Source organism: Haliotis rubra, unplaced genomic scaffold (assembly GCF_003918875.1).
Source record: "Haliotis rubra isolate DU_JTF1 unplaced genomic scaffold, ASM391887v1 Scf888, whole genome shotgun sequence".
NCBI lineage: Eukaryota > Metazoa > Mollusca > Gastropoda > Lepetellida > Haliotidae > Haliotis > Haliotis rubra.
Genome location: NW_025767621.1, coordinates 346,574 through 418,662, shown reverse-complemented (window position 1 = coordinate 418,662; position 72,089 = coordinate 346,574). Strand labels below are relative to the sequence as shown.

At 39.5% G+C, this 72,089-nt stretch overlaps 3 protein-coding genes across 3 annotated transcripts; all 3 read right to left on the bottom strand.

The window, feature by feature from the left end:
* Positions 1–27,125: 27,125 nt before the first annotated feature.
* LOC124263525 (apolipoprotein D-like) lies at positions 27,126–38,030 on the bottom strand. The gene is given in 5 exon segments (XM_046698187.1): positions 27,126–27,413; positions 27,416–27,473; positions 28,063–28,127; positions 32,200–32,467; positions 37,930–38,030. Coding segments are annotated over 5 exon segments (615 nt in total). The 5' UTR covers positions 37,999–38,030; the 3' UTR covers positions 27,126–27,258.
* Positions 38,031–45,030: 7,000 nt separating this feature from the next.
* LOC124263529 (transforming growth factor-beta-induced protein ig-h3-like) lies at positions 45,031–52,966 on the bottom strand. Its single transcript, XM_046698191.1, is given in 7 exon segments — positions 45,031–45,234; positions 47,858–47,971; positions 49,040–49,141; positions 49,526–49,552; positions 49,555–49,711; positions 51,024–51,220; positions 52,747–52,966. Coding segments are annotated over 7 exon segments (909 nt in total). The 5' UTR covers positions 52,910–52,966; the 3' UTR covers positions 45,031–45,085.
* Positions 52,967–59,048: 6,082 nt separating this feature from the next.
* Positions 59,049–66,103, bottom strand: LOC124263530 (transforming growth factor-beta-induced protein ig-h3-like). The gene is made up of 6 exons (XM_046698193.1): positions 65,917–66,103; positions 63,450–63,667; positions 62,449–62,635; positions 60,654–60,755; positions 60,083–60,193; positions 59,049–59,252 (listed from the first exon to the last, which is right to left on the bottom strand). The coding sequence occupies exons 1-6, from the start codon at positions 66,074–66,076 to the stop codon at positions 59,107–59,109; spliced, it is 924 nt and encodes a 307-aa protein (XP_046554149.1). The 5' UTR covers positions 66,077–66,103; the 3' UTR covers positions 59,049–59,106.
* Between the last annotated feature and the right edge of the window lie 5,986 nt (positions 66,104–72,089).

The following is a 72,089-nucleotide window of genomic DNA, read 5'->3' as shown; positions in this document are numbered from 1 at the left end:
GAGAAACATTGACAGAGACTACAACAAGTTCATCAATTGACATCAGGTTTGTTGCTTGTTTCTTTGCACATTCAATAAGGATTGGTCCTGTTCTCAACCTTTTGATATTTTTAACATTACCTGCTATCCCTTGAATACCCTTAGCAACTGCAAAAGGGTTCAGTGCGGTCTTGTCAGGTGTTTCCAATACAAGGAATCTAGGCCAATATTCCACTGATTGTGAATTGTGAGGAATATCGTCATGTCATTTTGTGAAAAAATTTTCTGTTCAAGATGGATGTATAAACACATTGGTTGTACAAATCTACACAACTCAAATAATTATTCATGACGCTGGCCGTTTGACTGTCAGTTCCTTTAAAGAAGAAGAAGAAGAAAGCTGCCACCTCGATCACTCTTCTATGCTTAGTCGTAAAGCCGTCTTTCGATGTCTGATAAAAAGCGACAATGACTACAGAATTAATTCTAGCAGTCGATGGGCGAAAACGTGGAACATTCCGAACTGTTAAATAATGCGAGGTCAGATCGATGGCATCATTAAATAGCATGTGGATTGTCAAATACTCTAATGATTTGTTTGCCCTCTCAGTAAAAAGTACCACCTTTAATGTTTAAAAAAAAAGATGGAAGGTCGATTGCATCATTAAATACAGTGTGGATTCTCAAACACTCCATGTTCAACTAAAAACACATTAAATACCTGTGGATTAGAACAAACAGAATTCAACCAAAGGAAAAGCATGCATGCTGGCCGTCAACTTCGCAAGTTCGGCAGTTCCACAAGTAGATGATATTTTCAAAGCCAAAAAAATACATTTTGAAAATGTTTGGCATCAATGTCAAGACGCAAAGGTCAAACTATGTCAACATATGAAATGCTGTGAAAGGCAGCTATACAAACTACACATGCATGTGGATCGATATTATTGCATACATGAACATAAATGGAGATATGTATTAACCACAAAGAGTTTATACAGTCTGGAGAAGAAGATGAGTTTCAGAGAAGCCGATGTACATGCAAAGTCACCGAGAGTGATTTCTGAAGAATGCATGTTGTTGCCAGCCTGTCAATTTGGTTAACCCGTCCTGATTAAACAAATAAACGTTGATCCGACGTGGAATCAACTTCAAATGGTCGTTTAGTTTATCATATCTACTTTACTTGCAACACAATGTCTAGGTCTTGTGGCATGGCAATCACCATGAATGTGTGTTGAACATTGGTGGATAGTGTGTACCACTGGTAGGACCAGGTTGTACAGACGCTACCATGGTTGAGGGATATTGCGGATCCAGGGCGTCATTATCATGATGCAACGACTATTGACTGACGGTGTGGATCCAGGGTGTCATTATCATGATGCAACAACCTTTTGCTGATGGTGTGGATCCAGGGCGTCATTATCATGATACAACAACAATTGACTGATGTGGATCCAGGATGTCACTATCATGAGGCAACAACCATTGACAGATGTGGATTCACATATTACATTGAATCATATGGAGCAACGTAACGATACATGGATCGTAAACATATTGGTAGTTTTTGACAGTCGAGGTACTGTTGTTGTACTTGTGCAAATGCTAAAAATATATGCTGCCAGATTTCAGTGAGTGAGTGAGTTAAGATTTATAGTCACATCGGCAATATTTCAGCCATATCGTGACTTTATGAAGTTATGAATATATAATAAACACACTGGGATTATCAATTGTCAACGAAGGACAGTAACCAGATTTCAGCTGTCTGCAGCTCTGTGTAAAGGCTACATCAAAACCTTGAGTAATTAAGTCTTGATTGATGTTGTCATATGAACGCAACAACGTTTTTTTCCATTTTATGCCAAGCAATTCAAGACCTACTATACTGATAAAATACTGAGACGTGGAGCGGCCGCACATTGCTGAAATTTGAAATGGAGATATGTCTGCATAAAGAAGATTAATTATACAAATAAACTTTAAAAACATAAATATATCAACACAAATATTAGAGTTGCCGCATGTGTTATCTGGCAAACACAACGGCATGGTTGCATCATGATAAAGACATGGTAGATCCACACCATTCATTATTCAGTCAATCAGTCAATGGTTGCTGCATCATGATACTGACGCCCTGGATCCACACCATGAGTGTGGTGTTTTGTATAATTGTGAGGTGAACTCTTTACTGAATAAACCCACGTGGACGTCCTTCACATCCTTTCTAATTGTGCTGCCATTCCAAGTTCTTGTCGGTCTGAGATAGAGAAGAGTTTTTAATCACGAAAATGGAGCCTTCTATTCACTGTAAGAAAAATAATGTCTGATGATCTAATTCACTTGTAGATGTCCCAGTGAAGATCCGGGTTAGAACTGATCCCAAAGTTATCTTGGCGCTAGTCATCTGAGCACTAATCATATACATTTACACATATAGCTTTGTGCATCGAGTAGTTTGGTCCAGGATCGATTAATTATAGGCCGTTGTCATTTTAAGCTGGTGTAGCGGCAATGAACAACAAACTCGAAAAACGTTTGAATACAGCAACATTTGATCCACCTCTGCTTGGACCGGCTTTGTTTGGCTTCACAACACAACATCCAGATGGCATAAAATAACTTAACATGTCTCCCGTTGTCCCTGCCCTCATGTGAACAGACATCTGTGAATGACGGCCCCACGCAAAAAATGTAACGAAAATCTATTTCGATGCAACTGCGCCTCTCATTGTAAATAAACACTTCTCCATGTAAACAGTGAAATCTATTTATGAAATATGAATCGTGTTCATCGTAGCAACATGGAATTCAAGATAATTAATAATCTGAAAGTCTTCTGTCGGAGACCGACATATTAAATCATACATGAACTGTTATCAATGAATCATTGCATTGCACTTCCGGTGTTCCTGAAAAAACAAACATGTCATGATGACATAACACAGTTGTTTTTGCACCTAGTCTTTGTTTTATAATAAATGATTATGTTATCAAAACAATATGACCAATGCTCATCTGTCAAACACTATTCCATAAGGAACGCCTTCTTCAATGAAATGTGCAATTCATTTAATTCTATGTTCACATATTGTATGTTGTGACATGCCTTTAAGATGAATTGCAGCTTGAACAATGAAATTGATACTTTATCGTTTTGAGAAAGAAAATCATGTTGTTTGATCAAAACTTATTCCCGGGGTCGTTTCCTCACATGGAAGCCATCGTGATTTTCCTATATATCAATGTTATCTTGTGATTCCTATTCTTAAGTGTGACGTACAATCAAATTTAAGATCGAAAAGGCTTTGGTGTAGCCGAGTGATTGAAGCGCTCACTCCGAAGTCACGGGTACTGTCATCCCATGTGTGCAGCATGTTAAGTCCATCACGTTCTCTATGAAGAAAAGGAACAGGATGGGTGCAGCCTGTTGGGGGATCACAACTAATTCCCAGGGTCATTTCCTCACATGGAAGCCAACGTGATTTCCCCACAGATAACTGTTGTTAAAAAAGTAATAAAAGCAGCATGAAACAAACACACTCACTTGTAAGTTGAATTAAAGGGAGACACACAGAAAGCAAAAACGTTCTTTATATGCGTTTTACTTTCACTTTGACAACGCAGGAACACAGACATTTACAGCAAAAAGTCTATAACTATTCTGTAAATGTTATTCCTCGAAGGGAGTTAAAGTGCTGTAAAAGTATCATCCTCCCGAGAGGATACATGTACGCAAGCCACAAAGACATCAAAGGAATTTTTAACTTTCCAGATTGTTTTAACGTAGATTTTTGTGATTTTAAATCATGGCTAAATTTTCCCACAATCGCCAGCGACTGAAGGGATGGTGTTAATCAAGCTGGGGTCCATGCAAGAAGCAAAGGCGCTGTAAGTCCCATAGTATGGTGATCTACCTTCAGTTGTGGCGATCTACAGCCTGGTTATATATTGTGTCGTCTTCTATAGTTTTAGATTGAATTACTAGTTCTAAATGTATATCTGTGATAATCTAGTTGATTTACTGTCCTTCGTTGACGGGCGTTTATAATTTACTTATAATTATTATAAAACTATAACTTGATTAACTCACGAGATGGCTGAAATATTACTGATGTGACTAAATATCTTGACTCACTCACTATAAATGTAATTGTGATTTGGTGATGCTCATTGCTTCATTTCAAACTCTCATTATCTGACATGCACAAGCCACATAACACCATGTCTGAACGCAGTAGTGATAGAAACAACACACACGCACACCACTTCAGTTGTTGAAGTGTTGTTGTACTGGATATCCGTTGCAATGGAGCAAAGCTTACTTTCTGCTGCTTATGACGTAGGGAAGTTATCAGATAGCTGATAATCAACGTCACTTTTGCTTGAACACCTATATTATAGCATACGATTTACATTCTGTCATGTGGTAATGATCTGAGTGAAAGACAAAAAGAACAACGTCAAAAGTAATCTCTTTCAAAGGCGCATTATTTTCGCTACATCAACGCTAAAGTACCGACAATGACTGAAAATGGCGAAGAACTGTTATAAATAATAGCTTCCTTGTTGCCGCGGGTTTGTTCAATTAGAGATGTTCTATTCGTGACTTGCTTACCTGATTTTACTAATCAGGATTGAGACATTTCCAAATCAATGGCTGTGAATGTAAAATGAGTTTCTGTCCTTGTGAATATGTGACTTTCCTTATGATTATCGTGCCACAATTGTAATTAAGTTCTTTTTTTCTGATTTTGTATTATTATGTATGATTAATACCAAATACAGTGTTTGGGAATCTGTAGGAACAAAGACAAATGTATGCGTATATAGAAAACTGTTCTCCTGAACAAGAAGCATGTTAAAAAGGACTTTTGATTGATAATTCAGGAACCTTTATTACCAGTACTACTGTTTGATGGTTTGGGGTTTGAGCAAGTGAGTGAGCAGGTTCAGTGTTACAGTTTTATCATTGCACCTCTGCAAGATTAGTACAGGGCGTACCATTAGGTATTTCCCGCAACACCGTGACTGGCCACTGACGTTAATCATCAACACAACGAATATGAAATTAGAAACCATTACAGAACATTCTGGCACAACTCGACAGGTACGTCTGCACAGAATGTTGCAACTCGGCTCATCTCCTTTCAAGACTAACTACAAACCACGCCAAGTGGTACCTAACTATATTGCGTTAGTATTTAGCTCTATCTTGTATGAAACGACATTCGTTCTAGTGCAAAGTGTAGTCATTTTCAATCACACTTTACCCACAAACTAACAACGTGTAAAGTTCAGGCATAATCCTTCGGTGACATTCTCAGCAACAAAAACTCCTGTTATTGCGATGATCAATTCACATCTTAGACCATGTATTTGACAGCTTTGATGTTATCAGAAATTAATCCCTGTCCATATTTTTGCATGGTAGTTGAAAAGCAATTGTCGTCATTTCAAACTTTCTGAGGAATACGACACGGAATGTAATCAGCGAATAGCCATCGAAGTGGAATCATTTTTATCTAAACGACTTCATTCTTTCTTGATCAGCAAGGAAATTATAGCATTTCCATTAAAATGTTTTAAAGTGCAGTGACTGAGGCCTACCCCGAAGCCGTGATCGTGTTGCACCCTACTGGTGTTGTCGGTCACATTAACCTGACGCTTTTTACAGAAGAATTAATTTCAACCATAAGTGATTTTACAAATGATTAATTTTTAATCAAAATGTTACGACAGTTTCAAGAAAAAGCTACGCCAAATTATTGTCAGATCTTGGGAAAATGATTGAAAAAATTGCGTGACTTCTTACGAGATCACTCTTCAACGGCGGTGGTATGTCTAAGCCTCGTGCAGTGCTAGTTTAAAGACAAGCTGGCTTCTTGTGTATGAGGTTAGATAGTAATACTCCATTGAGAGAATGAGTGACGTTTGTTTACAGGCACTAAAACAGTATTTCACGATCTTTCAGCTTTTTGTAGGAGGAAAGCCGGAAGTGCTGTAGGTACTTTATGTCCCACTTTGACGCGAGTCACACAAACAGGAACATGAAAACAAAAATAGATTGGGTGAATCGGATTCCAAACTCACTGTCATAGTACTGGTACACCCAAGGGATACATATAGCCGATCCACCGTACCACTAATGCTGACAATAGATCTTAAAACATATAATCCATACAATAGCTAAAATGTTCAGATAACGAAATACAATAATAGAGAAGACCTACACTTAAAAACACACTTTTAATGCAAAGAGAACATAATGAAATGAACACAGATAGATCCATGACTACGACAAGAAATGTATGCCTACGTCAATGTGGCAATAAATATATTATGATAACATATATAAGTCACTACACAGGGCTTTTCTCAATTATGCAGAACTATATTGGTCTTTATTTGACGTGATAAGATCAACTTAAGAAAACCAGTTAGTTGAATTCGTGATTGTCTCTAAAATAAATACTACGAATCCACATATATGTAAATTAACTTAATACATGTAACAATATCTAATTACAGTGAATAGATGACGCCAAACTGCTTATTGTCATGTACACTGACACCAGGGTCCAATCTCCCTCATCAAAGGATGATCATGTTTTGTCTTTCAAGGAAGATGCAAGTGATGAATGCTATGACAGTTTAATGTTGTTTGCTCACTGCTCATGGCTGTATGTTACAGAATCAATCTATTACCGGCTTGCTAATGTAGAAGTCGCAGGACCAGCTGAAATCACGAGCACGATTTGCTGACAGTGCTGAAAGTGAACGTGAGAAATTGACTAATTATCTCTAATCCAGAACAGAAGCTATTTTAATACCAGGGATTGTATTCTATCATGACAGTGACTGACAATATCTTGGATTACACTATCGAGCAGGAGCAATCTTTCTTGAGCATACGCTTTATTGGTCTTTTTAATCTATTACAGCTTTATCCCGGCGTTGGAACACCAATACGGAGTATGAAACAAATCCATTGCACATTTAAGCCTTGGCTAAAAGGAGAGCTCACTGTACGATTCCAACTATATTATGAGCTTCTTGGGTGGGCATTTAGAAGTTGACTTGATGAAGAATGATGATAATTTGATAAATATACAACTTCTTTATTCCGTGAAAGGCGACGTTTCGATTCTAATGGACGGAATCATTCTTTATTTTATATCATGAGAATGTGTAGATGAATCACTATGAAATAGTTTTATAAAACTATGTGATCGGGAAAAAAAATAGCCTATCCTGCCCCGCAAAAGCACATGCAAGCATCGCAGTATAGTTTTCAGTTAGTTTTTTTTCAAAATGCTTCATGGAAGAGCATCCTTTTTACTAGTGACCACTTACTCTCCTATGCATATGGCGGGTGGATCACGTCTTACTCTCACATAACACATTTAGTAAACGACCTATCAAAATATTTTGGCGTCAATGACAATTGCTGGACTTTCAAAAATATTTGGTGAATCAATTGTTAAAAAATATCCCCGAAAATTTACTTTGTTAAAGAAAAAATCACTTTCGATACATTTTGGATACTCCTTCCATCTAAGGAAGATATAAATAGCAATTTCTGCCCTTTTCTATGAACGATTTAACCTGCCACACCGTAGAGAGGCTAATCCTCCAATGTCCCAGATGTTTGTGTATCACAACAATTACGGACCAAGGCATCATCGGATACTCCACATTTAGTCTGTTTCGATTAAATTACCTGCAGTGTCTCACATCTGAAATAATGAATCTTGAAGTTTTCTGCGTCTTCCATATCCACAAGCAGGTCCCTTGAGTTAAATTAGAGAATTAAGAGCAGCATTCTCTCCCAGTTCGTTCACTCTCTGTCAATTATATTCGTTTTTATTAAAGACGCGACTCAAAACTCAATTTAAAAAATGAAGACATGGCAATATTGCGGTTTACCGGGGCAATTTGTAAAGGATTTGATTTAGGGTCTCATGGAGGATCGAAATCTCTTAGTCAGTTGGAAGCTAAGCATGGATAATGAGACAATCTAATACTGGCTTGCACTCTAGCGCGGGAAAGAAAAAATATTCCTTGTGTAGCCACGAAGTTGTTGGGTTTTTTTCATTTCAGCAATTTAGGTGCATTGCTTTAAAGGAGAACAATATTTTATAACATGTACGTGTGATTGTTATCATCCATCTGTCACATGCTGGTAAGTAAAATAAGCAACTTACGCAAGTGTTTATATCTAGCCATGTGTTGTTATGTATTTATTAAATATCTAAATAAATCATTTGGAACGCATTGTGATTTTGTCTCTGTATAAGGTCTTGCATGGAGAGGGAGAGAGAGAGAGGGTGTGTGTGTGAGAGAGAGAGAGAGAGAGAGAGAGAGAGTACGTGCAGTGTGCGGGCGTGCGCAGATTGGAATTTTATGAAAGAGGTTGTAAGCATGCATTACTGCATATTATGTTTTGTTTGTGTGCATCTTTGTTGTTTGTGTGTGACCTATGTTTTTGTGTGTAGGTTCCGCTGCCTCAAGTGCACCACAGTCAGAGACTATGTCACAAACACGTCGGAGTTCCACCATCTTCAAAGTGATGACAGAGCTGTCCAGATTACCAGCGCCTTGTGGGATAATAGAGGCAGCAGAACGAGAATCTCGAGACTACCCAGAATGGCGCCGGTCCCGGTTACTGAAGAAATGAATACCATTAACTGAGAGCTTGTACAGACTAAAAGCTTTCACATCCATAAGAAATCTCTGCTAAAAGCAGAATCGATTGTACAGTTATGACGATATCATGAGTATATATTTGTTTCAGCAGAATTACAGCTGTATGATGTTGTTTGTAAACATATCTAATCTGGACCAGACAATACAGTGAACGTCACCATGCGATACGATGACGGAGCATGTGTTTATGAATCACTATGAAATAGTGATGATATCAGGTGTTCGCGAAAACTTGACAGCTCAAAAATTAAAATGTAAACACCAAAGGCTAGAGCTGTTTGAATGTTGCTCGATATGAAAGGAAAGTTGACTATTCGGAAATTGAAATAATCTCTTTTGTCATACAGTTGAGGCGGTTTCCCGTGTCTCCTTAATTTCAAGTTCTAGTGGGTAAATCAGCGGAAGGCAATTGGCTATTTGATGGTTATTGAATTATGAAATTTTATACCAGTTAGGACAGATGTTTGATTTATTGATACTTTATTGCCTTTATTACAATGTGTATTAAAACATATTCCTAAAATTCTCAATAATTTCTGGTCATACTTTATATCATGAAATTCTTCAAAGGCATTTAGAAGTTGGTGTAGTAATACAAGACAAATCTTATGGATAACAACTTCTTTAATTGTTTACCACGACATTTCTGGGCTAGTTCTTGCCCCTTCTTCTTCATCCACCTGAAGAAGGGACAAGAACTAGCCCAGAAATGTTGTGGTAAACAAATAAAGAAGTTCTTATCCATAAGAGTTCTCACGTATTAGCATATATAGTATGATCAGAAATTATTGAGAATTTTAGGAATATGTTTAATTGGATTATTAGTATAAACAACCTTGACCAGCTATCAAGTGCTTGGTTTCATTCAAACCGTTAATCCTTTTTCATAAGTTTGTGAAGAAATATCCCCCTTTGTTTACATGCTAGCATATGACATTTTCAGTGATCCTCAGTGTGGATGATTTAGAGAAGAGGAAGTTGATTTTAGAATATTATAACAAGGACATCAGATCAGCTAAAGTGATTTCAAGTAGAACAGGCATCCCTTTGTCCTCTGTTTATCGTGTTTTGAAAAATATCGCAAATGGATATGGCATTGAGCACCAGGGAGGCGCAGGTAGGCCCAGAAAATTGACTGTCGGTGACAGGAGGCGGTTTGGTATTCTTGTTTCTAAAAACAAACGAAGGAGTTTAGAAAACTTAAGGCTGGATATGATTGATAGAGGAACTGTGTTTGTCTGTAAGGAGACAATTAGAACTGAGCTGCATGCAAGGGTTGGCAGAAAAGTCGAGGAATTCCATCACCGATCATGAAACCTGAACAAAAGGAAGCGAAGGTTGAACCGGTGCTTACAGCATAGAAATTTTAACTGGGACAATGTGATTTTCTCAGATGAAAGTTCTGTGTGTCTGTTTCCTAATACACTGAAATTCTGGACCAAACAAACGTGTGGGGTGGCATATCTGTGTTAGGGGGCAACGCCCCTCTGTGTATTTGAATGGAATATGAACAGTGAGCGGTACACAGATATTCTCGAGGGACATCTGCTCACGTGTTCTATGGACATTTTTGGATTTTCCAGCAGGACAACGACCCAAAACATCGTTCTAAGCATTCACAGGCCTGGTTTCGGACCCAAAATATGACATTATTAGATTGGCCAAGCTATAGCCCTGACCTAAATCTAATAGAAAATGTTTGGAGACTTAGAAAAAAAATGTCAATAAGAAAAATCTGAAAAATATAACTGAAATGAAAGAAGAGGTGTACAGCATGGACCACGACTTCTTTGATCAGTAGTATGCCCCGCCGCGTTGAGGCCTGCATTGCTGCCCATGGTGACTTGACAAAATTCTAACTTTACCTGTCTCTTAATCTGGAGTTATGTTCTACTAATATTCACAATTAATACGTGAGTAATGAGTGAAAATTAATAATCACAATCTTTAAATTCTCAATAATTTCTGGTTGTACTGTATCATGTTGGATAAGGTATCATACAACATAATTATCATTTTTCTTGGAGTGTTCCTGGATTTGAAATTTAAAGTGGCAACATATGTCACAATTGCGCTGTCTGAGTTTGATATAACCTGTGTCTGTGAAACTGACTTTCGTTATTGCCGAAATGTCCAATTCACAGGTTGACACAGTTGTCATATACGGGACGTCCAGTATTTGAAGAATTATTTTCAAATGAATACAATTTTTGAAAAAAAATGGAAGCTTGACATGTGTGTAGAGACAACCGTTTTTTGACAAATGCCCATTGAATCAAGAAATTAAATAGTTTTTCTAACATTTGTCATGTGCGGCAATGGCGTTCAAAGTTGAAAAAGGCATGTTATGACAGAACTGAAGACGGCTTTTGTTCCCAGAATGTAACCCTTTCCATTTATATTCCACTTGTTTCAAATACTGTGTGTATGTCGAAAATCATTCCTGGGTTCTATTCAGTGTTACAGTTGATCTTTGAGAAGGGCGTCTGCTTGTCCAATTGCTGGACTTTGTAAAATAGCTCTTTTTATATGGATTTTTATGATGATTGACAATAATAACCCTGTACCTAAGCTGTATGTCCTCATGTTTTCAGAGTCACGTCAATACTTGGCAATGCTGATGGGCGGTTTGGACAGATTTCTTTCTCTGTCACCATTATGACCTTTTATGGGACATTACTTGATATGTCATAGCAAGTTGTTCTCACTGCGATTTGTTAAAAACATTTCGTAGACCAGTGGGTTTTTGTTTTTGCCAGAGAGTGGCTCTGTCAATGTCAACGTGATTGAGTTCTTAGTGGCACCAAGTCTGCCGCCTTTTGACGTTGCAGTATAAAAAAAACCTGGCCACCTTCAAGACACTCGTCAACAATACCATTACAATGTACATGGTATTCTGACATTTAGATGAAATACTTCTTTGAGCTTCGCTGCCTACTTTCTGCCTGCAACTGCCTCATAATCTCTTTAGCAATGCTACTACCTAATTCTTACTAACCAATCCAATAGAAAGGGAACTCCTGAAAATTAGTCAGCCAATGGAATTAAAAAGTTACTTGTGAGACCTATTGCTAGATACACCTTATTATGATGGGCTTATAAATGCCTACAAACCCGCATCAAATTCATCAACATAAGCACTTTTTGTTTCAGGTTTTGCCACCATTAACATGTTTGTAATGTTTCTCTTTCCCGGCTGTTAAAATACCAACAGTATGTGACCTAAAACGGCATGACTTCACTCAAAAATTAAATCTAAATACATGCAAAATTTATAATCGTACTAAATCCGCAACAATGACATTCAAAATATATCAGTTAAAGCAAATTTGTCCATTCCTACAAATAAAAGGTGATAAAGACTGTCGACCGCTGCCAAGATGGAGTTTGTGAGTTTTTAACTTTACCCCACTTTTAGCACTAATCCAGCAATATCACGGCGGGGGACACCATAAATGGGCTTAAAACATTGTGCCCATGTGAGGAATCGAACCCGGATCTTCGACGTGACGAAGAAACGCTTTAACCGCTAAGCTACCCGACCGCCCCCTCTGCCAAGAACACCGTCGACACCATTAATGGGCTTAAAACATTGTGCCCATGTGAGGAATCGAACCCGGATCTTCGACGTGACGAAGAAACGCTTTAACCACTAAGCTACCCGACCGCCCCCTCTGCCAAGAACACCGTCGACACCATAAATGGGCTTAAAACATTGTGCCCATGTGAGGAATCGAACCCGGATCTTCGACGTGACGAAAAACGCTTTCACAACTAAGCTACCCTACCGCCCCCTCTGCCAAGAACACCGTCGACTTGCTATTGCATCTGTGTCACTAGTATATGTAGCCACGTCATGTGTTTATTAATCATTTATTAAATAGTGATGATGCCAGATGTTCGCGTAAACGTGATCATATTATGCCCCAACCCTTTCACCCGTCATTTATACATGCGCAGGCTTGTCAATTCTCCACCTGGTGAGCGAGTGAGTTTAATTTTACGCCGCATGCACACATATTCCAGCTCTATGGCGGCAGTCTAAATATGGACCAGACAATCCAGTGATCAACATTATGAGCATCGATCTATGAAATTTGGATACGGGGACATGTGTCAATCAAATCAGCGAGTCTTGCTACCCGATCCCGTTAGTCGCCTCTTACGACAAGAATGGGTTGCTAATGACCAATTCTTACCTGTCCTTGAAAAACACGGTAACGTATGGTAAAGTCAAAAATGGGATTTTTGTCAAGAAGGCGTCAAATTTAGAAAGGTGCTGGACATATCCACCATAAAACTCATTGAGAACTTTACTGAGGCCTTGAACTTGGTAACCCTTTCTTGATTGTACTTTAAAAGTGAAAGTTAAATAAACGCCAAAGCCTGGAGCTTGAATATTGCTGGACATAAATTTAGGAAGAGCTTGACCTTTTGTTCAGTAGCTGCTTTTTGAGTTTCATCGACCTTTTAGTTATGGAGGAGGAAAAACACTAGGCACAAAATCATTCCCGAAGTATGGTCACTAAAATTGTATAGGAGTGGATTTTTAGTTTTAGCTTTGAACTGAACTGCTTCAGAATGTTGAAATGTCCGATAAGAATCCCCAACCTGTTTTGTCTTCTTGAATTCATCGTCTTATTTATGGGTAAATTATTAAATGACGGGTTTTACCATGTTTAGATTCCCCTGAACAGCGGAAATATAACCTATATAAGTGCAAAATTGCAAAATAATTGTAAGCGTTATTATAGGCACAACTGTTTTCTCCGCATGCCGTTGCTTGCGTCTTATTCTGAACGTATAAGGCCACATGAAAGAACATTCTTTTTGCTCATCACTTTTCAAAAAAAACATGTGTCGCCGGGCGGATTTTATTTTTACACTATATTTTATGGAATAAAAACCTTGATTTCAAATGGAAATGTATACCTTTTCTCCGATAGAAAATATAAACTTAAGAGTGTGAAAATTCATGCAGATTTTGAGAGTCAAAGTTGCATTTTCCCTAGTGTAAAAAATATAAACAAATGTCAGGGTCGGGTCACATTTTGAGGTCGGTCGGTAATGAGAAACAATAATATTTTTATACATGGCCTTATCACGGGAGTACGGACACTGCAATCCTTCTTGACGCTATGACATCCAACGGTCAATAAAATGACCTAACTGTTTTATACATCAATGTTAAACTCAGATCACACCTTCCATGTATTTAACACTGCATCATGTCGACGCCAGTAACCTCACATCGTTACCTCACCCTCATCTCAGTTTCGACAACATGAAGATGGACTGTGTAACAGAGGGTGTAATTGAAAGCCAGCCTCGGGTTGTCAGAAACTGATCACACTTGGACGTGTCATTGCCAGATGTGTATTGACCCCAGGCGCTTCTAAATAAGGCAAGCCATGCCACTTTGGGTGCCAGATTGCTGCATAGTGTAACGCACATATTGGCACTATTGCTTCCGGACGTGTTGCTTATGGCCTTCTCCGCTGATCGCGATTTGAGAATTGTTTGCTAAGGTGTTACCGGTTAACACAGTGCTTAACCTACCAGTGACGGCTCACTTGAGTGAGTGAGTGAGTTAATATTTAAAGTCACATCGGCAATATCTCAGCCATATCGAACGCTCACTTGAAGGTACTTTACGAGACCCCACTCGTGAAGACATTTCAGTGGAAACAGATGAGATGACAAAATAACATAAATAGCAGTTCGATCACACTCACGTACGCATTCAAACAATCACACTGTTATCAAAAATGAGGCGGTGGGGTAGCCTAGTGGTTAAAGCGTTGGCTCGTCACGCCGAAGACCCGGGTTCGATTCCCCACATGGGCACAATGTGTTAAGCCCATTTTCTGGTGTCCCCCGCCGTGATATTGCTGGAATATTGCTAAAAAGCGGCGTAAAACTAAACTCAGTCAGTCAGTCAGTTATCAATCATAAAGAATACGACTTTGTTGATAACAACTTTTCGTTTATGGTTGTTATCAACCACGTCGTATGCGTTGCTATTAACAGACCAACATCTACAATTCCGATCAAGCTATTACTCACGATTATCTATTGTATACACTAATACGTGCATATTTATTAATAATAATGTACATTCACACTGATACACAAATACACCATAAAAATTGATAGAGGAATTTATGAATGCACACACATATACAAACCAAAGATGCACGTACTTCATATAAATATGTACATACACGTGAATCCATTATTCATTTTGACATAAGATGCGGGTATAATATCCACGCATTAACCCACCCATTAATACATTTAACACCAGATATATCCAATGGCATCCTGCACACCAACCAACCCTTACCTCATCCGTACACATCGTATGTCTACCCTTCATTCACATGCACGCACACACGTATATGCACTCACATATACATGGCGAGATGCATGTACACGTACAACTGACACAGTGAGTTGAGTTTTACGCCGCACTCAGCAATATTCCAGCTTTATGGCGGCGGTCAGTAAATAATCGAGTCTGGACCAGACAATCCAGTGATCAACAGCATGAGTATCGATCTGCGCAATTGGGAACCGATGACATGTGTCAACCAAGTCAGCGAGCCTGACCACCCGTTAGTCGCCTTTTACGACAAGCTTCGTCGCCTTTTATAGCAAGCATGGGTTGATGAAGGGCTATTCTACCTTCATGGGTCCATCTACTAGTATATTTGTATTTAAGTTGCCGTTAACTAATTACGTTTCGCTCCAGCATCGGATCCAGCAACGATACGTTTTCATTACCTATGTTGCTGACTAGTTCACACCTAATCCCACTGCAGTCCGGACAGTGTATCAGGGAAGTGTCCCATCTCCAACACAATTTACAGTATACAACTTACCATACTACGTGTGATAGTTCATGTGACTATCAGTATGATCTCGAGTATGTCCGTCCACTCTTGATAGTCAATTGTAATTATGATTTTAAATCAAGAAGCCTTGTTGATAGTTCATATCAGCCCAACGTCGACTTCCCCGCAGAATCCATAAGTTTACACTAACCCTACCACGAGAAAGGTTAAGTCCGACTGGAGGCAGCTTAATCAGAACGTAAGGTTTCTTGGATATCAAAACTGGAAATCACTGTTGACACAGTTCCATATACATGGTCTTGTGGCATCTTGGAGCGTCAGTTCCATGGCCTTTATGTTGGTCACTTATCACAGGGTATCTGGATGCAATCGTCACATTATCACATATTAAGTTTATTCAAAGCCTTAACTTCTATAAACAAATTGTGTCATCACACATATTTATGAGGCGATGGGATAGCCTGGTGGTTAAAGCGTTCGCTCGTCACGCCGGAGACCCGGGTTCGATTCCCCACATGGGTACAATATGTGAAGCCCACTTCTGGTATTTCTAGAACATTGCTAAAAGCGAGGTAAAACTAAACTCCCTCACTCACACATTCATGAGTTCTCTCGAAGTAGTGGACTTCACTTTAGTTTCCAATTGTATTCAAGGTCTAAAGTTCTTGTTATAGGACTGAGATGTTCTTTCAGAGTGTGAAAAATATACTTTGTTCGTACAATGTTTCAGTACAAATGTAACACTTCACACAATAATGGAATAGTGCACTATTATATTTTCCTGAAAGTGATGTTAATTTTTACCAGTCGACACAGAAGCAACTTGCATCGGCATGCTCCACCACACAAAACTTGCTGTCTGTATCAAACTAAATGAGACCAATAAAAATTGGAGGCTAATCTGGAAGCTACGGTGAGTAATCTGGATTGATTGAATCAACTTTGAGAATTCCAAGCCAATGAAAAGGACATTCAGCGCTAATTAATGGGGCACAGACAATAATTCGAGTTTTGAGTCGGTACGTCTTTACATGACCCACAATTTTTGTACTGGAGAAAGTCTACAGAAATGTTGGCACCTGACCTCACGTGGAGATATTACTTCAGTCAAGATACGATTAGAAATGTCGAGTGATATCGTCCATTCAAACTAAAATTAATGATAAGTTTTGTTCCCCAATACCCTGCGATGCCGGCCGATACCAAAATTTACACATTTACACCGCAAACCTCTTGGCTTTTCAGCACATGCTGACACTAGCCAAAACTTATTTGGGGTTCTCAAAAGGGATTATCATTCTTTTTCAAAATATTTGATACAAAAATCCTTCCTATTCTATTGTATGGTTCATAGGGTTTCAATAATTTTGACGTAATTGAGAAAAATACATTTATATACTTGTTTTTTTTTTAGAAGTAAGTACACCTAATGCCATGGTATATGGAGATTGTGGAAGATTTCCATACACATTTTTGGCTTGTTATGATATGATGTAAATGTACGATAACATCGAGAGACTAAATGGGTGACTAACATTCGAGAATTGTTAAATACAATAGGTTTGGGGGAGGTATGGCTCGTGTTGACTTTCATACGAATGGGTAGGAGCACTGTCATTGTCAAGTAAATGTTTCTTTTTATGGCCATGATGTAGGATGTGATGCGACAAAGTATGTGTGTAATGCGATGTTATATGATGTGATACATTTTGATGCGATATGATTCCTTGAGTATGAATACAGATTGATTGAAACCTCACGATGTTGAAGGTTCGATTCCCAACATCAGTACAGTTTGTCGAGCCCATTTCTCTGTCACCAACCGTGATATTGCTGGAATATTGCTAAGACCTGTGCACGATCATCAGAGCGGTCTCGCAACAGCTCGTTGTATACATACAACCGCATTGCGCTATGCACCAAGCTTGGCGTCCTTGACAGTTCAATTGGGCGTATCGGTGGACGTCGAATCGGATGTAGCTTTCGCTCAACCGCCTGCGTCTGTTTCGGCACCCAACTGTTCAACACGGGGGTTTTCTGAGTTTTTTTGTTTTTTGTTTTTTTGGTTGTAATATTGGTTAAAATATATTCTGATTAAGATCAGTCAAGAAAACAAAAATGATCAAGGAATGAAAAAGCAAATATCACGCGTTAAAATAATTCTTAAATGAAAATTCACGTCCCTTATGGTATAGCTTATTTGCTCGCTGTTATATAAAGCTGAGTGATATTGCATTGTGCCAGTATTGCTAAACAGTGCACAAAGCCAATCCTGAAAACGTTATGTAAATACTCAGTATTTCAACAAGCCCGTACAAGTAGCTATTCATATTTTTGTGGCAGTATTAAAATATGGTAGGTTTTGAATAGGTTACTTTCTTAGCATTGGCTTTCTTTAGCCGTAATTGGTCCACTACCATGCCATAAAAAGTCCTGCTAGGCCCTCACCGGCACGTTGATGAAACGCCACAATCCAATATATTTTGATAGTTTGACTGAGATACTATTGCTAATCTCACCACAGCGAGTTCATTGTGTTGGGAAGTTGAGTGCACCTTCAAAAACGTGTTTAGTGAATCTTACAAAATCGAATTAAGAGCAAGAAGCATGGCTTGGGATGACGACTTTAAAAAAAATCATCAAAAAACGTTAATATCTGACCGTTTATACGGTACCATATTTAATAATACCACTAGCACAGACGTGTATTTAAAGGACCGTGTTTCACATTATTCAGCAGTAAGAATGTTACTATTGGATGAATGAATGTTTAGAAGGGTCAATGAATTCGATCAGTTTGGGACAAGTGCATGCTCAATCGTTTCAAATCAATACAGGAGCTTGTGCACGTCATATTTCTCACCGTCTCATTCTAATAAACGGGAACAGATTTCAGTTTGACGGACCATTAACTCCGGGTTGCAAGCATGTAGATCGACTGAAACAGTGTCCTCCGGTAACAACAATTGATCTCTCTGTGTGGTGTCATTTCCAGATGCACAATGACTGCCGGCCACTGCAGCCGACGTCACCTGGATGACAGGTTGACAGAAGTTGTTGAGATGGGTGAGTGAGTGAGTTCTATCGATCTACATTGTTTAGTTACCATGACATTCCCTTAACGATGTCAGCGAGCTTCGATAAGCATTGGTTGCTGGGAACTTACATTTTGATCCGGATTTTCCAGATGTGCATGTCTTGGACGTTCGTTAGGATCCACTATTGACAGTCGTCCGCGCAGGCTTCCTTCTGGAAATTACCGAAAATAGAAGGTCCCAGGAAAACCTTCTTGTCATGACATGATGTGGCCAGGCCGGGTGCCATGGACGTGGTTTCAGTCCAACAAGGATTCTGTACATTCCAGCATACCATGAAAAAGCCAAAACTAGTTTGACTGTGGCGTTCACGACATCCAATCGCCCATTCATTTGCTGAAAACGTTAAAATGTTTAGGTGAAAGACGGGAAATAATGAACGTTGTATTAGTTTCGTGATGTGTGCTGAGTGGGCACGTTCCTGTTTTTTGTAATGAGTCAACAATCCTTCTCAATCAAGCCTTATCACGGTTCTTGCTTTCGTTTTAATCAACATTTTACCATGATCAAAACGAAATGGTATTTCCAGTTCAAAGATAACAAAACCCTATTTAGTAGTTATGACAAGGTTTAAAGTATTCGATTGATCTCTTTGGTTTAAGGAAAACTTTTAATGTGGTAGTCAAAAGCATGTCTTAACTCTTAATGAAATTGAGAGCTTTGAAGGTCCAACAAATTAATCCTGATGTTGATTATGAGAATCATTTCAATGCAATAACTGGATTCATGTCAAACAATGTCAATAAAAGGCTGTAAATTCCTCTTAGAAACGATCTTTTCACGGGACTGAATAACCTTCCTTTGGTCATCAAGTTAATTCAGTCATGTGAATTCAATCCTTGCCTTTTATTAAAGTTAACCTTCTGCAATGAGTATGAATTAGCATTTTGAAGAAGCTACAGTATTAATGAAGACTTGAAAACCTTAACAAGAACACAAAGAAAAATCAATCAATATCTCTTAGCGTCACAAATCAATCAACAGCTCATCAAGTGGCCATGATGACATGTCATTACAATTATTTCCGTTACCATTCTCCGGTATTCCACATGAAACTATCGAGATCCAATGATAAATACAAGTGGTTATAGGACAATGTTAATTTTACAATTCGTACGTAATGTCTTGTGATTATTGCTCTGTGAACAATGCACACTACATGAATGTTCTTCTTCATTCTACCCGTGAAGGCCCAGGTTAGAATAGATCTTCAGTAACCCACGCTTGTCGTAGGAGGCGACAAACGGGATCGGGTGGTCAGGCTCGCTGACTGGGTTGACACATGTCATCGGTTCCCAATTGCGTAGATCGATGTTCATGCTGTTGATACCTGGATTGTCTGGTCCATGATCCGATTATTTACAGACCGCCGCCATATAGCTTGAATATTGCTGAGTGCGGCGTAAAACTTAACTCACTCATTCACTCACTCTTCTTCATTCTGGTCATAAAGGAGTGAGGTTCATAACCAAACGATGTAGCAGCACATAGCAAAACCAAATCAGAAGTGTTCAAAATGCAAAGAAAAGACCACATACACTTGATAATGGACGTGATCAACCAAAGACATTTGCTGTTATTATAAAGGATACCGACCAATATGTGAAGTTTAATTCATTGTGAGGGAAACATTGAATGTATTGTGCACAATGTAACTGTCATAATACTGGCGAGTCTGATTGATAGCAGGACGAGCAAGCTTAATTGTGATGAAAACTAGTGTTCTTGTTAATATTTCTAGTTGTTCAAAATATATCTATTCCAAATATTCTGGGTATCTGATATTTCATATTTTCCAACTTTACAACAGTATATACAATGCCAAATGTTCAAAGAAATCGGAACTTGCTGAAGATTTGTTGCAGTTTGTGCTGCACTTGAGGTCAATGGGAATTATGTTGATACAGATCTATTGATTAAAGGACGTTTTGATATCACTGCAACTGATTTGACGGGCATATATGTGCTATCCATCATGCTAATTTATTGCCTGTCACATGTTTATCACATTGCGTGATCGAGTATGATGAGTAAAACATTATGAAGAGAGCGCCGAAAAGGTCCTCCTTCTGACATATGCGCTTTGTGATTACAAGTAAGAAACAAAGGTCTCGCAAATTAGTTGCGTGAACTACTTACATGCATTACTGTGCCGGGTGTGAGTGAGATTAGTTTCCGACCACTTTTATAAAATGTTCTTTATCACCGGAAGTGCTTAAACAACGAAGGTCTTGCATACATGCACCAACATGCATTACTGTCCGGGCTATGTGAGGCTTTAGTGACGATTCCATACATGCAACAACCGCCCGGTTGTCTCTTCGTGATGAACAACCGCCCAGTGGTAAGTCATGAACGTTAGGCCATGAGATTATATTGTGTTTCGTTGAATAATAAAATGTCTGGCAAGTTTGGTTTGCACTATTTTGCATGCTCGAAGATGTTGATATCAGCAAACCGCAACTTTGCGTATTTGGTATTTTCGGTTTAAGAATAGTGTTTTCCTCAGCAACTAAACAATCATGGTGTGTTGTTCGCCCTGATAAACCACTTATGTGAGCACCACACTCCCAACAAACACACAAACATTCAAAGCGCCATACACGTGCTAAAAAGTGAAGAGACCTTGAAGTCGAGAAAATGTCTTCAGAAATATTAAGTGAGATATGCATTAAAAAGTTTATTAAATGTCAGAATATTGTATTTTACTGACCTTTATATGAAGCGCAATTGCTTTATTCAGTTAATATATTTTCTTTTGAAATATTCTGTAAACATAATGTTATACATTGTTTACGACTGTTCTGTAATTATAATGTAAAAAGCTGGAAAGCTTCAAAACTCAAAGATTTTTCTTCAAAGTAACTGCACATGTACAAGATGAAGGATTAGAGCACTAATCACGTTTTCCTGACGGAAAGTGCCAAACAACTTTTACCAATTAACACAGAAGCGGCTTGCGTCGGCATGCGCCACAACACAAAAGCTGCTCTGTATCAAACTAAATTGGACCAATAATTACGAGCTATAGTGGAATAGTGGGTAATCTGGACAGATTTAAATCAGCTTTAAGAATTTCAAGGCCATAGGGGATGAGCATTCTAAACTAATTAATGAGGGAGTGTCAGTAATTTAAGTTTTGAGTAGGACACTCCTTACTTTACTCTCATTCGTTGTCTTTGAGAAAGTGTACTGAAATTCGTGTTTATGATCTCATGAGGAGACATCAGAACAGTCAATCTAGTGTTAGAATCGTCAAATGCTGTACATTTTGTTTTTGTTTTCAAATGCAATGCTGGTAAATACCATTACAGTCATCCCCTCAAACTCACGACATTGAATTATGTTCTCGTCGATACCTGAAGACCCTTGCATGTCTATCAGAGCTGTCCTGATGAAGCTTGGACTCATCTGTAAACAGCATACTGTATACGTCTCTGAACCTTTACGCCAAGCTAGGCGTGCCTATCGGTGACATGGAAGGAACGTTTGAGTGAGTGAGTGAGTTTAGTTTTACGCCGCACTCAGCAATATTCCAGCTATATGGCGGCGGTCTGTAAATAATTGAGTCTGGACCAGATAATCCAGTGATCAACAGCACGAGCATCGATCTGCGCAATTGGGAACCGATGACATGTGTCAACCCAGTCAGCGAGCCTGACCACCCGATCCCGTTAGTCGCCTCTTACGACAAGCATAGTCGCCTTTTTGGCAAGCAGGAAGGGACGTTTGGCGTCTCACTAGACGTCGGACCGGATGTAGTTCTCAGTCAAACGATTGCGACCGGTCCAGTGCTGTCCTCAGACAAGCATTGTCCGAGTCGTTATTGAAACATTTTGATGTCGATTCCGAACATACACCAACAAGAAGATTGTCTTGTTCACGTGACGTCACATGTGGACGACATTGTGTTGATTGTGTGAGTATCATGCTCCCAAATATGCACGTGCAAAATACGATTCACGAGAGGTCTTCGAATGTATTTGATGAGAGATACATTAATTGTAATCCGGCTTTTAGGATTTCCAAACCTCCAAATTTGATTTATATTTCACCAAAATGTGCAATTTAACCTTCTAATATAGGCTTGTCACAATATTGACACCAATGCATCACTGACTTTTTTTTTAGATTTGATTAAATGCATCGGCATATATTCTGATTAAAATCAGCTTTGATCATAGACGAAAAAAACAGAGTTTGAAAAAAATGTCTTGCGTCCAAAGAAATCTTTAATGAAAATAAAGCTGACACGTGCAAGAAGCTGTGGAGTGTTGGCTCGCTATGTATAAAGCCGAGGGCAGAGTTTGATATTGTATTGTGGCTATATGGTTTAACACAGCACACAACCACCCTCAAAACGTCATCCGACTACAGTCCGTTTGGCTCAAAAGCGGACCGATGAATTGCAATCTAACTCGAAAACTCATAAACATAAAATACTCAATGAAACGCTGATCATAATCAAAACATCAGACCAACTCTAAAATTAAAAGAGTTGTTTAACAAACTATCATTTAAACATTGACACAGTTCACTATTTGTTACGAAAGGAAGAGTACAGAGAAAAGGGACAGCAAGGTGTTAGAGAAGCAAGTGCCGACAACGTTATTGATTCATTAACCTGTGCTGTGCCGTCTCAATCCTTTCTCGCACACCTGGCTGTCCCTTTCTCTGCACTCCTCCGTCGTAACAAATAGTGAACTGTGTCGATATTTTAATGATAGTTTGTTAAACAACTTTTTTATTTTTAGGACATAAATTCTGCAGAGTTGGTCTGAGGTTTTGATTATGATCAGTGTTTCATTGAGTATTTTATGTTTATTAGTTTTCGAGTTAGATTGCAATTCATCGGTCCGCTTTTGAGCCAAACGGACTATACACATGCTTGTTCATGAAGCTATTCATAACTTTCAAATTTGTGACAATGATAAGATATGGTAAGTTTTGAATATGTTGATACCATCACAGCATCGGGGTTCTTTAGACGCAATTAGTCTACAACACGAGGTATCAGGGCATGATAGCGCCTCATGGACACGTTGGCAATCCCGTACTTTCACGATTCTGCTGGAGAAACTATTCACAATCTCAACACAGCGAATTCAGTGTGTTGGGAAGTTGAGTACACCCCCAAATCCGTTTTCAGTAAATCTTAGAAAATCGATTTAAGAGCTCAAACTGATGGTTAGTTATTGTCGAAGTCGTTCAATGTCTTACGGGAAGAAACGTTGTGAGTGATAAAGACTTGGAAAAAAAACATACAAAAAAGTTTCAAGTTTAACTCTTGAACGACGTACGCTTTATATGTTACTATCCGAAACCAGCACTGACTTGAGTTTATTGACTTTATATTACACAATTCAACTGTGAAAATATCTCAAATTGATGAAAGAATTTAGAAGGCTCAATGAATTTGACAATATTGTGACAAGTGCCAGTGCTTGGCGTATTTCTCTCCGTCTCAGACAGGAACAGATTTCAGTTTGACGCACCATTAGCTTCATGTTGCCGGCATGTAGATCAACTGTAAGGTGTCCTCCGGTAAATTACAATTGATCTCTCAGCGTGGTGTCATTTCCAGATGCACAATGACTGCCGGCCACTGCAGCCCACGTCACCTGCGTGGCAGAAGCTATAGTCTAATTTGAGCAACGCATCTGTTGTATATAGTTAAGGACGGTGGCGTAGCCCTGTAGCTGGCTGCACACGCCGGAGACCCAGGTTAGAAAAGTGTGCAATATTACAGGTACAAGTGCATGCCGGTATCAAAAACAAATAATCGAATCAGGACAAGAAAATCTAAATAGACTTTTATGAGCAACGATCGACATTGTTTAGATACGATGACAGGGTCGTAACTCATGCTTTAAATCACTGGCTTGTTTAGCAAGGACTCTATACTTTCCAGCATCTCGTGAAATAGCCAGAGCTGGTTTGACAGTGGCGTTCACCACATTCAATCGCCCATTCATTTGCTGAAAGCGCTAATATGCTTAGGTGAAAGGGAGCAATTATGTGTCCTATCCGAATTAATTCTTCCTCCCTTTGATGGGAAATAATGAATGTTGTATTAGTTTCGTGATGTGTGCTAAGTGGGCACGTTCCTGTTTTGTGTAATGAGTCAACAATCCTTCTCAATCAAGCGTTATCACGGTTCTTGCCTTTCGGTTTCCGAGTTTTAATCAACATGTTGCCAGGGTGTAAGGTTTGATCAAAACGAAATGGTATTTCCAGTTCAAAGAAAACAAAACCCTATTAAGAAGTTAAGTACAGATTTAAAGCATTCGATTGATCTCTTTGGTTTTGAGAAAAATCTTCAATGCGGTAGTCAAAAGCATGTCTTAACCCTTAATGAAATTGATAGCTTTGAAGGTCCAACAAATTAATTCTGGTGTTGATTATGAGAATCATTTCAATGCAATAACTGGATTCCATGTCAAACATTTGCAATAAAATGCTGTAAATTCAATCCTCTTAGAAACGATCTATCCAAAGGACTGAATAACCTTCCTTTGGTCATCAAGTTAATCAGTCATGTGAATTCCATCCATTTCTTTTCATTAAAGTTAACTTTCTGAAATGCCTGTGGATTTTGCAATTCGGTTTTGAAGAAGTTACATTATTTATGAAGATCTGAAAACGTTTAAAGAAACAGAAAAATATCATGAAAGTTGTAAGGAGATAAAACACAATACATTACCATTTCTTTTAAGGACCTGCATTGAGAATGACAGAGACAGAGAACTGTAATCCCGCCCCAATTCCTTACTGACCCTCACTTTCGTTACTCAACGCTCAGTTTCACCCAATGCAATTGATTTAGCTGCCAGTGGGCCCAATGCATGCCCTTGGAGTAATATGTTACTGTTTCGTAGTTGTGGTTTTTATTGTGAACACAATATTACCAAGGGTAGCAAATTGTATATGTTGATAGTCAGTGAGAGGCCCGGGTGTGCTAGATTTAGACATAAATATTTAGAAAGAGCGAAAAGGAGCTTATACTAGAATCATCTGCGTAATAGTTTCTGGCATCTTTTTCTCAGGCATATAAAGGGGCTACTCTTAATTGTGATAATTATTCCCTGCTTAGGCCAACAATTGCACGATATATTAGTGTTGCTGGGAGGTGAATGTTGCCATCATTGTCTTTTTACTACAATATATGCTGTTGTATTATACTGCCTCTCATATTGTACTGCTACTCTTGTGTTTACTGCCCCAGTGATACTTTTGAATTGATTTGTGAACTTAGTTAAATTTAGAATACAATTGTTAATTGCATCACATTTGTTTTGGGTTGTTGTTTTTGTTTTTTATTTATTTTATGTTTTTGGCTTCTTCTTTTTTATTTTTTTATTTGTTTATGTTTTTGTTTTGTTTTTGGTGTGCTTTTTGTTTTGTATTTTTGTTATGTTTTGTTTTGGGTTTTCGGGGGGGTTGTTGATTGTTGTCTTTTGCTGTTGCTGTTGCTGTTGATGTTGTTATTGGTGGTGGTGGTGGTGGTGGTGTGTCTTTCATGGACTTATTGCCAGTTAACTTTATTCAACTCAGGAATTAACACGCAACATTACTAACAAACTTCGCGTTACTTGCACTGGTTTCAAGTTAACAATCGGATTCACGTGCATGTGCGTGCCTCTGGCCACTCAATACAAGACGTTTGTAATGTAGGATCTAGCACCTACAGCCAGTGCCATTGCACGAAACTGTTAAATTGAACGCTTGGTGTAAGTGTACCCCGACGGCAGATACAAACATAATATTCCACGTAAATAATATTATTTGTACATATATTCTATAGTTGGCGTCCTTCACTTGAATTCCACACTTGAATACATATTAAGTATCGTAACAAATATACCACTGTATGCATTCAAATGCATTAGGTAGATATACACGTACAAATACATGCGTGTGTATGGCTATTTATGCACATGCATTTCTGTATATATTTCTACAGGTGTACATACGTTAAAGTACATGCATGTGCATATGTAATATGTATTAAATGTATATACTTTCTCAGCTGTATTATTAACACATCACAATGTAATATAATAATTATAGCACATAGAAAGAGGCTTCTTAAGTGTGTCTGATTCATTTGGTTTTTAAATTCTTTAAATAAATATCACCCAAATGACATGGATTGTTGCCTTTAGGATAAATCACTGGATATACACGACGATATACAGGCTGGTGCCACATTGTTTCGATGTTTCCAAGGGTGGCAAACAACAACAAAACGTAACAGCCGCGGTGGCTCTGTGGGTTAGGCTGCTGACTCTGTGTGCTGGTGATTAGGTGCCTGACTCTGAGTTTGTGGGTTCGAATCCCGGATGGGACTCAACCCAATAAAGGTACTAGAATCTGTACTTTACTGAGAAAGTGTAATCCCAAATGTAACAAGTGTAACATTTGACCACTTACTAATGACATTGTGTATTCATAACAAACAAAACTGAAACATAAATTATGTCAGACTATATTTTATAAAGAAAGAAAGTAGTGGACTTGCGGATGAGACACAGATATATCAGTCTAATATTATCCAACTGGCCAGTACTCAAAGAGCGGGGGTAAGCTCTTCTACTCTCATCGCCACCTCACCAACACCCAACCTGCTTGGTGACTTTGTAAGGCAAGTTTTCTGTGTTGATCTGCAGCTGGTAGACCAGTTTCTGGAGGAGCTGCAGAGTCTCGTTCCCGATGGAAGGTGTCCTACTGAGGAAGTGTACACAGTAGTTTGTTATGCCAAAAAGCTCCCACAGTCGTACTCGATGGCGTAGTTATCGTCCAAATAGACCACCGTGTAGTCTACCTAAAACATAACAGAATAAACCATATTAATATGTCAATTTGGGTCACAATTGGAATGGCTTGTAATCATGGTATGCAATGGATCATCACAGGGTTAACTGTCGTATAATGGAAAGTATACACTTGTTTGATGTGGCTAAAATTTGAAAAACAAGGACTGGGTTTTCGATGGTGATGTATTGACAAGGGTATCATGGGTGTGTTTTGTACCTTAAAGTTACAGTGTTTCGTCGACTTTTTCAACCATGCTTCGTTTGGAAGCCGTTTCTAATTGTTAATCCAGTTTCCATGTTTATAGTTTCTTTTGCCTGGCAGTTAAGTAATGGTTCATGACTTCCATACGTTGCTAATGGGTGTATCTTGTTTCTTATTAACTAAGCCCTGCATGACCCTAGCCTCAGCCGTGTTGTCTTAGTGGCAGTACAAGATACAACTCAGAGTGGAGCACTGAAGGTTATATGACTTTCGCCAATCGCTGCCAAAACAGAGTCCGCTGCACGATTCAGACTATATTAATAGCTAAAGACTAGAACAACTTTAGCACAACGTTTATTTGCAAAACGCTGGTTACAATTTGCTTTCATACTGACCTTTGGACTTAAAACAAAGAATGACTCCTTCCACTTGCCTTGCGGACCTTCGGCTGTCAAAGTACCTGAAGAAACATACGGTATGTTTATTCAATATTGGGACATCTATACACTCATTATTTAGAGTTTTTTGGAAATGAATGTATAAATGTATGTTACACAAACATGCACTTATAACTCAAGACATTATTAGTTTGGACAAATGATATTTGCTTTCGATATGCAGTTATCAACTCCCAGGGGAGTATAGAACTCACGCAGACCTTTTGCATTCGTACCATCATCTTTCATATCCGGCTGGATATGCAATGAGTCGCACATCTCAAGAGTCTATCTGTGTGAATAGGCCCGAAGCGTCAAACGCATAGAGACTTGAAATGACGCTTTTGCTGTCACTAGGTATCTACTCTCCAGCACCCATGTTGCTGAACTTCAGGTGATTGTGTACTCACTCACTCACTCAATCAATCAATCAATCACCCAATCAATCACCCAACCACTCACCCATGTGTACCCGCTCGTTAACTCACCGCCCACTCGCTCATTCATTCACTCACATGCGCGCTGTAGTTTAAAGCAACAGATGGTATATTAACAGAGCTAAGGCGAATACAACGACATTTAGTGATTCAATTTCAATATAACCACTGATATGTCCATGAAGTATCGAAACAGCTAGATGTTAGAGTTACACTTGCCATGGATAAAATTGCTCCGAAAGGAGAGAATATATTATGAAAGTCTTTTCCCAGACTATCATTACCCCTTGCAATCTCCAGACATCGCTGTCTGAAACATCTGCATTAGTACTATCGGAGATCAACGAGCTCGTGATTGTTGGTTATTGCACACGTTGTAGCAATTAAACTGCAACAGCTGCAGTGACTAGCCGCGCTATAAACAGCAGCTACTTGTCCGTTTTGCACTGTCGGCACTAATTGTCGACATGAGCCGAGAGCATCGTCATTACCGTATTACTCCTCCACAGATGCTTCTGATCCCAAAATGACAGGGTTCCGGGATGATGTTAAAGAGAATTTCTCGAAACTAACAAGCAACCAAGGTCAGGACCAGGGTCCCGATCCACAAAATGATCGTAGCGCTACGACATTCGTAAGCCTATGATAAACTATAGAATTACGACAGGTCGTAACGTTACGAACGCTTGGAGGATCGGGACCAAGGGTGCAACGGGCAGTCTACTGTACTTAGCAAGTCTGGACCCTGATCCACAAAACGTTCGTAGCGCTACGACATTCGTAAACTTATGATAAACTATAGAGTTACGACAGGTCGTAACGTTACGAACGCTTTGTAGATCGGCACCCTGGTCAAGATCTTGGTTCATTTTCTTATGAAGAAAAATTAGTAGCTGGGGACATAGTTCATCTCAGAATCACCTCGTGTTGTTGGTGGGTGGTCATTACCCCTATTCCCTTACAGATACAACCCGTGAAGATCCGGGTTAGAACTGGTCTTCTGCAACCCATGCTTGTCGTAAGAGGCGACAAACGGGATCGGGTGGTCAGGCTCGCTGACTTGGTTGAGACATGTCATCGTATTCCAATTACGCAGATTGATGCTCGTGATATTGATCATTGGATTGACCAACCAACCCTTACAGACACTCCGTGTGCCAAAATAGTTTTCTGGTTTGGTACAGAGGACAAGAATCATGACCAGCTTTGTTAAACCTCACTGCCTTGACTGCAGCGACCACAAGTGCACACACATGTGAACGTGCCTTCTGGCAAGCATATTCGTACGGCACATCCACGTAATTTGTTTCTTTGATTTTATAAATTTGCCCAGTAACCTGTAAATTTCCAGTGACTGTTTCCATTACCAATGAACAGCTACTTACTAAGTATCTTTGATTTTATAAATTTCGTAAATTGTTTGTCCGTTTTGTCCACTGCACCGATAAGTCGAATGACTGATCTTCAAGTGTCCGACACACCGATATGCTAAAACAGCTTGGATCACGTTACAACCATATAATTCAAATTATACAAAATGCTCAAACAGTTTCTTCTCTTGAAATGCAAGGCCTAAAAGGTTGGGCCTGTGTGTTAATAGTAAAAGTTTACTGAAAGATTCATTTAAGGCATTTACCGGTAATTGCATGCGACATTTATTACAAATTGTGAAACCAAATTTGCCGAAATTCATCATACTTGTTTGTCTCCATAATAGGTTTTAATGGTTTAAAAACCCTACAACGTGAGTAAAATAATTAACTTTGAAAACACACTTGAGAATACAAGTGCAAATTAAGACGGATGCTTTCAAATGTCACGCTTGTTTCATATTAGATTTTCAATAAATAGCACTATTACTTGGTAACAATGCTAACAGCAACCTCTCTTAAGTGATTGAGATTTAAACACAGCTGCTGCCTCATGGCACTTATGCTTAATTAATCTGGTATTATGTTCTAACCGAGGGCGGCTGGGATCTCGGCATGGATGAGATGACTTTAATGGATAACGGATGATTCTATACGGAGAGCACTGCAATGCACACATTTTCTACGAAAGAAGTTGCAAAACAATTTCAATGTCTACATTACATCCATTAGAAGAACCACCATCCTGGAAGAACGATGTATTTCTCAGTGTACAACCCAAGGACGATTTATTCTTTGTCAGTATCTATCTCCCCCACTCTCTAACAACTCACTCAGTCATTCGTGGAGCGATGGGGTAGCCTAGTGGTTAAGACGTTAGCCCGGGTTCGATTTCCCGCATGGGTACAATGTCTGAAGCCCATTTCTGGTGTCCCCCGCCGTGATATTGCTGGAAGATTGCTAAAAGCGGCGTTAACCCCAACTCACTCACTCATTCATTAACACTACGATTGTCAGTGTATGTTCACTGTAAGTGTCACAGATAAAAATAAACGAGTTATATACATTATAAAAAACATTCATACTTTTATGCAAGACCAAAATGGCCGTGGAGGCACTATACACCAACACATGTTTTACATATTTTCTCCGGTTTTGACATAATGTAAAATGTAAAATTAGCGTAAAACATAACATTCTTGTTGAAAATTACTTGTTTAAAGGAATAAAAAGTCGGACAATTATTTTAAAACACGTACTACCTAATTCAGTGATAGCTAACGCATTTTCGTTAGGATGAGAAAGCCACAATAACTCGGTGCGCCTAGTGGCTGCAAGAGTTGCATACTCCCCAGGGAGTTGAGATTGATAACACGATGTGCCGTTGAGATTGACATCCAATGATCGAGGTAAAATATACCAGCGCCTTGAGCAAGCACTAGTTGCCTGGATATGTGCGCTATATAAATATCGTATAATAAAAAAATTAAAAATATAATAATTTTGTGTATTATTGACAAAAGCAGGATAATTACAAATACATGGTAATTCACTGAGGCGAACAACATTCTAACATGTACCTTGCAGTAGAAAATTATTATCGGCCTCGACACAATTGGCAAAGAATGTACAAAATATTTCTTTTGGAGTTGTAGGGGATATCTATATCTGCCCGTTTATATTTCTAGTGTATGAGAACCACAACGAAGAGACATTAAAACACCATGCTGGTCATCCCTTCTGCTCAACTGTTACTGAAAGTAATATGAAGAAACGTGATTCACATCATGAGATGTACGCCGGCAAAACGGTGATGTGCATGTAGGTGAAGTGACGGGAATCGGGATGACAGTTTCTAATCTTGTTGCAAAATTCGGTTTCAGTACTATTCTGGATTCACAACATTACACAATAATATTCTGAATATTCGTTACTGCGCCTGTATTATAATCGATATCAATTCATGGGCCTATTGTTATTGCAATTGACATGACCCTTGGTATTGCCAGTTTAAGTTTAAAATTTAAATGTGTTGTTCAAATATATTGATTAGTCATGATCGCGATTCTGGTTGGCCGTTTAGATTATTTCGCATTTTATAGCCTTAAACCACATTATTTTCCCTACTGCCTAGCCCTCCCTACAGCAGACCTAAATGAAGCAAGTCTAGATTTCTCCAGGTTCTGCATCTCTGGTCACCCCGAGGCTCCTTTTCAATTTAAATGGGTTTATTTGTTACAAGCAAAATTTTATATATTCAGAGACTAAGCGTTGGTCTAGTACCTTACCTGTGGCGTTAAGGAATGACCCTGAAGGAGATGTCTTTCTACAACTGTTGACTGCAATTGCATCTCCACTGGAACTACCGTGGGTGGGTTTCACGTCTATTGTTGTACACACGCAGTCCTTCTCAAACATTGCTCCGCCAGCTGTTTGAATCTTGCCCACTTCATACCAATGACCGAAGAATCGAGTGTTCTGGAAAGCCACAGAAGGTGGAGGAGACTGGCATGCTGACTGATAAGACAGACACACCAACGACGCGATCACCGCCAACTGAAAAATACAATAATTAAACGTATGTTCAACCATATACAACTTACATGACCGATTTCTTTTAAAATATGCATCTTGTATGTTTGTCTGTGTTTATAAGGGCAATGGTTACTTTCCTCAGGCGCCATGTTTTGCTGATTCGTACCAGATCCCTTCGTCAAGAGTTCAAATTCCAGATATGGTCCATCATGGCTCATCAGTAGTGTGTCATCAACGTGCAATCATCGGTCATCTCAAGCTTATAAATATGTGTAATTGAAATATTGTTAGTTAGTTAGTGAGAGAGTTAAGACTTAGAGTCAAAGTGAGTGTGTAGATGAGTGGGTGAGTGAGTTAAGATTTTAAGTCACATCGGTGATATTTCAGCCATATCGTGACTAAATCAAATTATAGATATATAGTATTTGATAGTAAGTTATATATTTCAACGAAGGACAGTAAAATAATTTGATTATCGCACACATAAATTTAAAACTAGTAATTAAATCTAAAATATTATAACTATAAATAACAATACAATATAAAAACAGGCTATAGATCGCCAACAACTGAAGGTAGATCACCATACTAGGGACCATGGGGACATACGGTACATTTACTTCCTGCATGGACCCTAGCTGGATTTACACCATCCCTTCAGATGTTAGCAATGTTGGACAATCTATCCATAAATTAAAATAACATATATGCTGCAGTTAAAAAAGGTAGTACGTTTAAATTTACCATAATTGTTTTGGGACTTACGTACCCTCTCCGATTTAGAGTCACATCGGCAATATTTCAGTCATACCGTGACCAGAGCATTACGATGACATCCATTATAACTTCCCCGAGTACTCCCCTTTTCTTAAGTGGAATAAAACATGCATCGGTCTAGAAATGTGCATTCAAGGTAGATGGCGTGATATATTTAAAATCTTCTAATTCAAAATCTCTTCAATCACTGAAGAGTTGTAAGTCTGGTGTCTACTGTTTGCACATCTGTATTTACATTAAATATCCTAATGGCTGCAGTATATGATGTAGGCTGAACATATATCGTCAGCACCAATAGTCAGTCACATTTGCCGAAATACATTCAAGACATCGTTGGGGTGTTACTAATGGCCAAAGACAACACGTGTTCAGGACAGGTAGGAACTATTACCCGAAGAAGCCTAACGTCAACCGAATAACGTTATGAAAAATGGAAAAAAGTGACATCCTTTCTTATTGGTGCCGAATCAGAATTTACAGCGTACAGCTGTAATGCTGCTGAAACAAATATATACTCATGACATAGTCACCATTGTACCTTGTGCCTTTAGCAAAGATTTCCTATGGGTGTGGTTAATGGTTTTATCGCTTCTAGTTACGTGACTGCCATCCATATGTCGGCCTAGTATTTGTTACAATTACACAGGAGTAAACCAACTCAACACACTTTAATGTCTTCATTTGCAATGCTTAAAAGCACTCGTTCGTTACGTTACATACATTGTCATAAGCTATATCTAATAATTAGCCACGAGTACAGGGTGTTGTCTCATTATACTAAAGACAAGTTGTAAAACTGACAATGGTTTGCGTGCTTATTATTCTGTTGTCGCTTTGTGTTACATTGTCTGTTTAGGTCGTCACGAAACACTCATAAAATATGTCGCTGCGACTTAAATCAATCCCATTTTCAGTTGTCCGACAGCCCTGTTGTGAAGCGCCTGACATGTATTTTCCAATGTATCTCTACGCAAAGTCAAGAGGAATTGATCATGATCTTTTGTTTCATGTTGTTCTCATCTGGTAGGCCACGAGACTACCCTTGTCTTTATTAAGGTTAAACCAACTTGACTTTCATTTGCCTTAAGATTGACATTTCTAATTTCGATTAATGCCGAGTAATATTTAGTTGTTCTTGCGGATGATCCAGTTCATTTACCTCTACGTTAGAGATGAACAGTAAAATTTGTTGATAAAATGTTAGTACATGAAAAACATTACAAAACAATACACAATACATAACAAAAAGGTTTACTGTAAGTCAAGAGGATGAGTTGATACCGCTGGAAATAGGACGTTTTTAGATTAATGTTATTATGATATGTCAAAATATGTATTTGTATATAAAAAGTGCTTTCTGAGATTGTTCCTTCTAAAACTCTTGTTCATTCTGTTCACGTTTTTAACGTAACAACCACAAACACGAAATGCCTGTAGACGTCTAGTGTCTGTGTCTACATGTCTTTCAGAGACCGAAGTGAATCCGCGTTTGCCCCTGATCATCAGAAATTAAGAATGGAACTGTACTGACGCTTAGTCCCTGAATATATATAATTTTGATAGTAACAAATAAACTCATTTAAATGAAAAGGAGCCCCAGTGAGTTGGGAGATTCACGAATCTGGGGAAATCGAGACTTGCTTTATTTAGGGCTTTAGCACTGCAGAGAGGGCTTGGCATTAGTATGGTGGCTGATTATGGCCATACGCGTTATCGCTTTTTCGTCTCGTGCTATCGCTTTCTCGTCTCGTGATATCGCTTTCTCGCTTTCTCGCCTCCGAATTTTAAGGCGAGAAAGCGATGGCCCTAATCAGCCACCATACATTAGGGATAATAACGTTGTTCAGGGACTGTGAGACAGACTAATGTTTACTTTGTAGCCCGACCCCTATTGTGAGTTAGTTTTCTTGCAAATGTTAACAGACCCTGAACCTGGGGAAATCTGGACGTGCTTATTGAGGGCTTTAGTGTTGTAGGGAGGGCTAGGCATTAGGGAAATGATGTGGTTCAGGGACTGTGACACAGACTATGGAACTATCTATCAAGATCCAAATCATTACATGATATATGTACATGAATGATCATGCTTGCATGTATATAAAACAAACACATTTTGCTTCCAATATTGTTTCAGTTAATAAACCTGAAATATAATGTATCCATTCTTGATTAAGTTTGTAAACACCGAGTGACTGAATAAAATAATGAATTAATCAAAAGTCGTACCAGAAAGGTCGAGTGTCAGTCAACCACATTTGAAGCACGTGTTTTGACACGTGTGTTTCATATCACTTTGGTATGCGACCTGTAAAGGTTGTAGCGGCTGGGTAATAAACTATCATGTGCAATAATACTGATAATAACATATAAGATAGTACATACGAGTAATGGTGTTTGTAAATTGCTAGGAATGCGGTTTAGAGAAACTCGTGGTGCTGAAACCTATTACACTTTATCACGGATCATGAATTCAAATGACAATGGCCTTCCATGCCTAGGAGTTGTGTCCCCAGTTCTATCATGAATATACCACTCACACACAATATCCTGACTCCGAGCCAACCTGTCCTTGTATTCTCATAATGTCTAACTCAAGGCAAAGTAACAACAAGCACCATATGTTGGTATCATGTTGAACACGGCCCGAGATCGAATCCCCGAACTCTCACACGGGAAGATACTGTGTCAACTGGACCACGGGGGCGGTTACACTAAGTCCGGCAACGGTTTCATGCTAAAATGTCACTTGATGTGTTATTTTGAAGTACAACCTGTTTTAAGGCTGGTTTGGTTGGTTTGTTGTTTAACGCCACTCTCAGCTATATTCCAGCTATATGGTGGCGGCCTGTAAACAGCATGAGCTTCGATCTACGTAAATGGGATACGATGACATGTGTCAACTAAGTCAGCGAGCCTGACCAGTTGATCCCGTTACCCACCTCGTACGACTAGCATGGGTTACTGAAGATCAGTTCTAACCCGGTTTTAAGGTCACAATTTACCAAATTAACTTCATGTTCAACAAAAGCTGCTGAAAATAAAACTGTAATGGGCTTCTATCTTCCACTAAAGACCAATCCTGTAACATATTTCAACTGAAACAGGGGTTCAGCAAGTGTTCAGAATTTAAAACACTGTATCATAAGTGTCAACAAAAAATATACACAACACTTCCTTGAGAGGCACTTGCTTGATAAAGGTGTTAGAGCCTACAACGATACGTCGCTCTCACTGTAATATAGAAGTTGTTCATCCATATATTGTCATCCTTCAACACAACCGACCCGTGGAGGTTCGGGTTACAATATTGATCTTCAGTAACCCATGCTTGTATGAAGAGGCGACTGACGGGATCGACTAACTCATTCACTCATCGGTTCCCAAACTCAGACACAACACGTTGATCAATGGATGACTGGGATCGATTATCAGCCACCGTTGCACTCGAGATCCTCTATAATTGTACAAACTTGTTGCCGAGCAGGATATACAATCAGACCAGACTATGATCGTCTACCTTGAGTCCCGGATAACATGATAACAGATATATTCTCCGTAACAGGTCCAACGACTGGTGTTACAGCACCTGGCGATAACCTTTGTCAGCTACAATTTGACATGACGAAGCACTTTATGCGTACAGTAATACCTTGACTACCTTTTTACTTACCAAAATAATGCACTCTATTCATACATATAATGTCAAAAGCATATTAGTGAGTAAGTTTAATTTAAGGCCGCTTTTAGCAATATTCCAGCAATATCAATATCAATATCAAAATGAGCTTCACACATTGTACCCATTTGGGGAATCCATCCCGGGTCTTCGGCGTGACGAGGGAACACTTTAACTACTAGGCTACCCTTTTCAATTATTAACTTATATAGGGTGTACGATATGGTTCTTAATACACATCAAACTTCCACAACCCAACATAGCTCTGGATAGACCTTCTGCCCGAAACGTGAGGTGAGGTGAGGTGAAATTGGGTTTAACGTCGTGCATGAGAACATTTCGCTCATATGACGACGTGCATGCGTGTGTATGTGTATGTGCGGCTGCTTGTGCTAGCCCAGACTGAAGCTGGTTTTATAGTGCTAGCCCACTGAGATACCATGTCGCAGTAAAGCATGCATATCCCACTCAGACACATTATACTGAATCCGAGCCGACCAGTCCTTGTTGTACCCATTAATGCCGAGCGCCAGGCAGGGACCAACATGTACCATATGTTAACGTCTTTTGGTATGACGCGGTCGGGGATCGAACCCGCGACCTTCCGCTCTCCGGGCGGACGCTCTAACCACTACACCACGGAAGCGGTCTCCGAAACGTAATTAACCGGCATTAGTCCGGACTGATACAATCATCAACATACAGGCACACATACACGTCAAGTATGTAAGTGCAATAATCTTGAATGAGAAGATAGAGGTTCAGAGTGGTGTCAGGAACATTTTCCTTCACTAACTTCAGCAACATTGCCTCACACTTTGCCTCGAGGTTTGCAAGATCTCAACAGGTGGGCAAACCCTGAAATAGCCACTGCAGTACTTACACTTTTTTCTACATTCGCATATGAACGGAGCTTATGTTGATACTTTTCAAATTATTTTCAATATTTGAAACTGTCAACGCTTTTGACTTAAACCTCTTCAACTGACAATCCTAGATTTGGTATTGTTGTTAAAATGTACTATCTCACCTTAAGCCAGCCGTCCATTATCGTGGTTTGGGGAAAAAGAAATACTAGGATGGGTAGGTCAGATAACATCCACCATATGTGGCCTGATTAGAACGCGTGAAACAGAGGGTCACAACCTCGATATGATCATAATGATCATAGATATCCAACCCACGCGGACAATAGGGAATAGAAACAATGAGTGAGCATGATTTTACGCCGCTTTTAGCAAATTTCCAGCAATATAACAGAGAAGGTGAGGTGAGGTGAAATGGGGTTTAACGTCATACTTAAGAATATTTCACTCATATGACGACGTGCCCAAGGTTAAGCTGGTTTTAGTGTCAGTCCACTGAGATACCATGCCGCAGCGAAGCATGACTACCCCACTCAGACACATTATACAGACTCCGAGCCGACAAGTCCTTGTTGTACCCATTAATGCCGAGCGCCAGGCAGGGACCAACAAGTACCATATCTTAACGTCCTTTAGTATGACGCGGCCGGGGATCGAACCCGCGACCTTCCAATAACCGAGAAGGGCACAGACGAGTCCTCGGCATGACGAGCCATCGCTTTATGACAATACTACCTCAAAGCCTACTATATCAAAAACCCGTGAAGATCCGGGTTAAAATTGGTCTGCAGCAACTCATGCTTGTCATAAGAAGCGACTTACGGGATCGGGTGTCAGGCCCGCTGACTTGGTTGACACATGTCATCATATCCCATTTGCGTAGATCGATGCTCACCGAATTGATTCGATTATTTATAGACCGCCATTATATAGCTGGAACATTGCTGGTGTTAAACAACAAAACTAACTGAACCAACGATCTCAAAGAAGTCAAAGATGGACGCACTTACGTCAGTCATTTGCATTTGTGGTTTGGAACAGCCTGCCTCATGAATTCACTATGACAAAACTTGTGGAGAGTTTAGGAGACGGTCCCTTGAGCACCTGCTCACTATGCCGATGTAATTGTTATTATATATATCATCCGGGTTTTTTTTCATTTTCAGTCCCTCCTCATGTTTCCCTTTTGTACACTTTTAGAACTGTTTTGACGAGAAATATATTTATAGTATTGATTTTGGTACAAAAATATCGTTCCTTGCATCTTTAAATACAACCTCTTCCGGGTTAGAATTGGTCCTCAGTCACCCACGCTTGTCGTAAGAGGCGACTAACGGGTTCGGGTGGTCAGGCTCGTTTGACACGTCATCGTATCCCAGATGCCTAGATCGATGCTCATGATGTTGATCACTGGGTTGTCTGGTCCAGACTCGATTATTTACAGACCATCACAGCTGGAATATTGCTGAGTGCGGCGTTAAACAACAAACACACAAATAATATACATCTACACTCACAACTACTCCCATCCGAAAAGTAAAAGAAGGATTATACACACTATTTGGAATACATGCACGCAAAATACGGGTGGCTCACCCGATTAAAATACATCACTTTCTCTACAGAGTAGTGTCCGTTAGACGTATGACATATGATGGCGTGTTCGAAACCTTGGTCGCACTGAGTTTGTTTCTAGTTTAGTCAGGACCAATTCCAGAATAGACATCGGGTTCTCCACCCTCATTACAAACTGACACAGTGTCGGGACTGCGTGTAAACCCTACCTCAGTTACCTACTACTTATGGCCGTTCCACATTGTCAGGGGAGATGTAAGCTCAGGATTTCCAACCGCTTAGTCCGTCGAAGCAAGGAATCTAAGTCAAGTTCCCGTCGCTACATGGTTCAAATATTGCCGAGGTGACGTTAAATATTGACTCACTCACTCATTCATGTACTGGGATACATTCCTACAAACATTAACGCAACACCAGATTTCATACTCACTCACAACAACTTCAACACAAGAAAGGGTATCCTTGAACCACAGTGAGAAACTGAGAGACGTGGATTGGTTTCCGTCAATCGAAAAGCATGCACCACGTTTTTGGCGGCGTCTTAAAGTGTTCGAGCCTGCTCCATCCTTGTCACATGTCCTAATACAAATGAACATTTCTGTTGCATCATTGCATGGTCTCCTGTCCTACCTCGTGATCGGTGAATAACTGTAAACTACCCATCGGTGATTCACCGTTAACTAATACTTTGAAAGTCTTTTGGATTCGGTTGCTCCCAGTTATTATATTCTATATCTCTTGAGTTATTACCCAGCAGCGATAGCATCCATTCTATCACGCAATAACCGCAATTCTCATTAATGGATTTGTTATACTTTTCTTGTTTAGAAGATGCATTTTTACCTTAAAACAACACGTCAGTAAGAAATAACTATTCACAAGCTATAAATTGCAATGAACAGGTGAAGACATGAGTGATAGATGATGAGCGGCGCCGCTGGTAAGGCTCGACAACCGGAAACTAATCAAGAATATAACCGTGTTGACTAACCACACCGCCTGTTTGAAATAGAACCAAATGATCATACATAACCTACAGCTGTGCATTAGAAACCGGATATCCAGATCCCTTTCGCTGACCTTAAGAAACCTTGGCGTCATCATTGATTCTCAGCTTACAATGGAACCACAAATAGATAGAGTTGTAAAACTTCTTACTACCATCTTCGTAAAACATCAGTAAAATCAGTAAAATACGCCATCCCATAACAAGAGATGCCGCTAAAGACTTGACAGTAGTAACAGCTTACTGGTAGGTATCAATAAAGGTCAACTGTACAAACTCCAGAAAGTCCAGAACACCGTTGCCTTGACTATAACTAAAACACCAAACTCATCGCATATAACGCCTGTTCTTAGGATTTGCACTGGCTTCCCACTGAAGCGAGAATCAACCTTACAGTTATGTGTATGGTGTCCAATGATTGGATTTTTAATGGATAAGCATGTACAATGTGAATGACACACCCCGACCGCGTCATAGCAAACGACGTTAAAATAGGGTACTTGTTGGTCCCTACCTGGCGCTCGGCATTAATGGGTACGACAAGGACTGGTCGGCTCGGAGTCAGTATAATGTGTCTGAGTGGGGTATTCAAGCTTCACTGCGGCATGGTACCTCAGTGGGCCAGCACTATAAAACCAGCTTAAGTCTGGGCTAGTACAAGCAGCCGCACATACACATATACACGTATGCACGTCGTCATATGAGCGAAATATTCTCAAGTACAACGTTAAACTCAATTTCACCTCACCTCACTCCACCTCACCTCACCTTTCGTTCCCATAATTTATATGCATGATGATAGTTATGTTCAAAATTGCTGGACCCCCTACCTCCACAGAACTGGGATACGATGTCATGTGTCAACCAAGTCAGAGAGCCTGACCACTCGACCCCGTCAGTTGCCTCTTCCGACATGTGTGGGTTACTGAAGATCACTTCTAACCCCGATCTTCACGGGTACAATTAAAAATTCATATGTTCACACGTCGTTTTGATGTGGGGCGGTGGGGTAACCTAATGGTTAAAACGTTGGCTCGTCACGCCGAAGACCCGGGTTCGAATCCCCACATGGGCACAATGTGTGAAGCCCATTTCTGTTGTCCCCCCGCCGTGATGTTGCTGGAATATTGCTAAAAGTGGCGTAAAAACTAAACTCAGTCAGTCAGTCAGTCGTTTTGATGTCGTTGACGTCCGTGTTGTTTGGGATTTGATTATGTTCGTCGAAACTCAGCCGTTACAGAAAACCCTCCAATCCCTCCTAGACACGCCCTCACATTACCTTCTTTTTTTTTACTGAAATATTCACAAGGAGAATTTTATTTAAAACCACAATGATTTAGAGAACTGTTTACCCCGAAAAGGAAAAATAAAATAAAAAATGTTCATAATACATACAGATCATAATCATGTTTCCCCTGATGATTGTGAATCAGCGCCATCGATGAAACATGGTAATAGAACACACTAGTGGTGGTCCAATTAATTGAAATAATCGAAGATTGGTCGAAATGACTAAACGACCAAGCAATCGATCACATTTTGTCATAATCGAATACAAACAAGTTTGTAATACGTGTTTGCATTAACAATATTTATCACAAGGTTGGTTTTGAATGTTACGTTTCATAAGCACTACAAGCTCGTTCCATGTCGTGATTAAATTTATCTTGAAGACTCCAGGAAATTTATGTTTCTAACATACTAGTCATCCTTTAAAGAAGTGAAATTTGCACCAAAAAAAACCCGAAAGAACTGCATGTTCTTTTCATTATTTTTTTGTGCATTAACAAACATAACCAGGACAATTTGATAAATGACGCTAACCAATTATTTTCGATGATTGATCGGTTGTAATGGATCAATCATCAATTATGAGATTTTAACCAATTCCCAACACTAGAACACACAACCAAACACAAACACACACAATGTGTATAAACACACACACACACACACACACACACACACACACACACACACACACACCGATTTACACAAACATATCATATATCGGCCACTTCAGAAGAAGGAAACTTTCGTAGTTCCCCGCGCAACCAGCGGCAACGGTCAACGGTCAACGGTCGGCACATGGAACTGGTGCAACACACCAGTTTGACACAAGTACCTTATTTATCATAAAAAGGTACATACGGCATCATCATAACAATTACTGAAAGAGTCTTCGAAGGGGACTCTATTAAGAAGTATTATGTATTAGTTAATCAGACATTATTACAAGGGACTACAAGGCAATGACTTCAAACTGCATCAGTTGTTCCCTAGGTCAAAGCATTGACCTGATCAGACAGAGAACTAGGGATCAGAACTTCATCGATCTTCTGGACAACGCCATTAGCGGCACTCAGTTCGTCCAGAATACTGGCATTGTCGACCTCGTTAAAAGCTTTCGTGGCAAAGAAAGGACAAGGTCATGTGCAAACAGAAAAATGTTTATTATTGTTTGACAATACATCTACCCTGTCCATAAACCGTTCGGACCATAACACAGCTAATAAATACTAATGCATTTAAATAGCATCATCCGGCCAGACACATCAAAGTGAAGTATATAACGGTTCATCACATGTGATAAATATTCGTAGATTTATATACCTTAATCTGGTCGAAGAACACCAGCATTGTATATGGAATAAATCCTCATGCACCCAATGTATTCGGACATACTCTCCCCTAAAAATGTATGTTCGCGAATTTATTCTGCTACGATTAAGGTGAGATAAAACATTTAATTCTGGATCAGCTGTAGGCAAGGTTCACAGTATAAAAAGATCCAATGTCTGTAAACACGTATAGCTTATAAACAGTTCAATAAGTGAAGGCGTCCTTCCCCAGTTGGGCGTTGTCTTCAATATCTGTTTTCGCCACTGAATAAGTCTTTCAATTCGACCTTGTGGAATTCTGGCAATTGAAATGCCTGCGACAGTTGATCAAACGTCTGGGGCGCTGGTTGACGTCATCCCACAGGAGCACTGTAATGTTCTCATTCTGAAGATTCTTATTTATTCATCAGGGAGATTGTAGCAGTTATTAGTTATTGTAGGTAACTGCTACAATCTCCCCGAAGAGTAAACAACGAAACATGTTGGCGAAAAAGGCATTCTGTTTTTATTTATCTATCTGATATTTATGACTGAACACCTGTACAGTTTTGGACATTTTGTGCGCACAGGATTGTGTACTGTACACTAGGGGGTGTGACAACACTGAGAGAGCCTGTACACAAAGTTGACTACAAGGTTTTTACACCCGGTCACAGGTGGGCTCGATCCCGGCACCTTAAACTCGCTGGATAACTAGCATGGCGCCTTAGATCGCTCCCCCAACGCGCCCCCACTAGTGTCCTTATGAATCGAAATAATTCACGCTGATGTGAACTTAAACAGTGACTCCATAGACGACGACAACGGACAACATGTGACACCCTCGTTAGGTCCATACCTTAACCAACCAATATTTGTACCCACACATTTTTACTCAATTACTTTACTCAACCCAAACACCCATTTGATGGCTTTATCCCATCTACACAGTACACACATACTGGAAATACAGAGCTACAGTGATACCTACAGTGACACCCCAACTGATAAACGCCCATCCATCAATACATATACTTCCCATCAAAAGTTTAGACGCACTTAAAACACTCACTATATGTTATGCATATATATATGGTTACATCGAAGCTTAATTTCTCCACTAATTTGGGGGAACCAACTGCAAACCTGATACAGATGAATTGTACGAGGATCATGCATCAAATTGCTGAAACACATGTGGAGATATCGTGCATGTGAACAAGTGCGTTTTGTTTTAAAGTTTTTTTAAGAATTCGCCAATTTTCACTGATTTTTATCATTTATTGAACTCATGACAATAATCTTTTCAACGTTACGAATTTGTTTTACAATACATCAGTTCATGTTTAAACAGTACCTTTAAACAGTATGGAATATTTTGCAAAATTTAGTTTAGAACAGTTGCCTGAAGTAAGTGGCTATATTTATACTAGTGAGTCTAAACTTTTGATGGGAAGTATACATCCAGACAGACAGACAGACAGACAGATAGACATGCAAATATTTATAAACATATTTTATCAATGTAATTGCTCAAAAGCGCTCTCTGAATCCACTTTATTAATGTTAAGAGGTGAATAGGTGCGTCTTGAAATCACTTTTAAAACTGGACAGTTCGATTTCGGAACAAAGGATGGCTGGAAGATTGTTCCAGAGGAGGGTTCCTGTTCTAGAGAATGACCTGTCCCCATATGACTTAGTTCTAGTTTGTGGTATTTCAAGGTGAGACTGGTCCCGGAGTGATCTAGTTGGGTGATATGGTGTCAGGAGATCCGAGAGGTATTTTGGACCTAGACCATTTAAGCACTTGAAAACAAGGAGCAGGATTTTGTACTCGAGTCTGAAGCGAATTGGAAGCCAGTGTAGAGTTTTCAAGGCTGGGGAGATGTGTTCAGTCCTTTCAGTTTGACAGATCAATCATGAGGACTGTTCTACCAGCAGCAATGGCTAACAGTCATCACACTGAAGTGATGTATCATAGACCACTAAGTCAACCATACTCTGTTATCCAAATACTTTCATTGTGTAGTATAACAACTACGGATTTCGAAAGAATGCTTTAAAAGACAACTACACACCAAAAATATATGATGCATGATTTATTCAATCATAATTACATGGGAATTCAAGCTGACGTCTTCAAACTGCAGTCGTTGTTCCGGCAGTCAAAGCCTTCACCTGGCCAGACAACGAGCTTGGGATGAGGACTTCATCAATGACCTGGACAACTCCATTTGTAGCACTCAGTTCGTTGCCCACCATGCTGCCATTGTCGGCCTCGTAGCCAACTACAGTGTCAAAGACAGGATGAAGTCAGTACAAGCAGCATATTGTTTCACACCACGATTTCACAGTCTCTACCCTTTGTATAATGCATTGGGGCGTGCTATTTGACGGACAACATTCGCTCTTAATACTGTACATATCAATCGGGACGGTGGGGTAGCCTAGCGGTTAAAGCGTTCGCTCGTCACGCCGAATGCCCGGATTCCATTCCCCACATGTGTACAGTGTGTGAAGCCTATTTCTGGTTTCCCCCGCATTGATGTTGCTGGAAATATTACCATACTCACTCACTCACTACATATCATTTCTTTGTCATTAGTTTAAGACAATACTTTACCTCAGTACCTGACAGCTATTTTTCAGCCAGTTTTGTCTTTTTATTAAATGATCATGAGATTTTATAGCTACACAATCAGCCTCTACACAATCAGCCTCTACACAATCAGCCTCTACACAATCAATATCTACACAATCAGTCTCTACACAATCAATATCTACACAATCAGCCTCTACACAATCAGCCTCTACACAATCAATATCTACACAATCAGTCTCTACACAATCAGTATCTACACAATCAGTATCTACACAATCAATATCTACACAATCAGTATCTACACAATCAGTCTCTACACAATCAGTATCTACACAATCAATCATCTACACAATCAGTCTCTACACAATCAGTCTCTACACAATCAGTCTCTACACAATCAATATCTACACAATCAGTCTCTACACAATCAGTATCTACAATCAACATCTACAATCACACAATACACAATCAGTCTCTACACAATCAGTCTCTACACAATCAGTCTCTACACAATCAGCCTCTACACAATCAGTCTCTACACAATCAGTCTCTACACAATCACTACACAAATCAGTATGTACACAATCAGTCTCGACACAATCAGTATCTACACAATCAGTCTCAAAGCTATCGGATACCCTATTGACACAGTACCTTTATCTTTTATAGATATTGAGAGATCACTTCTGACTTCATCATAATACTCAAAAGGGGACCTGTGTGTTTCGTACAGTCTCATTATGATTAGAACGCATGCATGTATTTCACGAAATCTGGTCGAACACTTCAAAAAGTGTTCGAACTGTCTGCTGATGTAGGAACTGGGGCCCACTATTTTCACGCCCATGCATGATAATATGGAAAGGCGTGTGTGTCTGTTATAGATCTTTTGAAAAAAGCGAGGGGAACACTTCTGATGTGATTTTCATGAAATATACAATCAATACCTATCCGTTTATTTCATCATATCTGGTCTCACACTTCAAAATGTGTTCGAATTAAGTGCTGTTGGAGGAAGTGGGGCACAAGGATTTCACGATAATGCATAAAATACTGAAACCTTGACCAATAGGCGTGCACCATATGTGTTGGCTAAGATGATTATGTCCTGATAATATTGACTGTGACTCTGTCATGTACAAGGTGGAGCGCAGTTCGGCCAATCATTGCCAAACTTGTATGGACCCACCCACAAAACGCACATGCTGGGTAACGTTAACGTCCAAATAGAGCTCAGCTCTAGCGTCTTCTCATTAACGAGTCATAATAATGGTAACTCGTGGCACACCACGACTTCAACGTGTTCACCGAGGCCACGTGATTGTTGACTCACAATGCATACATAGGAGGTTGATTTATTCCAAAATATTCTTGACACATAAATAATTCACTTCCCTTGCCAGACATTTACTAGTATATGAGTTCCTGTAGTTTCTCCTTATAACGTAAAGCACTATCTGACCAGACACCTCAGATACTACAGACAGTAACACAAATAAACAAGGAATGTTTAAAGCAGTATCTGTTTATTGACACCTCCAAGGCGAATGTATAGAGCCTTATCACTTCAGACAGTAACACAAATAAACAAGGAATGTATACAGCCCTATCTGTTTACACCTCCGAGGCGAAGAGATCACTTCAGACAGTAACACAAATAAACAAGGAATGTTTAAAGATCACCTCCAAGGCGAGGAGATCACTTCACAACACAAATAAACAAGGAATGTATAGAGCCCTATCTGTTCAGACACCTCAACGGTGAGGAGAACACCAAGGACAGTAACCAAAACTGACCACGATTCATTGAGCAAAGCTATCGTTGCGCTAAGAAACACAAATAAACAAGGAATGTATAGAGCCCTATCTGTTTAGACACTTCTCAACGGTATAGAGAACACCAAGGCGACAGACAGTTAAACAAGGAACGTGAATCGATTCATTTAACACAAATAAACAAGGAATATATAGAGCTATCGTTGCGCTTAACCAGGGTAATCGTAACTCCCATATTTGAACAGGGGGCTACGACTGTCGTTGCGTTGCGATCGCTTTGTGCAACGAGGCCCAGGGCGCACAAAAACCTTAGAGCTACGACAGTCGTAAGCCTATGTTAAGGTATGGGAGTTACGATCACTTAGTGCTAAAAACGCTTTGTACAACGGCACTCAGGATAGTATAGATCTCTATCGCATCAGATGACCTCAAAGTGAGGAGATCCACACACACAAACACATGTATATCCCTATTGGACCCAACACCTCAACAGTCAGTGGCGAGTTTCCTACACACGTCCACGTACTACTCACAGAAGAGGAATTGACTTAGCCTGATCCGGTCGGCCTCCTCAAAGGTGTGCAGGTAGGAGGAATGATAAGACGCCCTGTACAGTGTCCCTGGGACCACGTGGTACTGCAGAACACCTGAACACAGCGTCATACATTAATCTACAGCATGAATAATATCATAAATATCAAAACACCATTGATGTTTGTTGGCAATATGACGATAATGTGTGAAGGGCGTCACAACGTGTGTTTGTTCAGCATGGAGATGAGCTGAATTTCGATAGATCGATAAATATCTTCGGATCAATCATTCCTGTACTCTTGCGTTGACCTGCACGGGGTCGAACGTCATCAGTTCCATTGTCCATTGTCTGGTTATCACAGACTCTTGGCAACTGCTAGCTGACAACTGACAGATTTCATCATGCCTATTGCCCGTAGACACTCCGAGTGTTGCTGAAACCACGTCACTACTTTATACACAAAGCATGAAAGACAATAACTAAATCAGGATTGTATATGATCGAAAGCAATAATGGCTCACAAAGATTAATCGACCTTGACAGAGAGTGTCAAAATCTACACCCTACACACGCGTGTGGTGCAACCACATCGGCCAAACCATCGGCCTTGGTTTACTGTTAAATTTTATAGATGTAAACGCTCTTGTATAGGATGTTTTTCGAGTTTTATCTATGTTCTGTGGCTTATCGGGGCGGTGAGGTAGCCGAGTGGTTAAAGCGTTCGCTCGTCAGGCCGAAGACCTGGGCTCGATTCCCCCCATGGGTACAAAGTATGAACCTCATTTGTGGTGTTCCCTGCCGTGATATTGTTGGAATATTGCTAAAAGCGGTGTAAAATCAAACTCACTCACTGACTCTATGTCTTAACGTTGTTGTTTTTCAGGACCACCTACTCTTTTAAGAGTATATAAATGAACACAACGCATTAGTCAAACACTGTTCTTAGGATTAAGTTATTTATTGCTATTCTCGTAACGATTAATTTCTAAAATTATTTCTCTGGCAAAATATAAGCAATGCCAGCAATACAAAAAATGTAACAATTAAGACATGCATTGTGTATACATGAACAACATATAATATCGATTTTCATTTTATCTCTTTAAAAAAAAAGGCACAGTCATCTAAACAATAGCTGCTATATAGACTTGTTTTACTAAGCTTTACAGGAGAGACTTACTTTTCAAAAGTGCAGGGTCGGCGACAAGCGCTTGTACAGTTGCACTTCCGAGTTTGTTAAAGGCTGCGTCAGTTGGGGCAAAGAGGGTAATGGGCTTTTGATCTGCAAAACACACGGTGTAGAGTATATGATGAAAATCACGCTTGGCTCTACAGATCATGGAGACGTATGTATATCTGTATCGTTTGTATCGATTATTTAAGCCTTTTGAAAATAGCCTCCTCTAAACATATCTTGTTCTCACAGCCTCTCCCTAAATGTGGAACATGTTACTTGCAACGATCATACCATGCTGTTTCTGTAATCTGTCTTTTGTTTATTATTAATAATCTTTACATCATATCCGTACCCGTGGGTTTAAACCTTAAAAACGTTTACAACGTTTCCTTCACAAGATACGTCAGCACACCTCGGTGAAATCCTGGCAAAACAGCTTAAAGCACCTATAGGGAAATGTTTTTTGGAAAATGATCCGAAGATATTCACCTTGATAGAAGTTCTCCAAAGATACACCTTGATAACTGAGGCGAGCGTGGTGAGATTTGCGTCTTTTGAGACAACGTCTAACACAGTTCCCGTGGGTGGCGTCATCACGCCTTTGATGTAGAGAACATTTCCATTATTCATAACTGCATCATATGACTGCATGGTCTGACCCTCCACGGTAATGATCTGAATCAGATGACGTTATTAAGAGCAATGGTGACGGTGACCTCAACGGTAATGATATGAATCAGATGACGTTAATAAGGGCAATGGTGACGGTGACCTCAACGGCATCTGATCTGAATCAGATGACGTTATTAAATGCAATGTTGATGACTCTCCACAAATCAGATGACGTTAATGGTACGGTGACCTCCACGGTCATGATCTGAATCAGATGACGGTATTGAAATATGAGTCACAACAACGAACACATATCTGATTTGATACAGTGAATGACGAAATGAAGTATCTATTCCTTCAGAAATATACTGAGAGAAACAAATAAAGGAAGACAGGAAAATTCAAGTGTTCTTTTAATATTTTCAAGCAGCTTTGAATAGCGCTGTGGGAGGAAATCTGAGAAGGAACACTGCTATGAGGTGGCGTTCCCTTTTTTGTTTCCCTCAGTTTATATCCAAAGATCATACAAACCACAAAAGCTATCTAAAATACATTGACTACACGTATATGTTTAAGTATTGTAGAAGTAGGTAACATAACATTCGTCACCGTATGCATAACACATTTGTACTAAGAAACTGTTAATGGTACACCAGGAAGGATATTATTTTCCAGGTAAAGAAGCAAAAAAGTTTAAATTATTATATTCCAATGTATTGTAGTCAATAGCATCAGAAAAGACAGGCAGATGACAGCATAAAATAATCATCATCAAACTTTTCTAGTTTTACATCCAGTTTGACAATGACTAGCAAAACATATGTTTTGCAATGAAGTATGATATGACAGTCAAAATCATAACAATGTGTACAGTATTATTTTACATTCCTTTGACAATTTTCTCTGGAACCAATATTAATTCATAATTGTAAAAGTTTTCTTATGTGTGGACAGATAACGTTGTACAGAATATGCATTTTAAGATATCAATGAATTCTTAAGTATGGAGAGAGGTCCTGTGCCCGTTTTACTCTTTCTTTCCAGGAGTTTTGCTGATTTTCTTATATACATTTGTAAATATCATTGATTCCATGTTGATTAGGAGGGAAAGAATGCAGTGTTCATGTATTGTTTATCAATTGTATGCAGATTTAGCAGTATATACAAATCAGTTCATGAAGAGGTCGAAAAAGATGGTCATAGACAACACTGAGCTACATGATCAAGGTTGGCCACTTGGTTTGACAACTTCATATTCCGAGTCACAACCCCATCCTCACCTCCCCTAACTCCATCTTGTCCCTGCCCCTCTCCCAGATTTTTTTAATGATTGATCCCCAATACAGGTACCTATTTTGGAACATTTTTATCTTACCCCTTTAGCGAGATACACGTTGACTCTGAGCTCCGAGCTGGGCTGGAGAGTAGTCAGACTCATCTCATTGTAAAAGTCAGCTCGTTTGTACTGACCATTAGCAACGTGGTATTTGAGAAGGGCTGCCAGTTTTGTCTTGTCGCTTGTGTCCAAATTGGCTAGGTCGCTCTCGGGGGGCGCAAACAGAGTGTATGGTCCTGTGAAGAGTGGCAGAGCATTATGATATGAGATATTGTACTATTGTGTAAAAGTGAGTAAATGTTTTACGCAATCTAGGGCAGGTATCGGAATAGCTAGGTCGCTCTCGTGGGGGCGCAAACAGAGTGTATGGTCCTGTGAAGAGCGGCAGAACATTATGATATGAGATATTGTACTATTGTGTAAAAGTGAGTAAATGTTTTGCGCAATCTAGGGCAGGTATCGGAAGGGACAAACAAGTAAGCGGTCCTCTGGACAGTCAATGTAGATGAAATGCCCAACCAGTGTGTAGGAATAGGTGAATATGGTCTTACACCTTCTTCAGCAAAATTCCAAAACATATCTTGGGGGACAGTACAAATCGGCCATACAGGTTGCGTTCATGTGACGAATTGCGTGGTATAGTATTTTTAGCATGTTTGTCAAGTTGTGAACGTAGTTGAATAGTGTTATTCTCATTTGTGTCAATATCCTGCTTTTACAAAAGTGGTCTTCAAAGAAGGATTTTCAGCATGACAAACAATATGAAAGCAAATAGACCAATATTAAAATCATTATAACTTTATACAGAAATGCAAATAAGGAATTAGAGTATGTTTAAACTTGAATCGATATGGTTGAAAGCATTCTGTTACATTCGCACGGGCAATGTTATGAATAGGCTTAACAAGATTTCAAGCAAGTCATTACGATAAAAGCAAAATATTATTGGTCTCTTCATAAAATGTAGAAGTTGTTACAAAACCGTTTCCCGATACCACCTTCATGGAATTAAATATTGTTTTAACTCTCATTGTGAAAGGTTCATCAACGACAATAATTTTACAGTAGCTTTAGAAAAAAATTGATATTTTCTAAATATTGTGTTTCTATGTTTGTTGGAATAAAGCCTACAAACAATCGAATTACTTATTCAGATGATGCATGAAACCATTTAATTCTAGAGCTGAGCAATTGGGAGCCGATGACATGTGTCAACCAAGTCAGCGAGCCTGACCACCCGATCCCGTTAGTCGCCTCTTACGACAAGCATGGGTTACTGAAGGTTCATTCTAACCCGGACCTTCACGGGTCTCTGCACTAGGATCAGTTGCTGACAAAGCAACCAAATTTTACTGAAATTAACATGCTATTATCATGGATATATACTAAGGATGACATATTTTTTTTTTTTTTTTCGAAAATCACCGGGCGAGATATTTTCATAAAGCTATAGATTAGCTGCATTAAGTTTAAATAAGTTGAATCATGTGTCATGATACGTGAAGATACAATTCCATGTAATTGCAAACTAAAGAGCATGAGTTAAGCAAGGAAAAGTATTCTCCCCTTTGGTTCTGTCCATGGACGACATAGTATAAATTGTGAGTTTTCGAAAAAATATTTATTTTCACCCTCAAGATATATAGAAGGAAAAAGCATGTTTAACTTTCAAATTTCTTTGACAGAAACTGGCCACGGTGCAGAGTTTCCGACACATGCCTCCAGAATTCCAGAATTGTGACGTGTTCATACTATTTCTTACCGGATCCCTTAAGGGTGTCTGTGAGCCCTGCTTGCTGAATAAGATTAACAAGGTTGGTGTTGTGCCGAGCTGTAAGGTAGTCGATGATGGTTAAAGTACTTTTTGCTGTTGTCTGCGCCGTTGCAGCAACGACCAACATGCAAAGAACAAACAAAGAATACATTGTGTCTGCAGTAGTACCCTTTAGCCAACTGGCAAGAAGAAAGATTAGTTTCACGAACGTTCGTGTATAGTCAAACAAGTTAGAATCACGTGACACAACGGTGTTCCATTTAATTCTTATCTGAAACTAACTTTATGGGGTTAATTTTTAATGACCTCCCAACAGTCGGTTTCATCAAGATAAAGACTTACAGACAGTGTTCTGTTCAAGGATTCGCTGATTTATGCTGTCTCACGCACTCAATGATTCATACCGACAAATTCAGTTGATTCCATTTGGTCGTAAGCAAACCAATGCTATTCACATTATCTTAAAATAATTATACTTTGCATTCATCCTATGTTGAAGTAATCTTATATATGCCACATATGCTGTTCAATAAAGAAAAGACACTAGGGTTCATCAGTCGATCAGATGGTTTGCCTGTTGCAGGTCTTCACACCACGATGGAGTAGTTTGCCCTTCCTGTGTTCTCAACACAGTAACGCTACTGATTGTAAATGGAATCAGTTATTTTCAGTGGAGCGTTGTCAAATTGCCTCTGCAAGGTTTTATCCTTCAGCAATGTAATCGTCCTGTGATCTTAGATTCGAAATCCAGAGTTCTCTGGGTTACGGTCAATGCTTTGTGCCTGCAAACCGATGCTGACACTGTGATGTAAAACAATAATGTTTCCTTAATTTTAAGATTTGTTTATTTGTTGTTTAACGCCCCACTGAGCAATAATCCAGCTATATGGCGACAGTCTGTAAATAATTAAGTCTGGACGCGACAATATTGGGATACGATGAAATGTGTCGCCCGTTTGTTGCCTCTTACGGTAAGCATTGGTTGCTGAAAGCCAATTCTAACACGAATCTTCACCGGTCTAAGAACTGTCCGACAAAACAAGAGTTTGTTGTACGACTCCGAATATAAACTGATGTTCATGATTCACTGTTTTAAATACCGAGGATACGACAAGGTGAGTGTATGATGCAATAGCTTCCAAAAAACTTTACTCACTAAACTGTCATTTAACTCGTCATGGACATATTGTCCAAGAACCAGTCGGACAGAGAATATTGTAAATAATGTTACCTCTTTTTTCCTGCCCATTTTTAAATAAATATAGCAGCCAATATGTAACACTGAAATATGAAAACACACGCACAAGCATGAATCTACACAACCGTAAAACGATGACGTGCATGAGACATGTCACTGAGCCAGCTGGCCCGATTCTGCCAATTGCCTTTTACGACAAGCATGAGATCCTGATGAAGAATATACAAGAATGTAAATAGTACGAGGTAATTGTATTTTCAGCTTTATTTGAAAATAAATTAAGATTATTTGAACTGTAAAATGTTCACAGTTTTCACTCCCGATTATTTTGTCATCAGTATGATGTTCCTTCGTTCCAATGTCGTGTATTCGGCATGTAGCAGATGGCAAGGTCTACATATTGAACTGAAGTTATCTGGCCACGTTTTCCCTGACATACTTCACCCTGCATGTACATTCTCAAACCACGTTTTCATATATGTTCACATTGCTTTTCACATATTTGACAGATAATGGCCCAAAGAACAATATATTATGATACTGTTGATCAAATCAGTATTTAGATTCATGATGACCAATGAAGACAAAATGTTTAAAAATTGCATTCTAAGAAAACGAAAAATGATAAATCTGACATAAGACAAAATTAATATGCTTAATCGAGTATTTATCTTACCGAAAATAAGGGTAAAAACGGGGTGCTGTGGGCGAACTGGCTAAGGCGCCAGGCTAGAGATCCAGCGAGGTTGAGGTGCCGGGATCGAGCCCACAAGTGACCGGGTGTGAAAAACCTTGGAGTCAACTTTGTGTGCAGATTCTTTCCGTGTTGTCACAACCCCTAGTGTACAGTACACAACCCTGTGCACTTAAAAGAACCCACGAATCCGTTTGTATATGACCAGATGGTGGCCACATGAATACGTGCAAACACCTAGTTGCGGGTACAACAACGTGCAGTGAACATAGACAAAGTACTGTGACTATGTGTCTCAGTCCACCCAGATGTGAATGGGTACCTCCTTAGGATGGGAAAGCCACAGTAACTCGGTGCGCCTAGTGGCAGCAAGAGTTGTCTATTCCCCAGGGAGATGAGATTGCTATATAAATATTCTATAATAATAATATATTGATGATACATGCTGAACGTCAATATTTTCTTAGTGATGACCAATTAAGGCAAAAATGCGAAAGTATCCTCAGCACTAACTAATGGAGGCACAGATGTGATACAGTATCAAGATGGTGTTTCGAAGCAAAATGTTCAGTCATCCTATTCCTAAGGGTTAACATTGGCCAAATGACTTGTTTGAACATGTAGCTGTTACACACTAAATAGTCCAAATGAGAAAAGGAGCAACGTCATGGTTGACATATTTCTATAGTGTGTTTTGAGGGTGATAGTCCCTGCGACAGAGATGTCAATTTGTCCAGCATATGAAACTACATGCAAGAGACAGCCTCATTTAATACACATTCATTCACCATACAGAATGTAAGTCCCTAATATGCAACAATTACGGGCAGTTTCTTGACAGTTATGGCACCAGCAGTGAGCGCTTTGACGTGGAAACTTGGGATCAGCACTTTGGTGATCTTTGACAACGCCATTCGTGGCACTTACCTCGCTGTCGAGGAGGACGCCGTTGACCATGTAGCCGGCTGGAATCAAAGGCATTCATAGTCGAAAACGGATGTCAAATCTGTTGGAGAATGTATGGAATACAGTGGGTACACAATCACAATATGAGAGCCATACCTTGCCATTTTGGTCAAAACTTCAAAATATCGTGTAATTTCTCGTTACATCATTTGAATATATCGTAATAAAGAAGTTCTTTATCCATTGAACTATCCCCTTGTACACCGATTACATTCTCCCTATTTCTAATATTTCCAATATTTCTAATATATGTTCCGATTATTTTCTCGTGATTTCAAGGTAAATTCAAAATTCGAAAATTTCGGTATTTCGAGTTTCTGAAAGAAACATGAAGCAACGAGAAAGTAATTAAAATAACGAGAAATGATCGAAAACCCTGTGAAAACATACTTTTCGAGTGTTCTTCAAAAACGGGAAATAACAAAAATATCGTCGAAAATACGAATATATAATCGAAAGAACAAGGAAAAAATAGTAATTTCGAAAAAAATAAACAAATATTTGGAATAATGAGACATTTCGGTATAAAAGAATATTCTGTGCTACCAAAGTTGCACCTGTCGGCTTTCCTACAATACTACATGGTGTTGGACACATGTTGTATTACATGATGAAATAGTTGTCGATAAACTAAATCTCTATCAGAACGACAGATTGTAAGAGCGTTCTGAAACCTTTTGAAATATAATGAAATTGTATGCTTAAAGGGATATATGAGCACATGCCACACAAAGGACCTTCTCGACACACACTCCATGCCGTATTTAGGCCATGAGTCTGACATTTTTTTTGTACCACTCAGAGGGACCAAACACTTTTATGTTTTTTTAAGTGGTTATGGTCTCTACATATCAAAAATGTATGATGGCCATGACGGTTTGGTAGCTCAGACTCAGAACGAGGCTAAATCCAAGATGGCCGCCAAAAAATTCAAATTTTCAAAAAATGTCAATTCCAAGCTTTAATCATAAGTAAAGTTCAGCAAATAGGTTGGAAATGAAAAAGGGAGGTAAAATGGTGCTAACATGATTAAAAACATTTAATTAATATCAAGTTGTGTTACTTGATACCTTTAAATCATATTTTTTCCTGAGCTACCAAATTGAGATGTCCCATCATACTTTTTTGATATATAGAGACATAAAGGAATATGCAAAACACTAAAACTTTTGGTCCCTCTGAGTGGTACCAATATGTCCATTTTCAGCTCCTGGCTCCTGGCCTAATTACGTCACCCAAGAACAACCACAAGGATTTCAGGGCCTCTTTTTAAACGTTACTTATCACATAACTAAGTGCAATATACCCACTATCAGCTATTGATAGGACAGCTATTGTTACATTGTGTTCACAGTATATAAACATTTACGCATAATGCGTTTGATGTATACTCATGCCAAAATGGTTGTCACCCCTTCAATTTTTTTATTGAGAGGGTGGTGGGGTGTGGGATAATAGTGGGGGTGACAACCATTATTGGTATGAGTATATTATGGAATAATGCGGGTATTAGTATTCAGAAAGATCTGGGATAATACGGATGACAATATCAAATATTATCTTATACATTTACAGATACAGACATTAAATACAAACAATATACTAGAGTGGTGGAGCTTGATTCTATCGACCTCCTTAAAGGTATCAAGAGATATTTTATAGCACCCAGTTTCAGACAGAGCCCTGTGAACTACGTGGTACTTTGAGGATAACTGTGGGCGTGAGATGCATTCTGTAAATGTAAGCACTCTAGTTTTACGATTTTGAAAGCCTATTCACGTTTTTGCCTTTAAATCAACGTGCTGCTTTAATCTGTTTTTACCATACTTAAAACCAGAGAACATATAATAGATATTATGGTTTCTGTTGACGAAACAGGATAATAGGCGATCTTTTTCAAATTATCTTCCCTTCACCAATCCGTTGAGTACGCTGATCTGGACTGTCCAACCTTAAACTGACAGCGCATGTCTTATGCGCGATGCCCGCGGTATGTGTTACCATTTGACTTAGAGACAGTTAACCAGTATAGCCTTCACCGGTAACGTTCACGCGGGTGCATGGACAGTACATCTTTTCCCTTAAATGAAAAGCGAGTGTTATGTCCTGAAATATACTTAGGGGAAAAAATAAGGGATCACATGAAAGCGCAAGTGTTCCTTTATTTTTCCCAGGTTTATTCACAAGCTTAGTATCTCACAAGTGTGAAGAAACCTGGAAAAAAATAAAGGAACACTTGTGCTTTCATGTGATCCTTATTTGTTTCCCTCAGTATATGTGTTAAATGATTCCATGATATATCGGGGATGCCTATGTTTGATTGCTTATGATGCAATAATGAATCACCAGATGGTCGTTCGGAGCGAGGCGGTAGAATCAGCTGACTGTTCATTTCATGTCATGTTTTGTCGTTTTGTTCACGTTTTGCAGTGGCAAATGTAAGTTTTGCACTAAATGTCAGAATATATCATACTTTTAAACATGTGCTGTATTTTCATTGTATATGTACTCAAATCCCTTCCGTATGATTATGATAAAGCAAGAATATATATTAAAATGGCAGTTTTAAATTTTGAAATGAAGAAAAATGAAATTTTCTGCATACACAGAAGTACATATTCAATTTTCCATAATATAAATAAAAAAAGTATCCATGCATACTAATTTCAATCACTGTTAATGTTGTAAACAATGAAAGTGCAGCAGGGGAACGCGTGACCTTCGCTCTGTCTTTACATGAAGCAAGGTGTCGCAGCGCACTTTCAGTCGGAAACCAGACAGGAAGCGAGAAGTTGGACTATTGCTTACATCATTTCAAAAGAGAGTTATCAATCTTCGGGACAAAAAGATTGCCCGTTGCAAGCCACGTATGAAATTACGTGCCACAACATTTGAAGAATCCTAATTTGGCAGTGAGGCAAACTACAACAGCGGTTGCAGACAGCATTGTCTTATCAAGACGAAAGCCAACGTTCTGTTCCCAGTATTGATACACTATGCGGTGAGACCAGCGATCTTGATCGGAGTCAGAAGGGTGAAAAGCTCTCCGTCGTTGCTGACGATGTCAACAACAATGTCAACAACGATGACCAAACATGTTAGGATAATTTTTACCAAATCAGCATTTAATTTAATGATGGCCATCGAATACAAAATATTTCATTGCATTCTTAGAGAATAGTATGAATATATATTCTGAGACAATATTATAAATTTTCTTGGCGATAGAAGGTACCAATGTTGTAAAATAACATTGTTCAAACAAGATGACTTTTCATCTTGTCAAAAATGCGCGGTCGTCATATTCCTAATAGTTTAAATTCGCTGAATCAAATGATTTGTTTTGCTTGTTTTGAGGTGATCGCCCGGAGGATAAGGATGTTAGGCTGGCCTTCATATGAAAAAACATGCAAGAGACAGTCTCTTGAAATACACATTCATACAGCATATTTCTTTAATAAGCAACAACTACATGTATCTTATTGACAGTTTACGCGGAGGTTGTGGTGCCGGAAGTGAGCGCTTTGACTTGGTCTGCCAGGGAACTTGGGATCAGCACTTTGTCGATCTTGTGGACAACGCCATTGGTGGCACTTATCTCTGCACCGAGGGTACCGTCGTCGACCTCGTAACTGACTGAAATGAAAATAACGAGAGAAAAACTAGAAATTCCGAAAATAATTTTTTTTTAAATGGAAATAATGAAACCTTCGGTTTAAAATAATAATTCATGCTACAACAGTTTGTCTTTTGAGCAATACTATAAGTTGTATGCTTCTTTCGAGGGTAATGCGGTCTGATGTACGCCTCTTTGTAGCAGTGTCACCCGAGCTGGTGGTCGAGCTCTCAGGACTTAGTTGTCCTTGTAGGGGTGACACGGAAACTTAAAGCGCCATAGACCACTGAAACTAAAGTATTTTACATGAAGGTAAGAAAACACATGGTATTGCCCAAATGTGTTGCATTACACGAAGATCACTTTACTGTGATTAATAATGAATGGTTAAAAGAAAGGCCTTTTGTATTAATTGGTTCCTATAGTAATATGACACACTAACTGAATGCTTAAGAACTACGTACATCTCTACTAGAAACGATAGATTGGGCGCATTTTTATGAAACCTTTTGAAATATAATAAAATGATATTTTAAGAGGGATGAATATACAGGCAACTCAGTCACGAGGACGCGACACGTGTTTTTTTATGACGTTAATTCTCACACAATTAATACTAGAACAAAAGCAATATATCTAACTCAACTATTGATAGGGATGATATTACATTTTATGTAAAGTACATATTACATTTACGCATAATGAGGTTGATATATTATGTAATAATGCGGGTGAATAATTATGTTTTTAGGATTTAACCAGATCTGGGATAACATGAATAAAACTATCAAATATTATCTTACATATTTACCAGATTTAAATAAGGGTTAATACAAATAATGACACGTACAAATGAAACGGTGGAGCCTGATTCTGTCGGCCTCCTCAAAGGTATGAAGAGATGCAGAGTGGTACCCAGACTTATACAGAGACCCAGGAATCACGTGGTACTTGAGGATACCTAAGGAGAACAGATGCTTTCTTAAACTGGAAGCACATCTAATGGTAAAACAATAACCTATGTAATATACAATATAATGATGTTGAAACTCTTGCTGTCACGAATGATGAAAAATACAGGAAAGCATAGGCAGTAACCTTACATTTAACAGCAAATATTTTCTAAATATTCATATTCCTTCAACTGTAAAAATATGTATTGCATGTTCATTTTTAATGATAATGTGTCACCAAACGGTTGTTTAGTTACTGACAGACAAATTAAAAAATTGAATGTCACCTAAAATGTGTTAAAATTTTGACACTGCAACATTTTATTACTGCAACAGACCATAGAACTCCTCGCAGGGAAAAAATAACATATCAGTAGATGTTAATCGCCGCAGCACACTGTAGAACTCCTGGTAGTGAAATAATAACATTCAGATATAGAAATCACTTAAACACGCTATGGAACTAACTGGCAAGAAGAGTTGGGTTTGTGACGAGAGCTTGGACGACGTCGGATCCCAGGTCAGCAAAGGCTTTGTCAGTAGGAGCAAATACGGTGATTGGGTGCTGATCTGCAAACAAAAAAGCTGGTCGTTCGGTTTTTCATAGATAGAAGCAAAGACACCTTTCCACATGCACAGGAAACCTCTGCTAAAAGCAGAATATCCTATTCCGTATTGTCAATTACTCCATTCTTCAAAATGGTGGCTTAATTCTCTTTGAGCTTATTGCATTATTTTGACTTGCATCGTAGGTATTATTCCTAGATTCGACCTGATTGTGCTTCTGAATCTATGTTTGTCAGCATCATATCCACCCTCTTTGGATTTACAAAATGCTATATGGTTGTTTCATTGTTTAACTCCACACTCGGCAATATTGTAGCTTTATGGTGGCGGTCTGTAAATAATCGAGTCTGGACCAGACAATCCAGTAATCAACAGCACGCGCATCGATCTACGCAACTGACATACAATGACATGTGTCTACCAAGTCAGCGAGCCTGACCATCCGATCCCGTTAGTCGGATCTCACGACAAGCATGGGTTACTGAAGACCAATTCTAACCCGGACCTTCACGGGTAAAATGTTATATGGCTAAAGCCTGATAAAGGTATGCCCACGAACACCAAGCTGAGAAGTCTTACATTTGTCACATCAGACCTGAATTTAAAACCAGAAATGCAAAATGGAAACCTTTGCCAGATACGCTGAGTGGTGTTACCACTAACTATACCTGTTAAAATCTTTAACTTATCATCGAGGGAACAGGTGTAGGTTTGTCATGGATGACAAAAAGACTGTAGTATTGGTTATATTGTATGCAATTTAGCTCCCTAAAAACTGAAAGGTAATTGCTGTTTTGATGATAGGAACGGAATGTAATTGTTGCCAAATAATATGTCCATGCATTTTCTGTACGAAACTTAATATATGTGTACATATGTACATATTAAGCTAAGTGGATTTTTAAATTATGGGAATAGCAAATGAGGTTAACTGAATCAGACATCCGGATATAATACTGCTAGATTACTTCATTAAAACCTGACAAGAACCACCAGGGATTTCTAGATAAAGTAATCCGATAGTCACCCATCGTTCTTTTTGTCTGCTTGAACATTTTGACAAAATATTTTACAAACGCCCTTTTGGGGATGCGTTTGTGCGCAGAAACATTATCTCTAAATCTGCTGTTCTAACAGACAGTAACGCAGTCTCACGTCACGCTCAGTCGGGACCACCGGCAAATCGTCTCATAGCAGCTAATGAGTCCAAGGTGGCAGTGTGTGACTGCTTAGACGTTCGTGATAAAATTGTTTGTTATGAATGTTATTCACTCTACCGGGTAATTGTAAGCACCATGTGCCAGTATCATTTATATTCATACAGTACATGGTCAGACTTTGATTTCTAGAGTCACGAATAACTGATGAAATAGACCAGTGATAACAGCATTTTCTCGTCAGGAGCCAACATTCTGTTCCCAACATGTGTATACTGTTAGGATCCTGTTCAAGTATTCCACGCCGTGGTATTTTCACTATTCACTGCCCTCGCTTCAGAAGTGAGTGAGTGGGTTGGGGTTTACGCCGCTTTTAGCAATATTCCAGCAATATCACAGCGGGGGACACCAGAAAATGGGCTTCGCACATTGTACCCATGTGGGGAATCGAACCTGGGTCTGACGAGCGAACGATTTAACCACTAGGCTACCCCCACCGCCCTTCGCTTCAGAAATCAACAAACACTTCCGCGCTATACCTTGGAGGAAAGAGACGAGGCCAGCGCTCTTGACTGCTGTCAGGAGGGTGGTAAGCTCTCCGTCGTTAGTTACGATGTCAACAACGTTTCCCGATGGCGGCTGCATGATTCCATTCAATTGGTATACAACACCATTGCTCAGTACGTGGGCAGGGAGGTAGACACGTTGTCCTTGAGCAGCCAGACCCTGAAATAAGACACATTAAGTCATTTTACAAACCAAAATAATCAAACTGCTGTAGAGATTTCTCTAAAATTGTTAAAGTTCTGGAGCCATATCCACAAAGTGTTCGTAACGTTACGACCTATCGTAAATCTATATTGTAACATTGGCTTATGAATGACGTAGTGTTACGAACGCTCTGTGGATACGACCCGGGTTAGAATTGATCTTCAGTAACCCACGCTTGTCGTAAGAGGCGACGTCGGGTGGTCAGGCTCGCTAACTTGGCTGGCACATGTCATCGTATCCCGTTTGCTCATGCTGTTGATCACTGGATTGTCAGACCGCCGCCATATAGCTGAAATATTGCTGAGTGCGGCGTAAAACTAAACTCATTCACTCGATCCTTTCCAAAACAACTTTCCTAGCGCTACGACATTCGTAATTTTTTTAAGATCACAAAATGAACAATATATAAATTGTTCAGATGTTTATTCATGACATTTCTCTTTCTATCATCTGTTTCGAATATTTTCCTTATTTAGCGATTGTTCGCGTTGGGGTAATGGGTCATTATCCTTTTCTTTATACACAAAGCTCGTATAGCCCTCAAATCACCTTTATGACAATAAGGAAATTTATAATCAACCATTTGACTGTAAAATTTTATTATCGCAATCCTCTATTTATATATTTTAGAAAATTCAATTCAGATTTTGCCTACATGCATTTAAAACATCAACTTCATAATACAGATAAGTATGTATGGGTAATAGTAAATGTATATGATTTTCACAACTAATAATACACAATATATCGAAATCCAGTTTGCACTTACGCCAACTGACAAATAATCGTTCATTCTGATTTTGGAGCCCTGGAGAGAATCCAGAAGAAGTTCATTGATGGTGATGTCGGCGGCGTTGTGGATGCCGCTCAAGACATGATACTTCAGTACATCTGTAAGCTTGGCGGTGTCGTTCTTGAGGCTGCCGAGGACGCCGGCGTCAAGGTTACGGAAGGCTCTGTCGCTTGGTGCGAACAGGGTGAAGGGACCTGTTCAAAATCAAATTAATAGTAATGACACCAGGTGCTCGAAGTAGACTTGTCTTGCCCCACTTGGCACTTGTCACAAATACATGCAAGTACATGTCAATTATTTACACGGGATCATGAGGCATTTATTGGATATTTGGTCAAATTTTAGGTACTATTTGTCATTACAATAGTTTTTAATGATGTTAGTTACTTATTTTAGCGGCAAGCCCACTGCCTTAAGTTACTGTTATTCTTTTTAATTAGAGGTACCTCCCTTTGACCTATTTCTGGTCCTTGTAGATCTAGCGCTTGAAACATTGTTAGTCATAATTTCAGTTTCCGAACGAGATTGGAATTAAACGAAAAAATCGTTGTCTTAGAAAAGGATGAAACAAATTGCCTCAGACATTATAAAAAAGCTGATATATGTATTAATACTATTCCAAAAAAGAAACGCATAACCCAGAAATCTGTTGCGAAGATGTTGTATTTTCAAACTCGTCCACAAATAGACTTTACTACATGGCTTTTTGCGTCAGTTAGAAGAAGGAATTGTCTATACAACCAAGTGGATAATTTTAGATAACGGAGACGTTGAGCGCCATGGTGACGACGTAGCACGGTCCCGACATCGGATCTCCTGGCTCTCTGTCCAGTCTCTCTCAACCTGTTCCGTACAGTTTGACCGGATATCCTCCGAAATCCAGGTACCCTGGCTGCTGTGGTCTCACCCGTGGCAATACGATCATGCAAATGTAGTACCCGGATGTACCGATTTTGGGCTTTAGTGGTGACTCGAGGTCTGCCTGTTCGGGGACGGCCATTTATTATGCATGTTTGGTTGTAACGAGCTGTAAGCCGTGATATCGTGCTCAGACTAACATTCGAACGCCTGGTAACAGAAGATTGGTAATCTCCCGCGTGCATTCTTTCAATGGCGATGTCCGGTGTCTCAGCGTCAATACGTGGCGTAGTGATTTGATCTTGAAACTCCTTCAAAACAAATGCCGAGTTTCAAAAGTAATATGGATTTTTATAGCCAGACAGTGCAATGCTCTTTGCTGCACAACTTCAACTGGAAGGTGATTTCTGTTGCGTTGTGATGATGCCTTTTTAATCCTTGTAAGAAATCTCATCAAAATCAGCATTTTCAGGTAAAGTCGATTTTTTACATGAGCAATTGTGTAAAATCATGTATCAACACATGTGTTACATATTGTGACGATTGTTTGAACACAATAGGTAATTAATAGATTTTTAAAAATATAAAACACCTATGCGTTTCTTTTTTGGGATAGTATAGTTGGAAATAAAAAAATATGTCTGGTTTTGTGGGTGTAGGACATAAACATCCGAGCATTCACACAAAGTCCCCGACTCCAAGAATACGAAATCCTCGGCCCCTTACTTGTGAATAAATGGTACCAGTGAAACTGTATGTAAACTCTATATACTATATTTATTTATTCATATATATTTATCTTCACTTGAAATAGAAGTATTATCCGAAAGCGCATATCTCATAAACTATTTGTATTTGTACTGCATAGTCCAAAATTATTTATATAAAATCCGATGTTGGAACTTATGTTCTAAATAGCAACGTACATGTACAATCAACCGCGGTTAAATCAGTTTGTTTTTGTTTTGTTTTTGTTTGTTTTTGTTTTTTGTTTTGTCATGTTTTTTGTTTTAGGGTGGTGTTGGGAGTTGTTTGGTTGGGTTTTGTGGTTTGGTTTTCAGCTTGTTTTTTGTTTGTTTCGGTTTTTGGGGAGGGTTTTGTTGTTGATTGGGGTTTTTTGTGCGTTTTTTGTGGTTTTTTTATTGTTGTTGTTTGTTTTTGGTGTTTTTGTTTTTGGTTGTTTGTATGTTGTTGTTTTTGTTGTTAGTGCTGTATGTCGGCGGTCTGTAAATGACCGAGTCTCGACCATGTGCACCATGACACCATGGGCATCGATCTCTGCATTTGGAAGACAATGTCATGCATCTACCAAGTCAGGGAGACTGACCCGTTTGTCACCTCTTACGGCAAGGTTTGGTTGCTGATGACCCAACCCGGATCTTCACGTGTTGGTTACATCAGAAATTAACATAACCCACTAATCAGGCGAATTTAGATAAATCCTTCATTTCACAGCCCTCTGTTTACGGGATATGTTGCATAATTTCAGCAGCACAACTACAAGCGAAGAAAACACTCATTAACCCACTCATCCTTTTACACAAGGAACCAGAAAATGGTGCCTATCCATGAATCTAAGACTTACCAGCTCCTTTGAGGGTATCAGTGAGCCCGGCCTGTTTCAGAAGGCTGACAAGTGTGGTGTAACTGTAACGGCTTGAAGTCAGGTAGTCGACGATGGTGCTCGTTGAGCCCTGTCCCCATGCCGCTACCACTAGCGCACACAGAATTACCAAAACCTGCATGTTGTATCTGAGCGTTGTTACCGCAAATCCCCGTCGCCGGCTGAAGAAAAGTAAGAAGGAGTGGTTCCCTCGGGCGAGGCACCTAATAGGTCGCTATTGCGGTCATGTGATACCCAAAATATTGTACTTCTTATCAAAGGTTACCTGAAGGTCATATTGATAAGCGTCCTTATCCGTCGATTGTAATTTTTGTCCAAAAGAAAATAGAGTTGCACCACTTTTTGTTTTCACTATTAGTATGTATTATATAATTTGTGCCTTTAACACAGTAACTGATCTATCATGAATCCGTACCGAGTTCAACGGTTTTATTACATAAAGTAAATGAGCTGACTTTAACACCGCTAGCAACAATATGTCAGTTATATCATGGTAGATATTATATGGTTAGAATTCCCAAAGTGATGTAGTTCATGGATAGATAGACCTGTGAAGATCCAGGGTAGAATAGGTCTTCAGCAACCAATGCTTGCCACTAAAGGCGACTATGCTTGTCGTGAGATCCGACTAACGGTTTCGGGTGGTCAGGCTCGCTGGCTTGGTTGACAGATGTCATCGGTTTCCAATTGCGCAGGCCGATGCTCATGCTGTTGACCACTGGATTGTCTGGTCCAGACTCGATTATTTACAGACCGCCGCCATATAGCTGAAACCTAAACTCACTCACTCACTCATGGATAGATACTATGACCTGAGTACTGTGCTGGGTACACATTCACTGCTGGGTGGACAAAAGACCCTTGCCAAATAACCCAGCACATGTGCTGCATGTGCTTCAGTGTGCTGCAGGATTGAATCGCTTATAAACTCTCGAACCGGTCAGAAGACAAGCGGCCGAGTAAATCTATGGTTATGCTTTTGATCACTGGATTGTGTGGTCCAAACTCAAAGAGTACCGATTATTTACAGACCACCGCCATATAGCTGGAATATTACTGAGTACGGCGTCAAACACCAAACCAACCAGCCAACAAGCGGTCGAACGTTGTCAACTCAACTAACTTTCGCCTGACTAGTACGTATTCCAAGATATTATATTATACTTTACGTACATGGTAACCATGCCTCGGTGCATAGAATTCGTTAAACAAGCTCAGATGATAAATCTTGAATAAACAAACACGAAGCCATAGCTTACAAATTCGGAAATAAGGTGTCTTCTTCGAGTTCTTTATGCATTAGTATTCCCCTTACATACTTGTACTTTAACAAAGTATATACAAATATACTTGTTTATACATTTGAATTATAGTTTAAAGTACGCATATTTATTTATTTATACATCCTTACAAGTATTATTTGAAGTGGCGTTAGCTGAAGTAGGGATCAACATGTTCAGGTAAAATTATGTGGAGCCCACTGCGAAATAGGTGTAGGCCAAGTGCGATATTTCGGGTTGAAGTGCAAACAAGGGAATGAACGATGAGTAAACAAAGGTATGAACGATGAGAAAACAAAGGTATGAACGATGAGAAAACAATGGTATGAACGATGAGAAAACAAAGGTATGAACGATGAAAAAACAATGGCATGAACGATGAGAAAACAATGGTATGAACGATGAGAAAACAATGGTATGAACGATGAGAAAACAATGGTATGACGGATGAGAAAACAATGGTATGAACGATGAGAAAACAATGGCATGGACGATGAAAAAACAATAGTATGACCGATGAGAAAAACAGTGGTATGAACGATGAGAAAACAAAGGTATTAACGCATAGAGACAATCTGACAGAAGTAATGGAATCCTTGAATTAACGATAGAGACAATCCAACAGAAGTAATGGAATCCTTGAATTAACGATAGAGACAATCTACCAGAAGTAATGGATTCCTTGAATTAACGATAGAGACAATCTACCAGAAGTAATAGAATCCTTGAATTAACGATAGAGACAATCTACCAGAAGTAATAGAAGCCTTGAATTAACGGATAATGACAATCTAACAGAAGTAATGGATTCCTTGAATTAACGGATAATGACAATCTAACAGAAGTAATAGAAGCCTTGAATTAACGGACAGAGACATTCTAACAGAAGTAATGGATTCCTTGAATTAACGGATAATGACAATCTAACAGAAGTAATAGAATCCTAGAATTAACGGACAGAGACAATCTAACAGAAGTAATGGAATCCTAGAATTAACGGACAATGACAATCTAACAGAAGTAATGGAATCCTTGAGATGCTTCAGCTTCCTGGATCCGTAGCCAATAGTTGTAAACTTGTACTGTGGATTCAATTAAGTTCCATGTGTGACTCCGCACGTCTTATGACATGATGATGCAAAGAAATTCGCGTTCAATACATAATGCACTGTTTGAGGTTTTTATCTTTGTACTTTGTCTTGGTGAAAAGGTGACATCTGACTGGCAATTCGACATCAGAAAAACGGATATGCCTACTCTTCATAGATTCAATGATGAAAGAGACGAAGAGGTTTTACCGGTTTCTTTCACCTCTAGTTGAGGTGTGTGCGGAAGGATATTTATTATGTGGCATACAATGAACGATATCAGATCACGGATGTACGATGAAGTTTAAATTTCCTGGCCGAAGTTCCCTCGTTTTGATTTCGCCTCTCCGAGGAGAAACTCGTATGTGCTACCGAATGGATGAACAGTGACGAAAGCACGCTTGTGTCCATGGGGATGCCCTATGTTTGCCTAGATGAAAGAGGAGTGATCTTTTAGTCCAGTCAAGACGTTAATGGTGCTGAAGCATCTTTCTGTTGATTTTCTTCTTAGTTGATAGACAGGTTTATTTGGAATTGTGTGACATGATACTTATACTAAGTTCTATGATCAAACAAGTGAGGGTGAGGTGAGGTGAAAATGGGTTTAACGTCGTGCTTGAGAATATTTCGCTCGTATGACGACGTGCATGCGTGTGTATGTGTATGTGCGGCTGCTTGTACTAGCCCAGACGGAAGCTGGTTTTTATAGTGCTATCCCACTGAGATACCACGCCGCAGTGAAGCATGAATACCCCACTCAGACACATTATGCTGACTCCGAGCCGACCAGTCCTTGTTGTACCCATTAATGCCGAACGCCAGGCAGGGACCAACAAGTACCATATTTTAACGTCTTTTGCTATGACGCGGTCGGGGATCGAACCCGCGACCTTCCGTTCTCCGGGCGGACGCTCTAACCACTACACCCCGGAGGCGGTCATGATCAAACAAGTAATGTATATGCATCATTTAATGATGAAGCAAACATCTTTATGGATGACAACGTCTTGTTTATTGTACAGAGCGATGTTTCTTTAGCTTGATAACTCTGTACGAATGTGCAATAAACAAGAGGTTGTTATCCACAATATTGATAACTCACAAACCTCTAGAACATTGAAAAGTTATGAACACACAATCTCTTTTGCAAAGTGGTTACATGTAACACATTATACTAAGTTCTATGATCAAACAAGTGAGGGTGAGGTGAGGTGAAAATGGGTTTAACGTCGTGCTTGAGAATATTTCGCTCGTATGACGACGTGCATGCGTGTGTATGTGTATGTGCGGCTGCTTGTACTAGCCCAGACGGAAGCTGGTTTTTATAGTGCTATCCCACTGAGATACCACGCCGCAGTGAAGCATGAATACCCCATTCAGACACATTATACTGACTCCGAGCCGACCAGTCCTTGTTGTACCCATTAACGCCGAACGCCAGGCAGGGACCAACAAGTACCATATTTTAACGTCTTTTGCTATGACGCGGTCGGGGATCGAACCCGCGACCTTCCGCTCTCCGGGCGGACGCTCTAACCACTACACCACGGAGGCGGTCATGATCAAACAAGTAATGTATATGCATCATTTAATGATGAAGCAAACATCTTTATGGATGACAACGTCTTGTTTATTGCACAGAGCGATGTTTCTTTAGCTTGATAACTCTGTACGAATGTGCAATAAACAAGAGGTTGTTATCCACAATATTGATAACTCACGAACCTCTAGAACATTGAAAAGTTATGAACACACAATCTCTTTTGCAAAGTGGTTACATGTAACACATTATACTAAGTTCTATGATCAAACAAGTGAGGGTGAGGTGAGGTGAAAATGGGTTTAACGTCGTGCTTGAGAATATTTCGCTCGTATGACGACGTGCATGCGTGTGTATGTGTATGTGCGGCTGCTTGTACTAGCCCAGACGGAAGCTGGTTTTTATAGTGCTATCCCACTGAGATACCACGCCGCAGTGAAGCATGAATACCCCATTCAGACACATTATACTGACTCCGAGCCGACCAGTCCTTGTTGTACCCATTAACGCCGAACGCCAGGCAGGGACCAACAAGTACCATATTTTAACGTCTTTTGCTATGACGCGGTCGGGGATCGAACCCGCGACCTTCCGCTCTCCGGGCGGACGCTCTAACCACTACACCACGGAGGCGGTCATGATCAAACAAGTAATGTATATGCATCATTTAATGATGAAGCAAACATCTTTATGGATGACAACGTCTTGTTTATTGCACAGAGCGATGTTTCTTTAGCTTGATAACTCTGTACGAATGTGCAATAAACAAGAGGTTGTTATCCACAATATTGATAACTCACAAACCTCTAGAACATTGAAAAGTTATGAACACACAATCTCTTTTGCAAAGTGGTTACATGTAACACATTATACTAAGTTCTATGATCAAACAAGTGAGGGGTGAGGTGAGGTGAAAATGGGTTTAACGTCGTGCTTGAGAATATTTCGCTCGTATGACGACGTGCATGCGTGTGTATGTGTATGTGCGGCTGCTTGTACCAGCCCAGACGGAAGCTGGTTTTATAGTGCTATCCCACTGAGATACCACGCCGCAGTGAAGCATGAATACCCCACTCAGACACATTATGCTGACTCCGAGCCGACCAGTCCTTGTTGTACCCATTAATGCCGAACGCCAGGCAGGACCAACAAGTACCATATTTTAACGTCTTTGCTATGACGCGGTCGGGGATCGAACCCGCGACCTTCCGTTCTCCGGGCGGACGCTCTAACCACTACACCCCGGAGGCGGTCATGATCAAACAAGTAATGTATATGCATCGATTTAATGATGAAGCAAACATCTTTATGGATGACAACGTCTTGTTTATTGTACAGAGCGATGTTTCTTTAGCTTGATAACTCTGTACGAATGTGCGCAATAAACAAGAGGTTGTTATCCACAATATTGATAACTCACAAACCTCTAGAACATTGAAAAGTTATGAACACACAATCTCTTTTGCAAAGTGGTTACATGTAACACATTATACTAAGTTCTATGATCAAACAAGTGAGGGTGAGGTGTGAGGTGAAAATGGGTTTAACGTCGTGCTTGAGAATATTTCGCTCGTATGACGACGTGCATGCGTGTGTATGTGTATGTGCGGCTGCTTGTACTAGCCCAGACGGAAGCTGGTTTTATAGTGCTATCCCACTGAGATACCACGCCGCAGTGAAGCATAAAGATACCCCATTCAGACACATTATACTGACTCCGAGCCGACTCAGTCCTTGTTGTACCCATTAACGCCGAACGCCAGGCAGGGACCAACAAGTACCATATTTTAACGTCTTTTTTTGCTATGACGCGGTCGGGGATCGAACCTGCGACCTTCCGCTCTCCGGGCGGACGCTCTAACCACTACACCACGGAGGCGGTCATGATCAAACAAGTAATGTATATGCATCATTTAATGATGAAGCAAACATCTTTATGGATGACAACGTCTTGTTTATTGCACAGAGCGATGTTTCTTTAGCTTGATAACTCTGTAATGAATGTGCAATAAACAAGAGGTTGTTATCCACAATATTGATAACTCACGAACCTCTAGAACATTGAAAGTTATGAACACACAATCTCTTTTACAAAGTGGTTACATGTAACACATTATACTAAGTTCTATGATCAAACAAAGAGTGAGGGTGAGGTGGAGGTGAAAATGGGTTTAACGTCGTGCTTGAGAATATTTCGCTCGTATGACGACGTGCATGCGTGTGTAT

Coding starts and splice junctions, on each gene's coding strand:
- LOC124263530 (XM_046698193.1), bottom strand. CDS start 66,076: ATGCAGGTTTTGGTAATTCTGTGTGCGCTAGTGGTAGCGGCATGGGGA. Junction 63,668..65,916: donor TGATACCCTCAAAGGAGCTG/GTAAGTCTTAGA, acceptor GATTTTGAACAG/GTCCCTTCACCCTGTTCGCA. Junction 60,756..62,448: donor CCTCGTCTCTTTCCTCCAAG/GTATAGCGCGGA, acceptor TTTTGTTTGCAG/ATCAGCACCCAATCACCGTA.